The sequence below is a fragment of the Martes martes genome (genome assembly GCF_963455335.1).
Source record: "Martes martes genome assembly, chromosome: 15".
Lineage (NCBI taxonomy): Eukaryota > Metazoa > Chordata > Mammalia > Carnivora > Mustelidae > Martes > Martes martes.
The window spans coordinates 11,977,499-12,049,587 of record NC_137903.1 but is presented as its reverse complement, the minus strand read 5'-3'; the positions used below and the strand labels follow the sequence as shown (position 1 = coordinate 12,049,587).

Below are 72,089 nucleotides of genomic sequence, written 5' to 3'. Positions count from 1 at the left end.
TTTTTCCTTAAAATGCAATTGCCCTTGTATTAGTCACTGAAGTTTAATCATTTGTGAAGAAATAAAATGGCCCTATCTTTACCAAATGCCACTGTAATCACTTGGGTAAATAGTCTGGAGCCATTAGTATTATTCCTTATGGGATAATGAGTTCAAAGTTGTAAAATCTGGAAATATTTTACCACAGGAATGCTGCTATAGGCATTTTCCCCATTTGAACCAGAGCTGGCCCCGCCCACAGTTACACCTTGCAGGTCCGGAATGTCACCTAATGAATCAGGGAACAAACGGCTTCCAAACCTGGCCATATACGGACTCTCAGAACTGGGAGGGACCTGGAGAGGTTGCCTTCATTTCTCCCTCCCGTGTCTTGTGATGGAGACACAGCCCCTCTCCTATCAGCTTCCCTCGTCTGGGACTGTGCTCTCCTCCTGGCTCCGGTCACGCTGCACTTTGTGCTCTTCCCAGGGAGGAGTTCCGCACCGGCGAAATTCACACAACTGGCTGACGCTGTGTCTTGTGTTGTCACTGGGGGAGCAGGAAAGAGGGACTTTCCTTAAGGCACTAAGGGTCATAAAGGAGAGGCCAACACCACAGAAGATGTGTATTTTTTGCAGACACCTGCCATGCATTGATAGCTGTTACTTTTTCTAATACTCTCAGTATTCACTGATCCTAGTGTTTTGCAAATGAGAGAACGGAGATTCACAGAGAGGAGACGTAATTAATACGCGGGAAAACTCGCCGTATGATGGATACGTTACATTTTCTCCATCGTTTTAGTGAAGGTTTAGCGGTATGTCTAGGATTGATCAATAACCAGTAATTGATCAATAGCCAATATGGCATTTGAGATTTGTCTGACCCCAAAACCCACGTGCTTTCCATCACATGACTCCTTCCTAAACGTCAGTCATTCAAATACCACGTCACGATTTTTGCCAACATTTTGCACCCATGTCCTCTATTCTTTCCAGAGGGACAGTATGGTTTGGTGATTAGGACAGAATCGTGAAGTCAGTACGCCTGTGCTCTGGTCTGGGCGCTTCCTCTTACCGGCTTTGTGACTTTAGGCAACTGATATGACCTATATATGTTTCCTCCTATTTAAAGTGGAGGTGAATAGGGGTGCCTGGTGGCTCAGCGGGTTAAAGCCTCTGCCTTCGGCTCGGGTCATGATCCCAGGGTCCTGGGATCAAGCCCCACATCAGGCTCTCTGCTCAGCGGGGAGCCTGCTTCCTCCTCTCTCTCTGCCTGCCTCTCTGCCTACTTGTGATCTCTGTCTGTCAAATAAATAAATAAAATATTTTTAAAAAATAAAGTGGGGGTGAATAACAGCACCTATCTCATAGGGTTGTTCTGAGGATTAAATGCATTAATAGATGTTAATGGACCATAGTAACTCCTTAAAGTTCACTAGTACTATTTCAGAATTTCTTTAAATCAGGCTTTTGTTGCTTATGCAAATATATTAAAAGGAAAGATTTTATAACACAACTGTGAAATTACAAGTTTGCTGTGATAGTTATATTTCAATAAAATTAAAATAAATATATAACATTCAAATAGAAGATGTTTGCTCATATGTCACCTAAAATTATTTCCCATACCTAGATCCTGCTTTAGGAATATGGCTCTACCCAACACCAATTGTTATGTTGAAAAACAAGAAAGAAGAGAAGGAAGGAAGGAAGGAAAGAAGGAAGGGAGGGAGGAAGGAAAGAACACACAACTATATGTAAAAGATGTATTAAATAGATTAAATATGTACATTTCTGCAAGACCCTACCCATCCACATCCCAGGGTATTTTAAAAACCCAGGCAAAATAAGTCCAGCACTTCTAGCACCTGTTAAGAACTTAAAGGATTAAAGGGGCACCTGTGTGGCTCAGTCCGTTAAGCAGCTGCCCCAGCTCAGGTCATGATCTCAGGGTCCTGGCATCGAGTCTCAAATGGGGCTCCCTGCTCAGTGGGGAGCCTGCTGCTTCTCTCTCTGCCTGCTGCCCCCCACCACTGCTTGTGCGAGTGCTCTCTCTCTCTCACTCTCAAGTAAATAAATAAAGTCTTTAAAAAAAAAAAAAAAAGATTTTAAAATGTTTGAAGGTTTCTAATATAATGCAAAGTTCTACCTCTCCCCAGAGTCTAATTTGTTGTGAAATTTTACGTAAGAGCTTTTATGATTTGAATCCATTAACATAAATTCTATGAACAGGCCAGCTGTTGGTCAATGAGGAAATAGGGAAATTAGCATACTCTGAATCCTTTAAGAATGCTTTTCCCTTCAAGTAACAGGAAACTTACCAACAGTATCTTGAAAAGTTTACAGGATTATTCTTCTCATATAAAAAGCTTAGCGGCTGGCTGCTATTGACTTTGATTTCACGGCCCAATGATATCAGGACCTGAATTTCTGTATAATTCTATTTTTTTAAATTTTATTTATTTATTTGACAGACAGAGATCACAAGTAGGCAGAGAGGCAGGCAGAGAGAGAGGAGGAAGCAGGCTCCCCGCTGAGCAGAGAGCCCGATGCAGGGCTTGATCCCAGGACCCTGGGATCATGACCCAAGCCGAGGGCAGAGGCTTTAACCCACTGAGCCACCCAGGCGCCCCGTATGATTCTACTTTTGTTAGCGGTATGGCAGGGGGGAAGGAAACTTGACTTTTTCTTGGTTGTGACAAGGCTGTCGCAGTTCACTGCATCGAATCTGTATTCAAGTGAAAAAGAAGAGAGGAAGGGAAGTAACCGCTTCTCTTTTTTGTCAAGAGAAACAAAAGCCTTCTCAGAACTCTCCCGTGCCCCTGAACTTCCAGATACTGGTCCTCAGCGAAAGCTACCATATGGGGATCCCTAGTGGCAAGCGAGGCTGGGTGAGGAAGGCCTCAGCATTTCCAGCCTCTGTGGGGAGGCGGGCAAGAGAGAAGGGAACTGGGAATGAGCATCAGGGAAGCCCAAGAACAAATTTTGGGAAATGATTCCCATGACTCTCTCCGCTCAGCCCAAACTACTTTTCAGTGAAGTAAAGGCTGCCATTTTCAAAATGTGCGTCAATGAAGTTAACATGACAATTCTGCACTGTGTTTACTCTTTTGTGCCCGTGCCTATCTTCTGCACTGTTTCCATTTGTTATCATTATTTTGATCTGATGACTCCCTCATACAACTGTATACTCTGCCCAAACATTGGGGCTGGATTTCTAAAAGCTCTCAGAAGAATTTCCCATTGAAAAAAACTTAAAACCTAGGGCTCCTGGGTGGCTCAGTCCGTTAGGTGTCTGCCTTTGGCTCAGGTGGTGACCTCGGGGTCCTGGGATCGAGCCCCATGTCGGGCTCCCTGAGTAGTGGGGAGCCTGCTTCTCCCTTTGCCCCTCGTCTCGCTGGCTCTCTTTCTCTCTGTCAAATAAATAAGCAAATAAGAAAAAAAAGAAAAAGCTTAAGACCTTATTCATAAAAGTTGAAATGAGAGGCACCTGGGTAGTGTATTCAGTTAAGCATCTGACTTAGGGGTTTGGCTCAGGTCCTAATCCCAGGGTCGTGAGATGGAGCCTCAGGCCGGGCTCTGCACTCAGCGGGGGGGTCTGCTTAAGACCTTCTCTCCCTCCCCCTCTGCCCCTCCCCTCTGTCTGTGCTCCCTCTCCTCTTTCTCTCTCAAATAAATAAATCTCTTCTAAAAAGTCGAAATGAGGGCAAAGATAAGATGGAAATCTCTAATAAACATTTATATACACCAAAATAGACCTATGAAGAAAATACCAAATATAGACAAGACTAATACTTATTTACACATTGTAAGTAATAAAGATGCTATATTATGATTTCGTGATATCATCACTTGCTTACTAGAAAATGTTTGTGGGGGACACCTGGGTGGCTCAGTCAGTTAAATGTCTGCCTTTGGCTTGTCATGATCCCAGGGTCCTGGAATCGAATCCCACATTGGGCTCCCCGCTCAGCAGGGAGCCTGCTTCTCCCTCTGCCTCTCCTTGCTTGTGCTCTCTCTCTGTCTCTCTGACAAATAAATAAACTCTTTAGAAAAAAAAAAAAGAAAATGTTCGTGATCTCCTTAATTTTGAAAACAAGATGGTTCATTCATTTTGAATTCTTTTCATTAAATAGATTATCTGAATGCTGCAAAGCAACCTCCGCCCCACCCCCAAGCCAAACATTGAGCGCCTTTCCCATGCAGAGACCTTGAGTCCTAAACCTGTGACTCCCAGGGCTCCCACACTCAGCTTTACCCCAGGCTTTCTGGAAGCTCAGGGGCCCAAAGTGACTTCGGGATTTGAAATGCAAATGTAGGACGCTCTGGGTTACCTGTGGGATCTGTGCTCAGGTGAATAAGTTGTTTCCCAGTCTCGCTCTCAATAGTCAGCCTTCTGTGGCCTCAGCCCTTCACAGGGTCATTTACTCCACAGCCCCAGCCCCTCTCAGACACACCAGCACATGCAATTTCAAGGCCACAGTCAATTTTCCTCCTTTGCTCTTCTTTTCTAAGACGTCCTTGTAAACAGCTCTAATTCTGCTCTGTTGACTTTCTTTTCACTTTTTCAAATATCTAGCTCCCCCTTTTCCCAAATAACCTCCACAGGAATTGACATAAACTATGCGTGTCCTAGCATCCAGATTCCCCCAGATGTTGGGAAGGCACACGGAGGTAAAACTTCTTATGTTAGAATTATTGAAGTGAGAACTTTAATGAGATGTATATCTAACCTATTTAGAGATGTTCCTAAAGAAGAACACCATAGGAAAAGGGAAGGAGGCAGGAAGGAAAGAAGGAAGGATGGACGGACCACAACTCTAGGGCAAGACTCAACTTGCTTTCCCAGGCCTGGATGAGATCACCACGCGGTGCGTTATTTTCCTAAGGAATAGCACTAAATAGCATTAAAAAGTCCAGAGGTTCTGCTTTCCCCGAACCCAGCGGTTCCTAATGCAAGCCCTCTTTTGTGATAAGGCAGTTCTGAATCCGGATGAAGAACTATTGGACAAGAAGTTAATAAACAGGCACCCCCACCTTGCAGTATCAATAACCAGGGCACCATGGTAGTCATTGGCTCTGATCTACCGAGCTTCACCCTCTGCAGGACAGCAAACGTTTTCGTTTCCAAAATCCACGATACCTTTCCCCCAGCTGCCTCTTCTCCTTCCGGGTTGTGATACCTCAAGCCCAACAGGCTGGAGAGATTTCAAGTCGCTAAAGCTCTAAAGAAAGGAATTATTAGTGGAGACCCATGTGGTCAGGTCGTGTTGTATAGACTTGGCCTTCGGGGAGACGGGCTTGGGTACGCTGGGCCAGGTCTTCAGAGGCAGTAGTGTCCTCTGCCATATTCAAGCCAACAAGTTGTAATTACAGGCCCATTGTGTGTCCAGCCCTGCACCAAAGGCTGGAGTGCATTTTGAAGCAGGAAATCACCTACGGGTGGTGAAAAGGGCCGGGCACTGGAGTCAAAGGGACCTTGGTTCGAAACCCGCCCCCACCACAGCTGAACTGAGTGAATTATTTAAACTCTCTGAGCTTTATTTTCCTTGAGGCTAGGAGAGCGGAGTGACTTTGCAGGAGTTTTGTGAGGATCGCACGAGAGCATATATACAAGTCAAGTACCTGACACTTAGAAGCGTGAGTCGGTGTCGTTGTCATTAAGATGCAATCCAAGTTCTCAAGGAACATACTCTTTATTTGAAGAGATGAGACACGTAATCGAATCTTAGTAACAATAAGCACTACTGGGATTCAGAACTGAGCAAAATATGTGCGAAAAGAATACCGTTTTACATAACTTTTTCCTGATATTATGTAAGTACCATATACTCATTATAAAAATTATGGGGCGGGTGCCCAAAGCAGAAACATTTTAATGACGTTAATTCTAAATTCACCCACACATGCCATGCCCATAAAGCAGTTGAGTAATGCCAATGGAATTTAGGTGAAAGTCCGTATGATTTTCTAAAGGAAGTAAAATTTCTTAATAGGAGAATAGATATTGAAGTTGATAGAGTCATGATGGAATACTATATAGCAATCAATAAAAATAGAGTAGATCTTTATGTCCTGACTTGGAAAGACAGTTTGGATATATTACTAATTTTAAAAAACGAGTTGAAGAACAAAACATACAGTGTGAAGACTTATTGTATTAAGCATGTTTTCCTTGTAGGTTTGAAATGATCTCAAATACTTTACATGTGTCTTGTCTTTTTTTTTCCCCGTCATTACAATTTAGTAATTTTCTTTTAATATTCTAAAGCCAAAAGAGTAAGTTTGGTCTTCACAATGGAGAACTCTTGGCCCTCAGTTTTGGGGGAAGGGGGTAGAAGCTGGCTGTGGTCAAAGTTAACACCAAATGGGGCCCCTCATCAGTGTCCTTTCGAAAAACACATACTTAGGTCCGATAAGATAGCAACTGTACACAATGGCTAAAATAGATCTTAGAATCCTATAGTATGTGTCTCAGTTCATCTGCAAAATCAGACAGATCTTTGAGACGAATTGAATTGAATTGAAACAGTTTTTAATCAAAGCTGGCTTTCTAGGAAGAGCACAATGTATGCGCCACTGTTTTAAACCAATCCAAGTGAGTGTGTGTCTCTGTGTTTGTACGATTAAACCCATCATCAAAAATCTAAATTCATGAGGGCTGACGTACCCATGCAGAGGAGCTAAATAGTATGTAGATGTGACCTCCGTTGTAAATAGAAAAATCTAATTCCATAAACTCTGTATTACCCCTCAAAAAAAAAAAAAAAAAAGAAGGAAGTGAGGAAAGAGGAGAATGAGAGACATCAAGAGCCCCAAAGTAGCAAAGGACACTATCTTATCAAATGAGCAAGGGGGCTCAAAACATCTGTTTCAGCTGTGATGCCCTGCAGGGAATGTGGGTGGGGCAGCCCGGGCCCCAAACAGTGTCCAGGGGAGATAGGAGATCTGCTCCCCCAAACCCAGCTGACTCGGAGAAACCACAGATATCTTGCCTGTGCATTCTCTGCATGAGAGTCTTGAGCGGGAGTTGTAATCTGTACAATGGAGCGTCACGGGAATGTCGGTGTCAAAGGCAGAAAGTTCCTGCTAGATAAGCTGCAGGGTGAGAGGGGAACCACATTTCACTATTTACATTCACTCACTCACTCACTCAGTCATTTATTCATTCAACATACATCTTTTGACAGTTGACAGACAGATACCGGAGTATTTGGATAATAATCTGGCCACTCCCAAGTTGTGTGATCACACACAGGTTAGCCAAACCCTTTAATCCTTCTTATGGGACACCATTATAGTGGTGACAGTGGTGGTGACGGCGGTGGCACAAGAGTATTTCCTATGAATGCCTGCAAATAACCTTAAGCATCTGCAGGTCTTCTAATTACGATATTTAAGAGGTTTTTTTTTTTAATAGTCCTATGAGGCAAGGAAATAAAACGAGGCAAAATGAGAAAGTGCATTTGATTTGTGTCCTAAAATGAGCCAGTCATGGAGGCAGACAGATACAGAGGGACTCACCAAAAATAGCTCAATTTTAAGATCACAGACTCTTTGCCAGGAACTTGTATGATATCATTTTATTTTCGCAACATCCCAGCCGTAGGTACCCTACCTCCTGCAGAAGACGTGAGGGTTACAGATGTTCCACGAGATGAAGGAACTTGCTCCAGACCAAACAGCTTCTAAGGAGCCTTTTAATCAGGATGTAAACGTTCACTGCCTGCTTCATTAAAACGTACAAATATACTAAGTATCAAAAATATAGGAAAGAGACAAAGACCGCTTGACATCTGGAAATCGACCCTTAGAGCTCAGCCCTGGTGTTGCTGGGACTGCCTTGCGACCCACAGCTCAGCCAGGGGGTCGTGCTGTGGGACACAGCCTCTCGGAAAACCAGCAGCAGACGCACCACACCGGCTGCGGTGAGCAGTGAGTGATGTTCAGGTTTGCCCAATGTCTATATTGTACACCAAAACGAATATGACACTGCAGGTCAACTACACTTCCATAATGAGAAAAAGAAAGAAAGGTGGGGGGCGGGGAATAGACAAGAGGTCACTCGGTGCTCTTGTCTAAGTGCTTGTCTAAGTAAGATCGAACAAAAGGACACTCAGCTAAGCACAAAAATACCAGACACCCCCTCATTCTGCCTACTGTGAGTGACTGCGGCTTTTTCAACAATTAAAACGTGAGCCTTGCTTTCTTCCTTCCACTTCGTAGATAGGATTTGTTAAGATACCCACTCATATAGAGAACAGACTGGTGGTTGCCGGGGACAGAGGTTTGGGGATGGACAAAACAGGTGGAAGGGGTCAAAAGGTACAAATGTCCAGTCATAAAATAAATGAGTCCTGGGGATCTAAGGTGCGGCACGGTGAGTGTAGTTAATGATACCATCGTGCATATTTGAAAGTTAGTAAGAGAGTAGATCTTCTAAGTTCTCATCACAAGAAAAAAAAATTGTGTAATTATGTGTGGTGATTGATGATAACTAAATTTGCGGTGATCATTTTGTAATATATACAAATATTGAATCTTTGTGTCCTACCCCTGAAGCTAACATAACATTGTATAGCAATTTTACTTCAATATTTTTAATGAGAGTAGGTTTTTTTTTTTAAGATTTTATTTATTTGTCAGAGAGAGAGACAGAGAGCATAAGCAGGGGGAGTGGCAGGCAGAGGGAGAAGCAGTCTGGGATCCTGGGATCAAGTCCCGCATCGGGCTCCTGCTCAGCGGGAAGCCTGTTTCTCCCTCTCCCACTCCCCCTGCTTGTGTTCCCTCTTGCCGTGTCTCTCTCCACCAAATAAATAAATAAAACCTTCAAAAAAAATAAATAAAAGAAGAAATCTGCTTGACGGGACGCCTGGGTGGCTTAGTCTATGATTCACTTGCCTTTGGCTCAGGTCATGATCACAGCAGCCCATGATCAAGTCGGCGTCTGGCTCCTTGTTCCTGCTTCTCCCTCTGCCTGCTGCTCTGCCTGCTTGTGCTCTCTCCCTCTCTCTGACAAATACATTTTAAAAAGCTTAAAAGGGGGGAATAATTCTACTTGAAGTCTTTCCTCTTAAAGTGGGCATTTTAAGATCTAGCATCCTCCCCCTGTGCTGAGACCCACAGGGGCGGTCTCCTGTCACCCCGACAACTATGCCAAGAGGCAAGAATTCTAATTTTCTCCCATTTGACAGATGGCAAAACTGAAGCCTGGAGAACTTTTTTTATTCACAGACAAAATTCTTCCTGAGGTCAAGCAGCTCATCGGGATTCAATGGCAGGCCAGTTTGGAAGCCAGAATGCTCAAACCTGAAGTTCTACTCCACAGTATATGTTAATTCGTGTAATAGAATCTCTCGGTAAAACACTTTCCTGTAATGTAGGTTTGGTGGTACCATGGGCTCAATCGTCTCTCCCTACTTAGGAAGTACCGTGCAGGGAAAGTTTAAACCACAGGAAGCAAGAGCTATAAAGCAAGCATCAAGCCTCACTCTTTCCAAAGTGTCCTATTAGTTTTTTCTGAATACCTCCGAACATCAGATTATAGCCACAAACTCACCGTAGTCTGCACGATTTGCTTTAGGTTCCAGCTTTCTGAAGCAGATAGGAGCCCTGGTGATTATCAGGCCCACTGCAAGCCGGTATCAATGGGGCCACTCTGAGAATTTGTCCCCCTCTCTCCCTGCTCCCTCCCTTGAGAAAATGGTTGTAAATCCCATGCCAATTTCCTCTTGCATTTCCAAGCTTGAAAGAATCCATGTGGCGCGCCAAATGTTTGTGCTCTGTATTGGTGCTCGATGTTAGGATCACGGGGTGAAAATTCGAGGTGACAGAGTCCACCCTCTGCCCAGAAGCAGATCATGGCTCTGCTTCTGGGCACAGGATACATCCCTTTCTGGCTGAGCTCCTGAATCAGGACACCAAGCATGTGAGGGCTGTAGTCTGTCATCCACAGGAATGGGGCCACGAGACACACTAACTTAGAAAAGGAAGAAAGTGGCCCCAAAAAGAGAACCAGAAAGGAAGTAACCTAGCGAATGTAATCCAGAACTGGAAAAAGTGAAAATGACTTCCGAGCGTAAAAGGAACAGGCATGATATTCACTCCCCGACTCACGCGACACTCTGTTTACCAGTCGTCCTCACCCGCTCTGCTCTTCTAACTTCCTTGGGGATCTGCAGGCTTCTCGTCTGCTGCAGAAGATAAGGCTGGGGGCCAGGTGAGAGAAGGAGCTTCTGGGACAGGCTGGCTTTGTCCTTCCCCCCGGAGCAGAGAGAAGCAGGAAGGCTGACCAGGAGTTTGGAGGCGGACAGGAGGCTGGTCGGGAGGCTTCTGCTACAGCACGGATGCGAGGTGATCAAGCTGAACCGGAGAGACGGGGACAAGATTCGAGAAGCAGGGACTGACATCGAGTCCTTCAAGAAAACAGTAACGGGGCTCAATGACTAGGCAGACATAGGATGGGAGTAAAGGCAGCGTTACACGCGGCAGCAAGGCTGGAGCAGAAATGCACCAAGGAAAGTAGATCGTAGAAGTGAGAGAAACTGCCTGGGAATTTGGAGGGGTGTGCGCAGACTGCTCGAGGGCGTGCACACTGCGTGCTCAGCCACAGCTGCGGAGCTCAGATTCTGGCAGGACAGGAGATGAGATGGCAGAGGCCCCCGACACTGAGCAACAAGGTAGCGCGGCGCGGGCGAGGGGGAAGGCGCCTGGAAAAAGCCGGCCCCCCCCCCCCCCGTGAATAGTCTAGCGCCAGCGTTTCCCCAATCTGCAGCCTCCTCCCTACGAAAGCTTTGGAGCCAGTTGCTTAAAGAATGAAGTCTAAGCTTTCAGGTTGGGCTGTTCTCTCCCCCTTTCTCCACCCACTGAATGACACCAAGGCCAATTTCAAATTCCAAGTCGCCCATGAAGCCTTTCCTCTTCACCTTCACGCATGTTGACTGTAGCATTATTTAATGCCAGTTCGCTTTAAATGGTACTTAATTGACAAAATGGAATCACAGGGATGGGAGGAGGCAGGATAAGAACAGGAAAATCGTGAATGCCAGGTTGAACATGTAAGATAACCAAATCACTTGACATTTAACTCTGCTCTCCTGTCTCCTAGGACTCCTCCAACAACCCCACAAGGAAGGGAACACAGGCCTTTGTCATTGAAAAAAAAAAAAAAAAGAGAGAGAGAGAGAGAGAGAGAGAGAGAGAGAGAAAACAAAAAACCCTGAAGCTCCATGAAGTTCAAGGATTTGTCCAAATCCTATAGCTGGTAACACCAGAAGTTGAACCTAGTCATTCATTCATGTTTTATTCATTCACTCATTCAGGATTTATTGGTGCCAGGTCCTGTGACACTGGTCCAAGCACGGGAGGGGGGCTGAAGAACAGCCGTGGGTCATCTGTAGCCTTACTCTAGTGGGAGACACAGGAAATAAATGAGTAAATGTATGGTTTAATGTTACAAAGTGGCAACGCTATGAAGAAACATCAAGCGGGGGAGACAGAGGAGACAGGGCTCCCCACTAGATGGAGTCCTCAGGCACACTGTACTCTTGAGCCCCGAGCCCAGTCCTCTGCTCATCCTGCGGACTCATTGTGGAGGGACGCTCATGGTGGTGAAGTGTGTAGCGCTCTTCCTTGGCAGGTGCTGCCCAGGGCTTGGGATGTGTACATCTGAGCACCAAAACCCATTCAGCGCAAGATGTTCCACACCCCACTCCCCAGGCTATGAGTCGGTCTCCTTAAACTCCCACAAAGCTGGACTGTCTTACTTAGCTTCCAGGGTAGACTGTAATCTCCCCGGAGGCGAGAACCACTCGCACATTTTCCAGTCAGTGCCCGTGGTTATCAGTCGATGGGTTGATCCGATTAAAAACAATTGGAAGAACCACGGACGGTCGGTTCCTCTTAAAACCTATAGGACTTCTCCAAAATAAGCCTAGCCTCTCCACCACTCCCTCCATCCCAGGAACTCCCCTCCTGCACAAACTCCACTGGGCAGCCCTGCATCGCACGAGGCCCCCTAGGAAACCAGATCAGTCCAGGCTATGGTAAGTAGTCCGCTGCGTCGATCTGGGACATTTTTGCTAAAACGGGCCCTGTGACATTGCAGGTGGTGGAGAGTGGCAGAGGGGTACGGAGAAGACAGCAGCAAAACACAGATGGAGACTTAGTCCCACGTTAGCGTAAAACTGATCTGAAGGGTTACTGAGTGATAACCGGACTAGAGTAAGCAGCAATGACAAAGTGAGTTCAACTACTTCGACTTATCTGATTTCCAGAAACATCTCAGTCATGCGTGATGTGTGTGGTTCTTTTTTAATTTCTCTTACAGCACCATTGAACATCTTTCACTGTTACAGGTGTGCATATTCATACATTACTGGGGGATTTCACATGAATTCGTAATGAGTTATTTAAACTTTGTATCTTCAAGTGTGAATAGTTCCCACAAATGCGACAATGACACTTTGGCAAAATCGCCTGTGAGGACAGCAGGAAGACTTGAAGCAACAAAACTCCATAATACTGTAACATTAACTTCAGACCTCCTGGAAGGGCTCGCCCTCCCTCCAAATATCATCGTCCTTCCTGGATGATTCCCACTAGAATTCACAGTGGGTTCATTGTCTCTGGCCTGGCTTTGTACCAAGAACAGACAGTTGATCCATCCAGCAATATTCAAGAAAGTTCCATGTAAACGAAAAGGTCCAGAATAAAACACCTGAAAAGAGAAGCTCCAAACATGACAATCCACATTTGCTTATCTCCAAAGTCATAAGGGCATTTAGATCACGGTGAGGATTAGGGTCTGATGCAATTTCCACTGGAGCAGCCACTTTCCTGATTCAACACTTTCATTCCTACCTGCGGCGACTCATGTGCAAATACACTCAGAAGTACAAATGGGTAAAAACTTAGCAGGTGAAAGGCAAAGCTAGGCAACAGGCATGGGGCCATCGTTCAATCTAAATTCAAAACCCAAATCAGGTCGCGTTTCCCCGTGTTTTTTTTTTTGTTGTTGTTGTTTTGTTTTGTTTTTCCTAACACAGTCCTTTTTTGCAGTCTTTAATTGCAAGAGTGTAAAGATATATTTAAAAGCAGGAAATGTATCTTGCCCTCCGGGGAAAAATGTGATATGTGTTGGCAAAGGATTAAGCAAACCACAGACAATACAGAATTTTTTTTAGGATCTAAACTTGTCCTTGGCACCAAGATGAGCTGCTTGTCTGGAACCAATAGAAGAAACCTCATCAAGCTTAAAACCAGTGATGAATTAAACAGCTTACCCCCAACAATCAATCATACTGGTATTTTCTGGTCTCATTTTATAGGGAGTTCATCAAACTGAGGACATTCATGAGTTGAAGGGGTCATGACAGAACAGTGAGAACAAATGCTTTTTTCTTCATTTCATTCACTGTTACATCAACTGATCTGCCTAATTGGATTTGTAAGGCCTTCCCCCACCCCAAATTATATCTTTCCTTTAAATGTCCAAAGTTCCTATGTAGAGATGACTGTCATTTTGGTGAACAGTTTGATCTCTCCTGGAAAAATATTTTTTAAAGAGTGAATTCTGCAGAACTGATCCCATTAAAATGATTACAGGGCTCTGGAGGGACTTTTATCAACAATAATTCTCAACTATCGTTAGGTTAACTCGGTGGGCTCAGGACTAGAGACCAATTTGCCCGCAGAGGACTGTGGTGATGTCCCAAGACATTTTTTGTTGTCACGATTCGTGGGTGTGGATCTGAGAGGGCAGGAGCCAGACATCCTGCGTGACATCTTACAATGCAGAGGACTGCCCCACACAGCAAGGAATTATCCAGTTGAAAATGTCCCTAATGCTAAGACAGCATAGCAAAAATTCTTACTACTGACAGGGCAGCTGCCTTTATTATAATCCCAAATCCACTCCCATGATTTCTTTCATCTTGAAAGCACACTTTTCTACAGAACTTGGCGTTCCTGATTTACCCCCCACTAGAGTTTGACCAGCCGGTGGCAAAAAGAAAAAAAAAAAAGTAACCATATAAAGAAAAATTTTAATTCTTCCTTCAACAATGTCTCCCTATTTTATTGATGCTTTATCAATCATTAGAGGGATCATACATTTTTTTTTTTTTTGCTGTCCACAGTGGAGCCTGAGAGCTCTCGTGGATATTCATAATGGCCAGGGGTCATGAAAATAATTCATCTCTATCTTCAAAGCCAAAGTTGAAATTGGGACGATAAAAGCAAACACAGGACTTCCCACAGCCAATGCTGCAACAGAGGGGAATGGACTCTTCCTATGGAGACAGAAGGACAGAGGGCGGAAGCAAGCACCATCCCTTGAATCTTCTAGGTTAGTGTGCAGGACGGCTGTCCCTGACCAGACACACAGAGGATGCCCTAGACTTTTCAAAAATTATTTTCATCTCCTTAAAAAAAAGAGGAAGATCTCTGGAACTGCCCGAAGCACACAGGGATGCTAACATAAACGACCGCGTTTTTCTAATCTCAGACGAAAACTGCGTTGGCAAAGCCACTGTTCATCAGACCTACTGCCACTAGGCAAGGCTGCCTCAAAGAGGAACAGAAAAATCCCGCCTTTCCCTGAGAGAGTAAAACCCAAGTAAAGAGACCAGACTGCAGGCATCACAGTGCTGGAGAAGACTAAGGAAAGCACCGAGCCCCACACAAAAATATTGCACTGAATTAGCTCGCTCAAACACTTTAAATGTACTCGAACTGTCTTAAAAGGGATTATTTCACATTAACCCTTTGTGAGTAAGTGTCCATCAAGCTACTTTTCTGAGGTAAATTTAGTTCTATTTGAATTAAGTGACTTTTCCTTAAAGAACATTATCTGGATATAAACCAGTACACATCTCTTTAGCCAGCTGCAAAGAAACTGTAAAATTATAATCTTTTCATAAAAGCAGAACGAGATGAAATCAAATTACACCTTCAAATTTGGAAATGAGGGACATATTTCTTCTTTGGTTCCAGTCAAGACCTCTCAACCAACACTCGTCTAGAATTTCATCCACTCATCACCGTGTTGAGCGTCAAAGAGAATCCCCTGTTTTTTTTGTGAGTACGTGCTGTACCTTTAGTATCAAAAATAAAAATATTGTCCTTTTTTTTACCCCTCTTTTGGCTATACAGACTAGTCCAATAAACACCTAGGGATAAAAAGGCATTTACTTAATTCATGGCCAATTTGAACTCAGATCATACATTTTCAAGGAATGAGAAAAGATTCCTATCCTTCTGATCACAGCTGCTTATTTATTTCAGCCTTAGAATGAACACGAAGGCACTGTTTTTAGGTGTTTTTAGTGCTGAAAAATGCGGGCGCTTTTTCCGTGACCAACCCAGCATTTCAGTTGACTACTATGCAGCTACGAGACAGGACTCAGTGCCTGGAGCGTAAGAGATGACCATTGCCAGTCAATTTTGCAACCCATTGGGCAAGACTCTAGTTCTCTATGAGGGTATCTTCCACTTTCTCAGACCTATTTTGAGACTCTTCTGATTAAAATACTGCTGCCTCAACAATGTGTTCAATACGGGACAGATGCTTCTCCAATGCTAATGTAAGTCGATTATAGATCCAAATCAGAGTCTAATAAATTTATTTGAAATTGGTAATATGGTCAGAGTCAGAAAAGGAAATAAGGGAAACTGTAAGCTCCCCAAGACACATTTAAAGGCAGCAATTAAATTAATTCTCATGTTTCCCTACACATACTTTCCATCAAGTTACTCGTTGGCAACTGTAATAAATACCTCAAATTATGCCTAGTGAAAGAAAAGTCAACTAGCTTATTTTTGGGGGGGGGCAGGAATGAATACTCAGTGTCATATAGTCTTCTATCTCAGGAATACCCATGTTCTCCTGGTAAATGCTATACTTATAACTGTGATCCTTAAAAAAAAAAGACCCAAAGGAAATTTGGACAAATGAGCCATTATGCAATAAATGAGAACAGTCGCAAAGGACTGATTCTGCAAGACAAGATACATGTATTGTGTCGTACCTTAGAAAGTGGAAATATACCCACACTTCCAAGTGGGAAAAAAAGGTATTTTATGCATTAAACATCTGAAGCACCCTACAGCTGCAATTCATTTCGCAGTGGAAAGTAAACATTAGTTCTCCCTCCACCTCACAAAATGAAGAGGTAGTCAATGGATTTTCTTCCTGTCTTTCCCTAATAAACTCCACTTCCTCTAATGTTCTGAGAATATTCTCTACTCTAATAGACGTTCACTTTTCATTTACTCAAAAATGAGTCAAAGAAAAAAATTTCCGCAGTGACAGGACTATCCAACTTTCCTTTTTTTGTGATCTTCTAGTGGAATAAAAAAAAAAAATAGTTATCACGATTCTTAAGCTTGTTCATTGTACTTGGCTATGAGCTCACCTGAGAGTCAGCTACAAGTTCTTATCACTTTAAAACAGGAACCGCTTTGAATCCCATGTCCACAGCCATGGAGTCCCAGCCTTCAATGTCCCTGACACAGCTACGAGCACAGTTTGCTTCTTAAAATAAATGTTCAAACTAAAACAGTGAGTTTGTTGAAGAGCAGCCTGAGACACCGGGGACAACGTGAAGTTCTCAGTCACATAGAAATGAACAGATACATGCAATCAACATCCCAAACAACCAGCCCCTTGTTGAACAGAGAGAGAGCACACCGCAAATTTGATACAGCCCACACAGGTCTTTCCACCAGACAGAACGCCTCGTCTATACAGTCTGTTTATGTGGGGACCAGATTAAAAATGTGTGCTGTTGACATAATGTTGGTCCTCCTGAGTTTTGCTAAGAGCTTGTCCATGGTCACTCAGACAGCTGTCCGAAGACACTTCAATAGCCACTTCTGTTGTTTCTTGCCTAGCAAAGCTATCACTCGGGGTTGTGTCTAGAGGGGGACAGCCATTGTGCTCTGCGCAGCCGTTGACGTGGGCCAGGGGTAGGGCCCCGGGAGGGCAGCACAACTGCTTCTCACAGCCCTTAGAGATGCAGGGGGAGCTGCAGAGCAACAGCAGGTCCTTCTGTTCCACGGGGTCCTTCAAGTCCACCTGCTCAAACTGGATGGTCACATTGTGGATTCCCGCACTGTGGAAGATCTCTCGAATTTTCCTACTGGCGTCCTGATAGCCCCTGTCCTTCTGATACTTGATGTGCAGTGTGGCAATGATCTTTCCACTTATAAGTTCCCAGATGTGCACTTCGTGTACGCTGCTAATGCCTGGCACAGCTGAGAGTTGACTCACTACAACAAGGAAGAGCAGACAGTTAGCGAGGGCTACTGGAAACAAGGCACCTCTACGGGAAGGGCACGGTCCCTGAAGGCATTCTCCCCTAAATGATGTATTTACAACAATGGGAAGAAAAAGAGCTGTATCTATATGGGTACATTTTCCCATAATATTCTCCGTCCTCTCTGAGTCCCTATACCATCCATCATGAACCCATAAAAGGCAATTCAAGAAAGGAAGTTTAACAACATACCAAAAAATTCCCAGGATTGGTGAGTTTACAAGGGAACAGACACCCTGACGGGCTGTGTCTGGAGTATGAAGTAGGGTGTCTTTTTGAAAGAGGAGAACTTGGCAATATGGATGGAAAACTTTTACCAGCAACTCTAGTACTCAGAATTTAACCTACAGGGAAATACCCAAACATTCATTCATAAAAATGGTTTGGGCAGTGCTTTTTTGTATTAATGAAAAAATGGAAATACGGAAATAGTTAAATCAATTATATGTAAAAGAATATGATTACAGCCATTAACAAGTAAGTTGCATATTTAAGGATATGAGGAGATGTATATAAGATATCTTTAAGTGAAAAAGCAAATAGTTATACTGTATATACGGCACAATCTTTTTCTTTTTTTTTAAGCAAACATCCGTGTATATACACACACAAAAACTTTATGCAGCTAAAAGCTTGTTTCATTGAATGACTGATTCAAAAATATTAAAAGAGGTAACTTCTGGGTGGCAAGATTACTAGAGACTTCTATTTTTTTATTTAAGTCTTCTATATTTTCCATACTTTCTCAAACGAGCACGTCTTTAGAGAGATGATGTGGAATTGTGATTAGGAGCAAAGACCCTGTAAGCTAGCCAGAGTCTAAATCCCAGTTTAGACACGGCCTTGGGTGATTTAGCTAGCCCCCAGGGCCTCAGTCTCCTTACCTGTAAGTCGGGAATAATAACGATAGTACCGCACAGGTTTACTTGCAGAATTGAAATGAGTGAATATAAGTAAAGCACTTAGAACACTGCCAGCATATAGTATAATAGTCCCATAGAAGGGTTGCTCCTGTTCTTACCACCTATTTTTTAAATGTTTTTAAATATAGATAGATAACTTGGTTAAAAGGCAATATAAGCCATTATCTATCACAAATTGCTTTGATATGTTTATCTTGTTTCTTCAACTGGAAAACAAGTTCCTGGAAGGGAGAGACGATGCTGCGTGTCTGCTCCTAGGTATCTCCTTCCCCACCGCCCACCTCCTCTGCCTGCCGGACTGGGTAGATAGCAGGTTGCAGGAAATGAAGGCTGGTTGTTGGGACTCAGCACGGTAAAGCAGCTGGAGAGCTGACCACCTAAGTGGCCCTGAGACTATAAAGCAGTGCTGCCCAAGAGGAGGCTCCAAAAGGCAAAAAGAACATCCAGGGGGAAAGACTAGGAAAAGCACGGGCTGTTGGCAATGGCCCGAGAAGCTGGTCCCAATGCGTGCTCCTAAACAGGGGGCTGGCCGGGCTCGGACCAACAGTGACCACCATAAATCACACCCTCCCAGGGGCAGGCCTAGCCATGGCCATACGATGGATTAAGACCCATTCAAACCTCCTGTCGGGGATCTGTCATGAAGTAAGGTCTTCCAACTTTGAGCCCCACAGTGGGCCGGGCTCTACCTCACGGTAGAAACACTAGAAATAAAGAAGCACATTCAGCTTCTCACCAGCATTTGGATCGTCCCCAGTTAGCAACTCGGCCAAGTCTCTACCTTACGTATGCTCAGACACACATAACTAAGGTGGGAGATTGACCTTCTCTTTGAGCCCAGCAAAGAGGTTTCATTACCCAAGCCATGAATGATCTGAATTTAAAACATGGCCCTGTTTTAAGTTCCTGTTTACATTTAAACAGGGTGCCACAAGAGACACGGTGACTTGCATGCCCATACAAAACCAGCTCACTAGAAAGCAGGATCCCAAATGCAAATGAATGATTCCTGTTTTCAGAATAAGGAGAATAAAAATCAAGTTCTTGGCAGGGTAACCTTACTGGAATTAAAATCAATCGCTGACGTGAAGGTAGGACCCAAGGAGCAGGTTCTGCCCAACACTCTATTCTCAAAAATCTGCGGCCGAGTCAGAGAGTCATGGGTTGCCAAGGACCTTTGGTTCTTGGAGCTGTGAGTCATCTTACTAGGCTACCAAACATATGATAGATGTCTCTATGGCCAGGTGATTTACAGTATTTCAAGATACATAAATCAAACAGTGCTCTGAAATAACACCAGCCCTTTGACCCGGGGAGCATTAGGCGGGCATGGTTCTAGATAAGGATCACGTGACTCACTCAGCTCTTCCATGTTCAGGCCTTTGGGGACCATCTGCAGCAGAATGGCAGCAGTCTCCTTGATGAGCGGGAAGGCGGATGACAAAATGATAATGACCATGAAGATAGTCAGGCTGGGGTCGATGTAGCACTGCCAGTTACACGGGTCCTCAGGTGGCAGGGGACGCACATAGAATATGATGGCCGCGACCACCACGACCACTGACCCCAGGGCATCGCCCATCACATGCAAAAGCACACCTGTTGGGAAGGAAGAAAGACCTCTCAAGCACAGATCCAAATTTGGGAGCCATGGGACGCTCCGTGACCTGGGTCGCCAAGTCTAAGAAGACCAGTTGCTATTTGTTTTCTTTTTGGTTAGAAGAGCAGGATGGATTCAAATGGACCAAAAAAAAAAAAAAAAAGGGTCAGCTACTTTGCAGAAAACAAAACCCTAGGCCAGCATCCCAGGACCCAGAGAACCACAATAGCCTAGGAAGATTCTGAGCTGCAGACCCCCATGGGGAAAGGGACTGTCAGTTCACGGTGCCTCACCACAGCTGCCTGCCACTCGTCAGAAGGCACCAAACTGGTAAACAGAGGTTGTGCAAATGGCTTCATATTCTTTCAGACATGTGTCTGTGATTTAAATGGTTTTAAACATTTTGAAGAGGAGAAGGAGCTAAGAGAGAGGTTCTTGGGGCACCCGATGGCTCAGTCCATTAAGCGTTTGACTTTGGCTCAGGTCATGATCTCAGAGTCCTGGGATCGAGCCCCACATTGGGCTCCCTGCTCAGCGGGGTGCCTGCTTCTCCCTCTCCCTCTGTCTGCTGTCCCCCTGCTTGTGGTTGCTCTCTGTCAAATAAATAAACACAATCTCAAAAAAAAAAAAAATGAGAGAGAGAGAGTGGTTCTTGTTATTCCTTGTCTTCCCTCTTCCTTGATCCATTTCCCCCCTTTCCTACGTGCCTTTGCCTTTTCCTCACTTAGCCTCAGTCATTTAAACCGGATCTGGTTTGAAAGGTCCTTAAGAAGGGTCTCCAGGGGCGCCTGGGTGGCTCAGTCAGTTAAGCGTCTGCCTTCAGCTCAGCTCATGATCCTAGCATCCTTGGATCAATCCCCGCATCGGGCTCCCTGCTCAGTGTAGAGCCTACTTCTCCCTCTCCCTCCGCCTGCTGCTCTGCTTTTTTGTGCTCTCTGTCAAATAAATAAATTAAAGTCTTAAAAAAAAAAAGAGTCAATTAAAAAAAGAAGAAGAAGAAGAAGAAGAAGAAGAAGAAGGGTCTCCAGCAACACTGCCGCTGAATAAAGAGCCATTTGTCAAAATAAAATTAAATTAAAATTTAAGAGATAATAATGTCATGGCTGCCTTTAATTAAGGGAACCAACCTTCAATGTTTTGATTATGATACAAAAAATATGCCATCCTAACACAGAAGATCTGGGTGTCCAGTTGTATGCGACACACAGACTAAACTGGGATTTAGGTGAAAACTTTGTCAGACGAATTCTAAAAATATAAACACTAGGTTTTGTTTGTCTTGGTTTGGTTTTTTTGTTTTGTTTTGGTTTGGGTTTTTTCTTTCTTTCTTTTTTTTTTTTTTTCTTTTCCTGCAGAAGACATAAGACCCTTGCTAGTCCGTCTGGTGTGCGACTGGCAGCATCAGCAACCCCCAGAGGCTGGTGAGAGATGCAGAATCTCAGGCCCCACGTCAGAGGTTATGGAATCCGATTCTGCATCTTTTTTTTAAGATTTTATTTATTTATTTGACAGAGATCACAAGTAGGCAGAGAGGCAGGCAGAGAGAGAGAGGGGGAAGCAGGCTCCCTACTGAGCAGAGAGCCCGATGTGGGGCTCGATCCCAGGACTCTGGGATCATGACCCAAGTCGAAGGCAGAGGCTTTAACCCACTGAGCTACCCAGGAGCCCCCGATTCTGCATTTTTAACAAGATCACAGGGGCCCGAAACTCACATGAAAGTCCCAGAACACTGCTCTAGAAGAAAGCATACAGATTAAGAAAGGTTCGTTTTGTCTCTCCAGGGATCCCACAGATCCACTGGGTTGAATTAATAAGAATCCCAAATCCTCATAATTCCCTTGTGGCTACAACCAAACAGTCTCACTCGGAAGATGGTTTAATTGGGCAAATGCTTCTTTTTGGCAATACTTTTAGGATTCTGCGGAGCTGAGTAGCATCAGAGGTGAAACAGCTTCTGTAAACACACTAAATGCAATTTGTGGCAAACTTCCTCCCACCCCAAAATAATACAGAAATGCAAAGTATCTTCACTTTCCCTTCTGGTGGAGCATTTAGTTGTAGAATAGGATCCTGATTCAATAAATAGATTAAACAATTCCATTTTCTAATTCTGTGTCCCCTTTCCCACACCCCACCTCTGGAAGAGCTTTTCACTCCCCAGTCCTAGTTTTGAGCCACAAAGAGAAACTCCCAAGAGCTGGTCTATATACCTTGTTCCTCCAGGGAAACCTGAAGATCGAAGCTTGAACCCTCTCCAGGGAAGTACACGGTAGTACTATAAAAATACAAAAACCAAGTATTTCCTATTTGCACTTGACATCAGTGTCACCGCCTGAGACCGTTTTCATCCTCTGTTTCCTGCATGACAGCCGTGCTTCCTCCATTAGTCGCTAAGTGACGTGAGGACAAGGGTCATGTTCTGCATTTCTTGTGTTTATATTTTAGCACCAGAAGCACACAATGCAGGCACTCAACGAAACAGCATTTTCTGGTTGGTCGGTCATAACTCCCATGACATAGAGTGACTCCTGTCTGTTACTTAATAATAATAATTGTATTGCCAGTTAACAAACATGCATCAAGTATTGTTGTGAGTGTGTCCCATGTCCTTACATATTAAGACTCTCTGAAGCAGTTACCCTCTCCATTTTACAAATGAGGGAACTGAGGCACAGAGTAGCTGAGTAACTTATCCAAGATCACAGAACCAGAAAGGGTTCGAGTGGGGATACAAGTCTGCGTAGAAAACCACTGTGCACCCTGCCTCATAGACACCCTAGATTCCCATTTCATGTTTTCCTCCTAAGAAATTTCCCTGCTAGCCCCTCATAATTACGTAAAATAGCTTTCAAACTTCTTTTTCCCATAATCCACAGTAAGAATCATCTTTTGGCACCTAGCACACCCAGAGACGCGCATTGAAACAAATGTGAAAAAACAAAGCCTATCCTAACACATGACTTACTACTGTTTTCTATTCTTTTTCATTCAATTCTGGTCAATTTTCTAAATGCTCATCATATTCTACTAAATTGATTTTATGAGTCAACCTATCATGGCCCTCAGTTTGAAAATCCTCTTAAAGCCTGATTCCTTCAAATTCCAGAGACTGGATATTATAGTGTGTTTTCTGGCCTCCCGTGTGAAGACAAAGAAGGCCTGGTCATTATCCTCCAGGGACCAGAGTCCACTGGCAGGATTATCAGAAAAGGGCACCAGGAACCTCAGGATGGGGGGTGGTGATTCCTGTGATGGGAAATCTCAGGGACGGCATCTCGAGAGATGGGGCAATTGGGCAGGACTCTGAAGGGGGGACAGACCTCAACTGGCAGCGGGGTTCCAAGCAGAGAGAACTCAGAGTGAAAGTGTTCCAGGCAGGAAGCTCAAGGGAGGCCGCAGGTGAGGACATGCCCATCAGGCAGCATGGGAGACAGGTGCACTCAGTGTGAAGTCATAGACCCTGAGAGTCTCTGTGCTCCATGGACCTTGCGGAAGTCAACCTCTCTGAACACCAGGATCGTCCTCTGTACAATGGGGATGAGAATAGTGTCTGTCTCACTTCTCTCGGAGGCTAGTTCTGAAGAATGTGTTGAAACAATGTCTGAAAGCCCACTGAGACGTAAGTGCATAGAAATGATTGTGACAATGATAATGAGCATGATTTGTGGACTGTGTCCTCTGCACTCTTCCAACCCCTCATGGAACGCTCGCAACCCCACAGCGATGTTGTGGTGATCTCCATTATGTCGGTAGGGAGACTTAAGCTCAAAAAGGTTAAGTTACTTGCCCAAGATCACCTAGCTAGTAAAAGGCAGAGGCTGACCTTGAACCAGATCTGCCTGACTGAGCTCTTCTCTCCTCACTGTTTAAGTGTGCATTAGATGGGGATGGAGACAGGAGAGATGGCTCGGGTCTAGGAGAGGAGGTGGGGCAGCAAAGGGGTGAAGAACAGGGCAGAAACGTCTAGAAAGGAGTGCTGACGTGGGAACAGCAAGCCCTTGACTGTCAGCAGAGTTAGGACCTCATTCCAGAAGTGGTAAAGATTTCTGAGCAGGTTCTGATGGGATCACATCTGTGATTCAGAAAGGTAAGTCAGGCAGCATTATCTGAGAGATGACGATCAGCACTTGGTAGACAGCTCAATGATCTGATTAGTCATCATTCTCACAAGGTAGAATTGCAATGACAGGACACCTCAACGGTTGGACCTCACTTCCTGTCTTGAGATTTTTTCAAAAAACTCAGAAAAACTGGCAATTTGACATCAGCTGAAATTTGATGTGTCCCAGCCCTTGGAAAAGCCATCAGTGTTGTTGAATTTGCTGATAATCAGGAATACAGTACACCAGCCCTGGGCATTAACAAGTGGTTATGGAAGGATGAGAGAGTTTTCTTACTGGAAAAAAAAAAAAAAACATTAGAAAGAAACATCTCATCAAAGGAGACTTATTTTCAAATGATTTGTCGGGATTGTGGTTTATCTATTTACATTTATCCTGAAATACAAAAAGTTAATTATATTTCTGACCCTCTGTTGCAACATTTTTGGATGTATCGCATTTGATCCTATTAAATAAAATCAACCACCACAACTGGCGAGAATTTTTAAAGGATTGTGCTTTCACTGTGCTTTGCAGAAGATGGACTGTGTTTCTCAGAAGGCATTTGTTTTATTCCACTGAAATAAGAGAAACACCAATGTATATCCAGAAATGATTTTTGTTCACAAGAATCCCCGCCAGTCATTTGCTCCCCTGCAGATCTGGGGGGGATAGTCCTGCTTTCTCAAACAGTGGCTTAAAGGTCAAAAGTGTAACCACTCAGTGGACTGTCTACACTGGAGAAGCAAGCCATTCTGCATGGAGTGTACAGGCAGTGTGCAAGACTAGGAAGAGATGGAAATGCAAAGGAGCCCAGGAGCCCAGCCCTGCTTCTGCGGTTGCCTGGGTGACTTGGGAAGTCACCAGACTCTCAGGACCCTGCTTCCTTATCTGCAAAACGAGGGGGCGTGAAGTTCATTCCCACTAAGTCCTTTTCTGCTGTAACATTCTGTGCACCTTCTCTGAATCATGGATCCAAGATGAGGACACAAGACCTAAGGGGAGGCCAGCCTCCCATTTGGCCTGAAAGATGGAGAGGCTCCTGGGAGCCACAGCAGGGCCAGGAGCTTTCACCCTCACTTACACAGTGGGGCTGAGCCCAGCAATTTTACTCACTACCCAAGAGACAACAGCTCCCACCTGGTGAGATTCTTACAAATGCAAGTGACTTGTGCCCGCAGGGTGCCTGGCACAAAAGCACATTTTCCCTCTGCATTGCCCAAGAACTTGACATGCTTTATCTAACAGCCACCCCCTCAAGTAGATACTATTTAAAAGATGAAGGAATTGGAGGCGTAGAGAAGTCCAAAAACTTGCCCAAAGTCAGTGTCTTAAATGGTAGAGCCAAGACCTCAAACCCAGGCATCTTGAGCACAAATCCCAATCTTTTAGCCGCTGCATTATTCACCTCTGTCGGAAGCTACAGAACACACTGGTCAGTGGAGCTCAGGGCTGAGCCAGATACAGCAAGGCTTTACCCCTGGCATTGTTCCACCTAGGAGCTCCGACTTTAGACTAAAGATTGGCCAGATTGTACAAGTTTCACGATCATGCTGCAGGTTCATATATCATGCTTCCCGAACAAGGTCACAATATCTACTGGTCCCACTATTAAGTCCTCTTAGCATCTTTTCGCTTACCTGTTCTCCTTCTCTGCAGCATGAGAATGAATAATTAACAGAACGTGCCTTGAAAAATTAAAGTGCTGTGGAAAAATCTGTGATACATATAATATATAGTATGTATTTGATATCAAAATATGTGTAGTATATATTATATATACATATATATTTTTTAACTGAACCCAAAGAAAGACAAAGGATAATGGTTTTTCAATACAGATTCTCTCTTTCCAAAAAAGATTCACCAGCCAGCACTTCAGAAATTCTCCTACTGCAGTTCAAGTTTTAAAAAGTGACTCACGTAGAAATTTTTAGGAGCTCATGCATGGTGGTTGTCATTGTCGTTTTTTTTCCTGACTTTCCCTATAGATGCAGACCAGGTATCACTTTGTAAAACAGATGGGAGACTCTCAAAAATGATAATGTCTCCCAGATAATTACTTTTTCTTTATATTATTTCCATTCAAGCCCTATCACAGGCTTCCCCCAAATCATCTGAAAGTAAAGGGTTAAATAATCTTTGCTGAAATCCTCCAAGTTGAGATGGGGGACTGACCCTTCTGGAATCACTCCGAAGCAAAGTCTCTGCCCAAGAAGTTGGAAGAGAGAGGTGCTGGATACAGTGTTGGTATCTGGTGAGAAATGCACCTCCGAACTCCCTGGGCTAACCTTTGCCCCGTGCTTGTGACCTTGAGCACATGGCAGGGAGAATGCTAGTAACGTGCCTTCCACGTGCCTCATCAGAACCCTCCGCTTTGGGCCTGGAAGTAGAGATTCAAGAGAGCCAAGAGACGCACCCCAGCTGCAGATTCCTGGCAGAAATAAGTGAGGCGTGAGGGTCAATCAGCAGTGCCACGATCGACAGCAGCCAGCAACTCCCTTCTCAGCTTCATCAAAATTACATTCAATTAAAATAGACCTCATTTGCATTAGCCATACCCACGAGTGGGGAAAATTGAGTAAAGTAATAACATGTTACTCCTGATCTACGAGTCTCTGGAACAGGGAGCATGAGCCTAGCTCTAAGCAGAGCAAGGATAAATCATTAGCAGCTAGTGTGTCGCTCAGAATCAATGTAACCATTAGGCAAGAGACTAGGGTCATAGTCTATTAGTGCAACTGGCCTACTTTCTAACACACCTTATTAAAAGGCAAACAGAAATGCAGAGTACAGCACAGCCCATATGCATTACAGACAAGGGTTTCAAATCCACCCAAAGTCAATCCTACCTCTGATATTCAGGGCTTCGGATTTTTTCTCCTTTTTCATAGTCTCTTCTGGTTCATTCTGGGTGTTCAGAGAATCACCTGCATTCAAAGAAGAAACCTTGTGTTGTGTATAAGTTCTACAAACAAAAAGAACCAATGGACTCAAGAAAAGGTTTTGTTATCTTAAACTCCTACTAGCTCATCAGAACCCCCCCTACCTCTCCACACACACAACCCAGAATAGTACATTGAGGCCTTTACATAAGCCTCGTGACCCACCTCTGGATTTCATTCACACTTCCGTTTAAGTTTAAAAAACAAAAAACAGAGGCAAGTGGAATCCCACCCCATCTCCAAACCCATCTCCAAACCCATAACTCCCAGGAGGACAGAAGGGTGGGCGAGGCGGGAAGGAGAAAACAACGTTCAGACAGTATCTCATGAAGGGGCAAGGGGTGGGGGATGCTATCTGTTGCCCAATAATGATTGTATTTAAGAAAATCAAGGCTCTGAAGCAGACAGAATAAGAGGAAGGGAAGTGGGGGAAGAGGCCTGAAGATCCAGGAGAAAACCAGAGACACTGTGGGGAATACAGTAAATTAGGAGCGGAGAATTAAAGCCGAGCTACAGAGGACGTGGATTTTTTTTTTTTTTTTTTTTTTTTTTTTTTAACAAAATAGAAGCAGCCGCAGCAGCCACAGCCCGGAAGGAAAAGAGGGCGTGGATGCGGAGGAAGGGACGGGCGGGAGGAGGGAAAGGCAGAGCGAGGTCCGGAGGATGCAACCGAAAGGCACCTGCTACGTTGGAGAACACCGTCGCCCCCTGCTCGTCCTCCCTCGCAGCGGCCGCCACGCCGCGGGCGGCGGCCGAGGGCCGGCGGGGGCCCCCGATGGCGCGCGGGGCGCGGCCCTGGGCGGGCGGCTGGGGCTGCTCGCGCGGCGGCGGCGGCGGCGGCGGCGGGCGGCGGCGGGGGCCCCAGCAGGCGAGCCAGGCGGCGCAGTCCTGGAAGATGAGCAGCCCCAGCACGTTGACGGCCAGCCCCAGCGCGCCCACGACGAGCACCAGCCCGGGGTCGTCGATGCGCTCGGGCCGCGCCAGGCGCAGCACGGCCTCCACGGCGATGGTGAAGCAGAGCGCCGTGAGGAAGACGGCGTTGCTCAGCGCGCCCAGCACCTCGGCGCGCGCGTAGCCGTAGGTGGCCCCCAGGCCCCCGCGGGGTCGCCGCGCCACGTAGCCGGCGCCCAGCCCCACGCACAGCGAGATCAGGTCGGACAGCATGTTGAAGGAGTCGGACAGCAGCGCGATGGAGTTGCCCACGTAGCCCGAGACCAGCTCGGCCACGAAGAAGGCGACGGTGAGCACCAGCATGAAGAGCAGCCGGCACGTCTTGCCCGAGTAGCGGCCCATGTCGCCGAGCCGGCGCCGGTGGGGGCGCCCCTGCGCGGCCCGAGCCCCGTGCCCGCCTCCGGCCTCGCTGCGGGCCCCGCGCCGGGCTTCTTATAAGGCGGAGGCAGAGCGCCCCCGGTCCCCGCACGTCCAGAGTCTAAGGGAGTGGCCGCGGCGGCAGGCTCTGAGGGCTCTCGGGCCGCCGCCGAGGCCCTTTCCCCCGGTCCCGGCTGCCGGCCCCACTTGGCAGGTGGCCACGGGCCAATGTCTGGCCTTCTAGGACAGCGCCGGGCCGAGGGGGGGGCTCCTGGGGACAGGGGGCGTGTCTGGAGCGCCCTCCTCCCCGACACCCTGAGGCTTGGGCGGGGGGGGATTCACCCGCCCACCCCGACCCCGCTTCCCCACCTCTCCCCTCCCCGCGCCCTGTTGACTCCTGGCGATCAGGACCTTGACTGCTGTGGGGCGTGCTCGCCGCGGTGGACGCGGACGCCTTCACGTACGTGCCCGGACGCTGTTGGCATTATAGATTCCACATTAACCCCGGGAGGCCCCGGCCAACCCTGCCCAGCCTTCAGGGTGCTTCCTGCTTTGCGTTCCGTGAAGTTGGAGCTGAGCCCTCCGCCTTCCCACTCCACGAGGGCCCGTGGTCTCGCTGTTTTATCCGCTCTCCTTGCGCGTAGCCTTGGCGCGAGGAGCGCATTATCGTTTCCGTCACCCCCGTCAGGGCACGATGTCGTCCTTGTCCCCCATTCTCTTCTCCCAGCGCCTTCACGCACAAGGCCTCCCTCCCCAGGTGAGCTGCAGACAGCCCTGGAGGGGAGCACAAACCATACACACTTTTCGGAAGCGTGGCCCTCCCACCCAACACTCAGAAATCAGTTTCCCGGGAGTGGACGCAAGTCCCTTGACCACCAAAGACCTCGGGACAGGCCTCCTCTCTGTCCTTGTCTCATTTTTCCATGGCAGAGAATATTCTCTTCGACCCCCTGTGTCCCTCACAGCATGACCTGATACTCAAAGTTCAATCGACTGACCTCCATGAAGGTTTATTCCAAACAGAGCCTTTCCTGTTGACAACAGGCTCTGTTCCAAGTAAAAGTTATCCAGAAGAGAACTGTCCCCAGGACTCTGGGAGAGGCCGAGCCCTGGAATCCTTGAAAAAGGAATGGTGTTTGCTGTTGTGTGTTCAGGGAAGGGGGTGGGGGAGCCTTTGCAATTTTCTTTCTTGGTTCGTTTTTGTTTGATATTCTGTCCTTATTCCCAAAAAGGATCTGTGCAGTCTGGTGATCTCTATTCCCCACCTCCTGTCCCTAACCCCTGAACTTTAACCATTCCTGAAACACATGTGGTTTTGGGCTTGGAAATAACTGCATGGATTAGTAGCATGCTGATTCTCCCCCCCCACTCATTGTCTTAGCCTTATAAATCATGATCTTGTCTTCTAGCACTAAGGGACCCTAACAAGCATGCTAAAATGTCCTTGACCTGAAGGTCCCACCTTCCACAAGATGAGTATCAAAACTCAAGGAGCCCATTACGCATTCCCTCCCCGCCTCCAGGAAAATATCCTGACACCGAGAACTTGAGAAAACTGATCATTTCAAGTATCTCTAAACACGAGTACTAAAATGGTCAATAACTTAAAAGAAATGAAGAGATATTGATAGGCAAATGAAAGCTTTGAGCCTTTTGGTCTTGGACAAGTTCCTTAGTGGTCTGGTCTGGATTTCATTCCTCTATAAAGGGAATAGTAATAGTGTCTCCTCATATGTTTGTGGGGATTAAGTGGGTTAAAAAAAAAAAAAAAAGGAAGAAAAAGTAGGTATGGGATGAGGAGGAAGAGACCAGGCAGGAGGAGGAGGGGAGGGCAAAGTGGGCCAGAGGGCCACCCGTTATCATCAGCATGTTTATATTAACACTAGCATGATGGCACATGTGTACCAGAATTACTCTTGAACCACAGATGTCACACTCAGTTGCAGAGAAAGCTACCCCAGTTCCTGGCTTATCCTGTCTTCAAACTATAAAGGCTCTGCAACGCGTAACGTAGGACAGCAGGCAATGTAGTCGAGACGAGACAGGGGCTGGTGGAAATCACTTGACAGAGCTCAGTCCCTGCTGACTGCATTTCTGTGTCATTCACAACTGAAAGAAAAACTCCAGGTCAGCAGAAATCTATCACGTGTGCCTGTTACCCAGTCATCCTCCTAACGGAAGGCAGATAACAAGAATTATGTCACTGCCCCGGGAAGGTAGTTGATGGAACTGGAAAGCTGGCCGGCTGCTGGGGAGGCAGAGGAGGGAGCTGTGTGTGAGGGGCCCTGCCCAGGGCCTGGTTCCTGACTTCAAGATAGGAGGAGGGTGTCAACAAAATGTGCTCAAGAGAAATGTGTTGACTAGCTAAATATAATTAGAGGGAGAGAGAGCTGTATATAGTTTATATATATAGAGAGAGGATCTTTATAATCTAAGTTCATTGACAAAAATTTAGACTGCCTCCTACACATTCTTGTAGATGATGAGGGTTCAACAGCTTCTGTTTATTGGGCTTTGACAGCCCAGCCCTGGGCTGAGTACTTTATAGGCATCATCTCGTTTCATCCCCAGAGCTGACTCATAAAGGTGAAGACCTGGACCCCAGAGACTGTAAGGAACTCACCCAAGATCACACAATACGTAAGTGATACAATGAAGATCCGATCCAGGCGTCACATTCCAGAGTGGACCTTCTTCGCCCCCACGTTATGCTAAGTTGATCACTCCTAAGTCGATCACTCCTAAGTTGATCACTCCTAAGTCGACACTCCTAATACTCCTAAACTAATGAAAGGTTTTTTTAAGTTCACCTTTTATTGGCATAGAACTTGATGTGCTACAGTTTATAAAGTAGAGATTAAAGCATTAAAAGTTCTTCCTACACTGGTATTGACCCAGAAACTAACCAACCTTTTTTTTTTTTTTAAGAAATTGAAAAAGTAGCTGGTTTTGTTTTCGTTTTTTTTGTTTTAGTTGACCAGAGATGATGTTCCCTTCAAGGAAGAGAGTGGACATCTCATCGAAGGCACCAAGCCATTATTGCAAAGAGGCTGTAGCTCTTTCTCCCCATAGCTCCTGCCTCCAGATTTTAAATACATCATCAGAAGCCGGATACTTCTCACTACTAGCCCAGCTCCAAGCCCACAGAGCATGGTACTACGTGAGGACTTCCTAAAAGGAAAGTGCTTGTCCAGAGGACTCTCCCTTACACGTCTGCTCCTTGTTGGTGAATTTATATAATGTGTGTATTTGTAACACTTTGTAACACGGACCCTTTCTATACCCAAAAGTATGCACCTTGTCCTTGAAAGTTTTGAGAATACATTAAATTCACGAGATCCTTTATAGGATCTCTTGCCCACACTTTTTTTTAATGATAGAGGAAGGAGGTGTAAAGAAGATAAGAAGTAGGTCGTGGTCAACTCCACTTTGAATGGGCTGTTCAGGGAGAAATGCTCAGCAATGATGTGAGTTGCAGCCCACCTAGAAGGAGGGGGTCCTACATGAATTTAGAGCTCCGCCCATCATCCTGCCAAGTGGCCCCTCCATGGCTTCTCCAAAATGCCACTTTCTTATATAAAAGTGGTGTATCTGGTACTAGCACTAGGCAGTGGTCAAATGGAAACCTCATCACACCATCAACGAATACAACTTTCTTATTGAAAAAAAAATAGACTCTAGATAATTTTAATTTTGCACTCATTTAAGAAAACTTAAAAGGTTGAGGAGGGTAACAGTTAATAATTTGACCTTTGGGGTCAGACAGACTTAGGACCAAATCCCAGCTCTGCTACTTACTTGCGTGACCTGGGGCGAGTTCCTTAAAACCTTCTTTTTATTGGTGTGTGTGAACTAAGGATAATAATAGTATCTATCTCATGGGTTGTCACGAGGCTTAAATGAGAAAATGCATGTAAATTGCTTAGTGGAGTGCCCGGCTTCTAAGAAGGGTTCAGTGAGTGTTAACCGATTTCTATTTTTTCTTAACTACCCAGGTTGTGGTATTTTGTTAGAGCCTGAATGGACTACGACAAAGTATAGAAATCAAGTTACCAACTGCTGAGTGCACAGGTATGAACAAATGGCCGTGATTTGTATATCCCACTGGGGATGATGAGATTGGGCTATCTGATATATTTGGCAATAACATTGCCAGGTTATTTGGGGTCGGCTAGTCTCTGTGGGCACGGCACCTCTGGTCTGTGTGCTTCTCACCGTCTGCAGACCCCAAGGGCATGCCAAGATCCTCACCGGGAAGCGCTATGCATGACATTTGTGGGGGGGGGGGTAAGTGAGAGCAAGCAAGTGGAAAGGGACATGGCTATTGGGAGGAAAGAGGAAAGGATCAGAGGCAGAACTGGGAATTCAAGAAAAACTTCATCCAAAACTTGTCACTTACTGACAACATTTGGGTGTGACTCCTCCTGCTTGGTGAATAGAAGGGGAAAAAGTCAGCTTTGGGACCATTTCCAATTCAAATGGAAGCAAAAAACCAAACCAAAAACAGAGGTGCAAGAAACAGGGGAGAAACGCCCCCCTCTCCAATATTGATTCTAAATCCAGTAATAGTTTGAGCTATTTAGCTATAAATTAAGTCTCGTGTCACTTAATAATTTACAAAAAGCTTTTACAGGTGTTACTGAATGCCATCGGAAACATTCCCGCGTAAACAGCAGATTTCTTCACCGCTAGATTCACCTTCGTATTCAGACTGCATTCGTTCCCTCGAGCCCTCTCCTACAGTTGCACTGTCTGAAGTTTTAGTCCCCACAGTCAGATGTGATCTGGAAGGTGAGCCTCCTCGTATAACCGCAGAAGGTCAATAGGCGCCCAGCATGACGTCACGATGCCTACGTCATCCACCAGCCTCGTCCTATCTTATCATCTTGCATCATCACAAGAAGGGGAGGTACACACAGTGAGATATCTTGAGAGTGACCACATTCACATAATTTTTATACCAGTTCATTTTTATAATTATTCTATTTTATTATTGGTTATCTCTTACTGTGTCCAATTCATAAATTAGACTTTATCACAGATATGTATGTATAGGAAAAAACATGGTATATATAGGGTTTGGTACTCTCTGTGGTTTCAGACATTCATGGAGGGTCCTGGAATGTACCCTGGAATGCGACTACTGTATATGAAAATGAGAGAGTCCTTTCGCCCAAGAAATTGTGGGAATAATTGTGCATGGGTTAAAATAAAACCTATAAATAAATACCTTTACCTTTATCTGCCAAATGCACTGATTCAACAGTCAAGGTGATGTAGTAGAAAGACATACATTTTCGAGCCACTCAAATCTAGGATACGATCTTGGCTCTATCCATTATTAACAACTGGACAAATCCCTTAACTTCTCTGAGGTCTGTATTTTCATTTATGATCTGGAGGTAGAGATGTCATCTTCTCACACAGTGGTATGAGAGTCAAAGGAGATAGCCTCGTGGAGAGCCTGCATCGTACTGTCATAATAAACAGCTGACAAAGGGTGGCTCCTTTCTTGATCGTCTGGCTGTCACCATTCCCAGAAGCACCGTTGACTTCTGATAAGTAATAATGGGGCATTCACATCTTTAGATTATCCTATTTTTTAAAAGATCGTCTATTTCCCCTTGGTTCAGATAATCTATTTGGCTTAGAACTAATTAGCTGTTGATTAATAAAATGAATTATGAATCAAAATATTGATTAATGAGATATTTTGAGGATACAAAAACACTTAAAATGACTGTTTTACATATCTAAAACTCCAAACTTCTCAGCTATCCTTACTATACTTCCTCGTCCATCATGAGTCTCTCTTCTGCAGCAGAAGAGCAGAGAGAATCAGGTGACTGGACTGAGAAACCTAATTTTATTGCCGTCACAAAATGAGAAGCTGTGTTAAGTATGAACATGAGATCTGGAAAACGAAGATTCTTGACCTCCGGCGCTAAATTACTCACAACTTAGACCAGTCACTTAATTTCTGAGCCTTGGTTTCCTAATCTGTAGAATGCAAATAAGAACCTCATACTACTCAGTGCACGTCGATGTTTTCAACATCAAATAAGACAATGAAGGTAGAAATACACAAATAAAAGGCATTGCTGTTGTTGCCACGAAGAAGACGCAATTAACATGAACTATAGAAAGCGAGCACGGTTATTGGTAACCACCGCTAATGTAAACGGTTCAGCCAAGGTTTTCGGCTGCCTGGAACCCATCCCTGCTTCCTTCCGGTAAGACATCTTGTCCCGTTGGACACAGACATGGGCGTATAGTCAAGATTGAGCCAAACATAGTTCCTCAGCCCCTGGCCACAATGCTTGAGTCAAAGGATGGCCACCTGACCCAACATGGGCCAGAGTCCTTATCTGGAAGTTTCCAAAATATATCACAGAGAGAGAGAGGTTCCCTTTCTTGTTTGGTCACTAAAGCAGTGAGGAGGTGACCCAGAGCCCCTAACCGTTACGTCTCCCCTTGCTTTCTTCCCCAAACCCTTCATTCTGCAATAGGGAAGGAAGCAGGAAGAGAAGAGAGACAGTGAAAGAGAATCTCTGATGGAATTTCAGTCTCTGGTCCCAAGTTAATTCTGTGAACCAATGAAAGTTCCCTTTTTGCTGAAGCAAGCGTAAGGAGGGTTTTCGTCACTTGCAGCCAGACACCGCTGGTCCATAGCTGACCGAGAAACCGCACCTACTTCAGTTGCTGAGAGTGGTTTTCTCCTCTTCCCCACATTCATGACTCATGAGAAATATAAATTTAATAATTAGAAAAATGAAATGGCCGACGAAATAGGACCTTTCCTTACTTTGCTTCCTCACCAATGCTGGAGAACTTGTTCCTGCTCCATTTTTGTGCTCCCTCCAAAAGAAAAACTCCAGAAAACACTGTCCCACACAGCCTTGACTTCCTCAAGTTCCGGTCTCTCTGTCACCCACCCAATGCCACCTCCACTTCCACCACACCACGGACAAGGCTTTGGGAAAGTTACTCATGACCTCCTCATGCTGGGATCTGCTTTTCTACGCTCGTTTTGGAATTCTCAGCAACATTTGTTCCTGAAAACCTGGTTTTCCTTTTTGAAGACTCTCTCCACTTGACCACCGACTAATGTACCCTCCTGGTTTTCCATATATCTCGTGGACAGTTCCTCCCCCTCCCCTTCATTTCTAAATGTCGGTGTGTCCCAGGACTCAGTCTTAGGCCCCCTACTCCTCTCTCTCCAAGCTCATCCCTCTGGTTATCTCTCACCCTGCCCATTCTCCAGGACACGGCTTATGCTCTTCCCACCTTCTGGAACCTTCTCTACCCCACTCAACTCCTCCTCCCCATGCCTTTGGTCTCGAAAGACACTTCTTCAGGGAGACTTCCTTGACACTCACCCCCTGAGCAGCCTGCAGGATGACGGGAGATAAAAGAAGGAACAGACAAAAAATAAAAGAAAGAGGGCGGGAGGAAGAGACGGAAGGAGGGACGAAGGGAATGAACGCACATGGCTCACATTGGAGCTCACAGCTTTTTGTTTGTGTTAAGGAGACTCTCCATTCCCCAAGCTTTGTGTTTCCCCAGGGACACCTGGGGTGGGCGTGGGGGGCGGGGGGGACAACAACACTCCTCACCTCTTTTTATGCTTCCGCTTCTGCAGCTTTTCTCAGAAGCAGGGTAACTACTACAGTTGCTAGGTGTGGGGGAAAGCGGGGAGCATGCGCAGCTGACCTCTTCTCACCTTTCTTTTCCAGATGTGCCAGACGAATTCTTAACAAGCTCTCTGCTGTTCCACATCTAAGTCCTATCCCGGGCTATGTCATACCTACAGTAAAGTTGGCATTATGTTCAAACGCCATCTGTATCTTATCTAGCAATTGTTTCCAAACCTAGGAGAGTAAGAAAGGGGTAGGATTTATTAGTCCCTAAAGCCCTACCATCCTGGTGAGTTGCCAGGAGCCTGGAGAAGGATTAGGCTAAGACTCTGCAGGCCAAAGTAGCACGTGGGGGCTGAGGCTCCTGGCGGGCCCAGAGTGGGTGCTGTGAGGGGTGAAGACTCCTGTGTGAACCTTGACGAGTCACAGCAGCTTCCTGCCTCACAGAAAAAACGGCTCTTGTCATCGAGGCAGGGATTTTTTTAAAGGCCCTCATGAGCATGAGTTTTTGTTGTTGTTGTTTTTTTAACATATTATAGCTTTTTTTTTTTTAGATTTTTAAAATTTATTTATTTGACAGACAGAGATTACAAGTAGGCAGAGAGAGAGAGGAAGGGAAGCAGGTTCCCCGCCGAACAGAGAGCCCAATGCAGGGCTTGATCCCAGGACCCCGAGATCATGACCTGAGCCAAGGGCAGAGCCTTAACCCACTGAGCCACCCAGGCGCCCCTGGTGAGCATGAGTTTTAAGACTGGTTTTACTCCGTACTTCAGTCTTACTGGGTAGAAAGGGAGAGGGAGAGAAATTTGCTCTCAGAAAGAAGATCGCACCAGAGGAAGGGTGTTCTCCTGAAGAGAGACAGACACGAAAAAAAGAAAAGGAAATGCACACATCTCTAAATGTTCTTAAGCGGGGGGTTAGATCACATCAGACTAGGGACTGGGAACCAAAGACGTCCTTCAGTTCAGAGGCAGAAAGTCGAGATTTCAGGGAGCCGACTGGGCTCTGGAATGCTTCCACCATCACCAGAGAGAATCAGCTCCAGGGAAATATTAAAAGTCATCCTTCTAAAGCTGTGAGTATTGTCTGAAGTAAAAGCAACTGCGGGACACGGCAGCTCTGCGAAGTCTGTCCTACAAACCACCCCCCCCCCCGCCACACACACAATTGTATGTTGGGTGTGCGGAGAGCAGGGCGTTTGCGTCTCTAGTTCACAGATCTTCAGACCGAGGGGAAGACACTCACGGAACTGCACCTGAGGAGCCTCATTCGGCCTGGCCCTGACTGAGATGACCAAGAGCCTGGGCCGGAAGCCGGTGGCCCATGGGAGGAGACTTCAGGAGTCCTGGGGAGTGGATTTTGTATGTGGAAGGGTTATAGCCTGAGGGCAGGCTGTGCAGCTTGCTTCTTCCAAATATGGGCACAACATATCTTCTATTCTATGTGTTTTTCCACAGGGTGACTTTGATGTTCCTTGCATCAGAAGTGGGTCCACAGGGGCGCCTGGGTGCTCAGTCAGTTAGGCGTCTGCCTTCATTCAGCTCAGGCAGGATCTCAGGGTCCTGGGATGGAGTCCCACATCAGGCTCTCTGCTGTGTGGGGAGTCTGCTTCTTCCTCTCCCTCACTCAGGCGTGCTCTCTCTCTCTCTCTCATTCTCAAATAAATAAATAACAAATAAAATCTTTAAAAAAAAAAAAAAGAAGTGGGTCCATGGGCTTGACACTCCTTCTATGATGTCCCTTGTTTGTAATCTATAGAATCTGAAGTTGGACCAAAAGAGGTATTGAGGCGTCTATCTTGTCCAATGGAGCACTCACGTTTGAGACCCAAGACACCAGGTACGATGTCCCGAGGCCACTCCAGTGTGAGGAAGCCAAGCTACACGGAGACATCCTGGCTCACGGTCCAGTCAGCAGTACTAGACGTCGAGACCTTCCAGCCCAGGAACCAGATAGATGATGCTGCTGCCACCTGCCATTAGGTCACCGTCGCATCCGCGGAGCCTTCCCAGCTGAGGCCCCACACCTCATGCGGCAGATGGGCTGTTCCTGCTGGGTCCTTTCCAAATTCCGGCCCACAGAATCCCAAGTATCATAAAATGCTTGTTGTTTTATGCCATTAAATCTGTGGTGGTTCATTGCACAGCATCCAGAACAAGGAACCACTGTGTAAAGACTGGCACGTCTACACAAAGCTTCCACAAAATCCAGAGCTATTTGAGAGGAGAAGCCTAGGAATATTAGCATAGAATATTTAAAGCATTGTTAGATGGGCTTCAAATCAACACGGTTATTGTGGATGTAGGGTTTGCCCGTGTCCTATGGGCACAGGTCCAGAAACGGACACTTAGGACTCCAGGACTGGCTCAGGGAGAATGAGACACACTGAAGGGGACTGAGGCAAGAATAGGATAGCTTGAGTCCAGGCCTGCATTAAATGTTTTCTTTAAGTGCAAAATGCTTTTCACATGCGGTGATCCAACTCTAAGAGGTGAGAGTTGACGAGATTTGTTTGGACAACAGTTGCTTCTGGCAGACCCTGAAAACACTGACTTCACTTTTCTCACGGTGATAAGAAAAAAAATATCCATGTGGGAAAAACAAATGTCTGACCCAAAAAACAATGACAAAGTGGAAAGAAAAAAGTCCAACAAAAATGCCAGCCTCGTGCGTGGTAGAGAAGGAAAGGGAACAATTTTAAGAACTTGATTAAACCATTAAATCATCGACAACTCCACTGTTTCTGAGAAAAGAACGCAAAGGAAGCAAAACACTAAAAGCACCTCCCAAACTTCAGAACAAGAGATTCAGCAGGATGATATGCTCACCCCAGCCCCAAGGCCTGAAACATTCCAAAGCTGTGGAAAGCCAGGTGTCTGCGGGAGCATGAAGTAGGAGCGGGAGCAGGAGGAGACCCCGCACATGGTCCGAATGGCTTCAGCTCGGACATCGCTAAGCCCGACACTCGGCCTGAATCAAATGTGAAGTGCGGGAGACGCTTCTGCAGGGAGCGGGGTTCCCGGGCCTAAGTGGTTCTGAAGCTAAGGGCAGGGGCAGCTGTCCCTGAGGTACGGGACTGAATAAAGCCCACCCACAGGAGAGTGACTGTCAACAGAGCCAGGAACAGGAGCTCAAGATGGAAATGGAACTTCAAATGTTCCTTCCAGGGCGCCTGGGTGGCTGCCTTCGGCTCGGGTCATGATCTCAGGGTCCTGGGATCGATCCCCGCATTGGCTCTTTGCTCAGCAGGGAGCCTGCTTCCCTCCCCCTCTGCCTGCCTCTCTGCCTGCTTGTGATCTCTGTCTGTCAAATAAATAAAATCTTTAAAAATAAATAAATAAAATGTTCCTTCCTTCCTCCCTCCTCCCTTCCGCTCCCTCCTCTCTTTCTCTCTCTCTTACACACACACACACTCACACACATGCACGCACACACACCGACTGGGAAAGAAAAATGCCACAAATAAAATATGGAGCCAAGCACGTTGTTGCTGCAAATTTCTAAACTCTGTGAGCAGGCAGCAATATTTTAAATGTCACCCTTTGGGAAAGGATGCAGTGTGTTTACCAGATGTGGAAAACTTGGTACATAATTAACCTCTTGTTACCACTGGCGCTAAGGGTGCAGGTGCAGGCCCTGGCCAGTCTGGGTCCATCTTGCTGGCATTACAGAGACAGAAAACCAGAGGACGCCCTCTGTCTGCCGTCCTGTCCCTTGCTAGTCCTGGCAAGTGGTGATGAGGGCCTGGCTTCTTCTAAGTGCTGAGTTTTTTGTTTTTGTTTTTGTTTTTTTGGTTTGTTCTTTTGGATTTTATGTTTATTTTAAGGAGAGAGAGAGAGAGAGTGAGCATGCGTCGGGGAGGGGCAGAGGGAGAGAGAGAATCTAAGACTCCCCGCTGTGTGTGGAGCCCAACACGACCCTCAGATCACTACCGGAGCTGAAATCAAGAGTCAGACACTTAACCACGACTGAGCCGCCCAGGCTGTCCTAGGTGCTGAGCTCTGAGAACCTAAGACTATCTATATTAAGGGCTCTAGCTCTGGGATACCATTATATGGTTCTGGTGCAGTTTTTGAACTCTTCAAAAAGTGTGACAGGAAATTAAGAAAACACTCAGGGGCCAAAAATGAAGCGAAAGTCAAAAGCCAACAAGATGAGTTGAAGCCAGGATCTGACTGAGGGCTATCTTTCCAATAAAGACAGAGGTTCCAGTCTTGGATTTTAATAGCCATATAGGCACGGACGGCATAAGGGACAAAACTTAGATCCATACAAAGAGGAGCGTTGGCTCAGAGGTCCCCTCAAAGAGAAATCCCTTGGTGAAATTTTGAAGTGAAATGAAGCCGTCAAACAAACACTCACTGCCACAAAGGAGACAGCAAAGAAAGTGCAATGTTTCAGCCTTGGTTATGGGTGAAGAGGAAAAACTCTCCTACAGGAAGCTGAAACTATACTATGGCCTTCATGTGGGAACGCGGTCTAAATGTACGTTACTTATGTTGTAATGATAATAGGAACAACAAAAACAGCTTTCAAGCAAAGAATTTTTTTATGTGCTCACAAGCTGGTCATACCCTTAAGTACCTGACAGAAATAAATGCATATCTTGTGTGGAAGAATGTACTTAAATATTCCTCCAAGAATTCCCTCAGAGAAAGTTCCATTGAACATGAGTAAGTTCACGCTAAAAAAATCATGAAACACATAAAACAAGAGAAAGGAAGCCATCTTGAGAGAAGCAGCAGAAATAATTAAACAGCAGGGGCACCTGGGTGGCTCAGTGAGTTGAGTGTCTGACTCTTCACTTCAATTCAGGTCATGATCTCCGGGTCGTGAGACTGAGCCCCTCGTCAGGCTCTGTGCTCAGGCAGGAGTTTGCTTGAGGTTCTCTCTCCCTCTCTCCCTTTGCCCCTCTCCCACTCTGCTCTCTCTCTCTCTAAAATAAATAAATCTTTTCAAAAAATTTTAAAGATAATAAACAGCAAGATCAGACATGTAAAAGTTGCTGATGTTGAAACCACAACGATAGGACATAAACTAAGTGCATTTAATATACAGGAATAAAGGAAAGTACAGACAGTGTGAGTGAAGATCAAAACAACATAACTGAAAAATAGCTAATATTAAGAACTCAGTAGAAGGTGCCCCTGCTCCTCCTAGCCAAAGTGTTATCAGTGAAGGCCCGATGGGGAGCCTGACCTCTCATGCCTGCCCGGTGCCAACAGAGGCCAAGTGGGAATGTGGACTTATAATCCCATCTTACAATGACAAGCAGCACCCCTTCCCCCAGCACAGTGTCAGAGAAGACCTGCTCAAACAGAAAAATGTAAATAAGATCCACAGTCTCCTACAACACCAAATGTCCAGGACTCAACCCAAAATATTTCGTTATACCAAAAACCAGGGAAACCAGGGAAATCTCTGCTTGAATGAAAAATAACGTCAATGCTTGGGTGACACAGATGTTAAGAGGTGCTGACAGGATTTTAAAGTAGCCGTCATAAAAATACTCCAGCAAGCAATCACAAATATACTAGAAATAAATGAAAAAATAGAGAGTCTCAACAAACAGAGAAGAACTAAATGGAAATTTTAAAACTGAAAAATACAATAAACAACAAACAAAAAACAAAACAAAAAAAACCTCAGTCAGTGAGCTTGACAGCAGAGTGGAAAAGACAAAGGAAAAAATCTGCAAACCTGAAGACAGGATAATAGAAAGTATCTTATCTGAACAACAGAGAGAAGGGAGGGGGACGTTGAACAAGAGCTTCTGGGTTGGACTGGGAAAACGGTGTGCCCAGTGAGGGCATGGAAGCCCGTCATGCATTCCTCCCACCTTGCCCTGGTATTTCTTCTATTTGGCTGTTCCTAAGTTGTATCCTTTATAATGAATGGGTAATAGACCAAGAAAACAAAAGACAAAGCACAACGACTCCAGTCCGTGTGCATCTACTGAAGAGTATGGTTGCCAGCTGGACAAAAAGGTGAGATCAAAGTTTGATGACACTGGTGTGAGGGCCAACGGCTCACAGAGGTAACGCCAGGCTCTAACAGCTCAGATGAGGGGCTCACTGTGACCAGCCGCTGCACCACAGAGATGTGAGAAGTACTAAGAAAAAGAAACACTTCAAAAAGAAGAAGCTGAAAGCCACCCAGAAAACTAAAAAAGCAAAGAAACTGAATGTTTCCAAAGCAAGTTAAGGATTAAAATTCTACTGGCGCCTAAAAAAAGGATGAGCAGGGTCTTAGGGACGAGTGTGACTGTAACAACTATAAATGGGGGAAGATACGGGAGTCTGGGTAGCTCAGTTGGTTAAGCTCAGGTGACGATCTCAGGGTCATGAGATCGAGCCCTGTGTTGGGTTCTGTGCTGGGAGTGGAGCCTGTTTAAGATTCTCTCTTTCCCTCTCCCTCTGCCTCTCCTCCCTCCTCTAAAAATAATAATAATAAATAAATGGGGGAAGATAATGGGACACAAAGGGAGGTAAGGCTTCTACACTTCAAACTGGTAAAATACTGACACCAGCACTGACACACTCTGGTAGATTAGTGTGTGAAAGGCAGTGATGAGAGCAACCACTCACAGAGCTATGCCAAGATACACTCAAAAACTCAAAAAAATGGGACCATCAAAACCGAATCCTAAAAGATGTTCAAGGAAGACAAGAAAAGGAAAACAGAGAAATAAACACAGAAGGAACAAATAAAAATAAAATAAAAATGAAATGAAATAAAAATGAAATGGTTAAGCCCTAACTCCAGTAATTGCATTGAATGTAGATGGTATAAATATAACAATTAAAAGGCATACAATTGGCAGAATGGCTTTAAAAAATCCGACTATAGGGGCACCTGGGTGGCTCAGTGGGTTAAGCCTCTGCCTTCGGCTCGGGTCATGATCTCAGGGTCCTGGGATCGAGCCCTGAATCGGGCTCTCTGCTCAGCAGGGAGCCTGCTTCCTCCTCTCTCTGCCTGCCTCTCTGCCTACTTGTGATCTCTGTCTGTCAAATAAATAAATAAAATCTTTAAAAAAATTTAAAAATAAATAAATAAATAGATAAATAATCCGACTATATCCAAGCCATGGAATACTTCTCAGCAATATGAGGAAACCAACTACTGACACACACAACCACTTGGCTGATCTTAAGGGCATTATACCAAAAGAAAAAAGCCAATTTTAAAGGTCATATATGTATGATTCTATTTTTACATAACATTTTTGAAATTATAATAACGATGGAAACAGATGAGTGGCTTCAAGGTCAGAGAGATAGGGAGTGAGGGGAGGGACGGTGGGTATGATTATAAAAACATGGCAGGAGGGACAGCTTTGGGGTGAGGTAACAGCTCTGTATCTTGATTTTGGTGAGGATTACACAAATCTACACATACGGCAAAATGGCAGAGAACTACACACGCCCATTGCACCAGCATCAGTTTCTGAAAAAGTGAAGGCAAATCTGAAGATCTCCCCACACTACCTAGAGCGCAACACAGAACAACATAAAGTGGAAAAGATGAAAAACGGTGTACAACATACGGAGGACAGAATGAGAAGATCTGATATTATCTAACTGGTGTTATGGGAGGAGAAACTAGAAGGAACAGGGGAGAGGCAAAGCTAGAAGAAACGGGATCTGAAAATCTTCTGGAATTTATAAAAGATACAAATGCTTAGATTTTGGAAGCACCGTGATTCCCAGGTAGGATAAATAAAAAGAAATTCATGTAAGGAAATACTGTAGCAAAACTGAAGAGAACCAAAGATAAAGAGATTTTTTTTTAAAGATTTATTTATTTATTTTAGAGAAAGAGTATGTGTGGGGATGGGGGAGGGGCAGAGGAGACGTGGACTCCATGCTCAGCAGGGAGCCAGACACCCAACCGACTGAGCCACCACTTTGCCCCTCCAAAGACAAAGAGATCTTTGAAAGGTGGAGCATATCGAAGTTTTGGTGTCCAACTTATCCAACTTGGACATCCTGAAGAATGACATCCGTTCCAGTGGAAAACTATTCAGGCTAAAACTACTGGCTCCATCAGGCAGACAACACTCCAACTGGAGACAGGGCTCCAAGTGAACGAGATTGGGGGTTCTGTGGTTTCATTGTGCTGCATCTTTGGGCTGTCTTTCAAATTAATAGTGAGAGGCTTTGATTTCTCTGGATGGGAACTCATCAGGTCAAACATATCTACTTTGGATTTGGATTTTTCTCTCCTAATTTGATAGGGTGAAAGGATTCACATTTAAATTGGGGGCATTTTTATACTGCTGGCATTGAATTATTAAAATATCTTGATGCTATCATTTCATGTCAGCACGTAATTTCTAGTGAGCAATACAGACCACCCGTGGATCCTCAGGGTCAATTTCATCGATACACTTACTGTTCTCCTCCATTTCAGTCGCTAGGGGCTTTTAAATTGCCGAGCACTGGTCCCAAGAAGAATGCTGAAAAGAAACAGTGGTTGGCACTGGGAGCCCAAGCCTTCAGAAAGTGGGCACCCCTGTCCTGCTAACTTCTCCCAGTCCTTCAAGGAGAGCTAGGAGTGAATACATGAAGCAGCAGTGGGTAAAGGGGAGATCTCCATTCCTCTTGTCTCATGTGTCCATGAGGGGCCCATCAGGGTGGCCTCTGCCTGACCCTCTTCATTCCCACTCCAACTTTCAGGTAAGAAGTCACTCCTGGAGTGGAAAGGTCTTCTCTCACTGGTGGGTTTAGGTTAAGGAATGGAAGGAGCCCGGCTCAGCCCCTCCTGAGCCCTCCCAACGGCCTGCCCTCGGAGAATGCACACTGTCTCTGTTTTGGGGTCCACCTCTGCTCCCCCAGTTGTTGAGCTCTGCTTGGAAGAGGAAGGATAAGTTTACTGCTGGGCCTATTGTGACATTCAAGGTACATTCTCCAGTCGAGCTTTTATCAAGATCTAGACTTCTCTATTTATTGCTGTCTATCTTTGATCCCTTAGTTCTCACTTAGCTCTAGACTCAAGGTGGAAGTTATTTATTGGTCCCATAATGTCCCGACAACGTCCTCAGTTGACTTTAGGCACCACCTATCAAGCTGGTTATTGGTTCCATTCCACCTGGTCCTACAAAATCTCAAGGCAGTTTCTTCATGTAAAGAAATCTACAGAAAACAGGCGGCTCATCCAGACAGTGCCTCCTTCAACCTGACTTCTCTGCTGCTCTCCTCTAAGGAACCAACCTTGAGTTTTCATCGGCCTGAGTTAAGGATCATCTTTTTCCTATGGCCTATTGGGCTGATGTATTTTTAGTGTTGTCCCAGCAGACAAAGAACAAGAGCACAGGGACACCGGGGTGGCTCAGTCGGTACAGCCTCTGCCTTTTCTCAGGGTCCTGGGATCCAGCCCCATATCATGCTCCTTGCTCAGCAGAAGCCTGCTTCTCCCTCTGCCTGCTGCTCCCCCTGTGTGTGCTCTCTCTGACAAATAAATAAATAAAATCTTTAAAAAAAAAAAAAAAGAACAAGACCGCAGATGCACTTTATTAAAAATTACTTCCTTCAAAATCCTCAACACCTTAGAGGTAGACAATAAATATCAGGACACGGACTTTGGAAGACAATTTCTAAGAAAATGGAATCACCAGATTTATTGCCGCTTATAAAAATACCACAGTCATCAGATACAGTGATACATAATGTTTTATAAAAACCACGTTAACTATTTTCTCTCTCAGAAGACGGAGGCAGAGGAGAAAAGTAATAAATATACTCTACATTTTGTAAGCATCTGGCCAAAAGAAAACCAAAATAATAAGCTTACTTTCAGCCCACCTTCTTGGAAAATGAAGGCTTTTGATAAGGAAAATGGGAATGTCACTATTCGCTAGACAGAACATTAGGGAAATGTTTAAAAGGCAAATCGCCTTATGGTAGGATAGACATATGAAAATGTGAAGTCCTGGTTCTAGCACCAACCTTGGGTTAACCTCAAAACCTTTGGTGCCTTGGTTTCTTCATTTGCAACTTGGAAATACAAGCTACATTTGCATTATTTTCATGAGTGCCATAGTGTGATGTTAATGCCATTACAACAGTTTGAAACATAATTTTAACAGTTGAAAAATATAAGCAATGGCCTTCTACAAAGTGTTATCTTGAGCACTGAAAGCAAGGAAGGTAACATTTATAAGAACCCTTTGAAAAATCACGCACTGTGAAGGTATTATTATTTAGCAAAAGAAAAGCATATCGATTCTTGAAAACCAGTATAATGATACATGAGATGAGGCTCAAAGTGGTTAAGTATCTTCTCCATTGTCAGACCCAGGGAATGAGGGGAGAAGTTCCAGACCCTGTATTTTCCGGTACCTGGTCCACGCTCCTGCCGGTTCACCCCACTAAGGATGCTACCAGTCATCGGCAATAAACATGTATTGTGTGGTTTTCCTAGCGATGGACCTGTATCGACCAAATGTATAAATAACAGCAAACAATGATGAATGTTGGCCAGGGATAAGGCAGGCTGCCAGTCGTGGTTGTGGAGCAGAGCAAGGGACTTGTCTGCAAAGGGGTGTTCCTAATATTTCATTCATTCCTTGTCCCTTCAGCCCTTGGACAATCACTACCAACCACCACCACCAGGTGCTACGGTGAGCAGTTCACACACACCATGTAATTTCATCCTCACAACACCCTCATGAGCTAGATACTAACTACCCATTTTACAGATCGAGAAACTGGGGTTTAGAAAGTTTGAGTGACTTTCTGGAGGTCACTCAGCTACTGGAATTGGGATTCACTTTATAGTATTAATTGGCACTTTTTGACCTGCTATTTTATGATTATTGCCAAGCGACTTTTCACTGTTTTTCTTTTCTTGGTGAAGCAGAATAAGACCTTTAATTAAGGGCCTAGAATCAACCTTGTAATTTCTTTGTCACTCTTCCATGAACTACCTCTATGATGCTCAACCTGTTTCCTTGTCTGCAAATGAAAATAGCAAATATTGTCTCATAATACACACAATTCTCGAATTCAGTGCAATACATTCTAATTCTTTCATAAAACATACAGGTCTCCAAATGTACGCCACACAGTGCCGGGACTATTATCTGTATGCTTTCCAAGTGCCTGACATCTCACAGATGTCAATAAACACTTGGTTTTCATTAAAATTTAACCCAGATATCAGTCAGAGCAGCCTCTGTATGTTGGAAGAAAATAGCTTAGAAAAAGGAGCTGCTTTATCCTCTTTTTTCTTCAGTTGAATTTGACTTCGCAAATGTGAAATAGTTCCTATGTTTCAATCTTCAGTTAATCTTTCTTATTCACTCCCTAGAACTGACCCAGAGCCCTGTCACTGGGCAACCAGAGAAGGGAGGGGCTCCCCATGGCGCCGTGAGCAGACGGAAAGAGGTGTAAGGGAGAACATGAAGCGTCTACAGTGGGACCAGATACTGTGAGCTGTGACGGGAGTGTGTGTACTTATCACTGAACCCTCATGCGGAAGTTAATTGTTCAGAAGCCGAGAAGGTGCTTGGAAAACAATAGTGTCAGATATGGACAAATGGCAAAGGACCAGCTTCTGGGAATTGAGCATGATTCTTAAAATTACATAATAATTATTGCAAATTCCAAATCACTCCAATCCTGCCCCTGAACGAGATGGGGAACTCATCCCTAGAAAACCTTCCCCCTTCTCGTGTGAAAAGCTGTGCTCGAATGTGTGGTTGCTGCCCTCTTAGTGACTGCACGGTATTGGCTACCGGGAGAGCGGAAGCAGATGCCCTCTTGCCCCTGCTGAAACTCGCAGAGCCTTGCTTACTTTGCTTGTCTCTGGATAGAATTTGCTCTACAAGGAAAGGAAACCAGATCTGCTTTCAGAGTCTACAGGACTGTCTAGGATAGAGTCCTGAGTCCTAACTAGTACTGACTAGTATAGACTAGGAGCTGATGAGAGCAGCCAATCAGCTCTGTGTTAAAACCTTCTGCAACCAGGAATTTTGCGGATTACTGTGCTGTCACAGCCTCTAGTGATTTGGTTGGAGAAACATAAATCCACAGAGGTGGTGAGAAAGAGAGGGAGGGGGGCAGGGAGAGTGGAAGGAGAGAGGAAGAGACAAAAGGAGAATGAGACAATCAACACAGTTTGGACTCAAAAGCAATTCAAGTAAATTTAAAGGAAAGGCATTTGGTGAAATTAATTAATTAATTAAATAAAACGCAGCTATTTCCAATATAAATTTGCCATGTATATATTATATAAACGGCAAGCCTAATCTAGCCCAGGCAGAGCTGCACAAAATTGCTTCTGGTTTAAAATAAAGGCCACTGTACAGGGGCACCTGGGTGGCTCAGTCTGTTGAGCGTCTGCCTTCGGCTCAGGTCATGATCCCAGGATCCTGGGATCAAGTCCCACATCCGGCTCCCTGCTCAGCGGGGAGTCTGCTTCTCCTTCTTCCCTTCACCCTGCTTGTGCTTCTTTCTCTCTCTCTCTCAAATAAGTAAATTAAATCTTAAAAAAAAAAAAAAAAGGCCAGTATACATAAAGGTATCTATCTGTTCAAGTGTCAGGCAAGGGCATAGAGAGTTCTATTCATTTTATTCTAAAGAAAACTCAATCCTGAGAAATAATCAAAAATAAAATCCAGACCTAAAAGACAAAGTGAAAGTCAAGGAAAATCAAGTGAAAAAAGAGTAGGAAGAAATGTGAACGAAGCACAGTTAGTCCCTAAGTCTAGAGAAAGAAAATCCTTGGTGTCCTCTATCTCCCTGGTTCCGAATCTACATGTTGTTTTAAGCCCCCACCGCTTCTGCAAATACACACGTAGCCATCCACATTTCAATCTTTCCCTCTTGTTTGTTTTCTCTTTCATGCTTGAGATTTTTACTTTTTTCATTTTGCCTTTTACTTTAGCCAAAACCACCTGCCTCCCCTATCACTTTTCACGTCAAGGATGGACTCACGCCGGCAAAGGACTGACCCAGAGCTTCAAGGTTTCTTCATCTCAGCCACATCATCTACACGTTCCTTTTCTCCCAGAGCTTTTTTGGTTTTCTTCTGTTTGTCTGTTTGTTTGTTTAATTTCTGGCTCCATCGGTCTGATCCTCCAACTTCTCTCACTCCATGAATCCCAGGGATATTTTAAGTCTTAGCTGTACAGACAATCTAGTCTGTTCATATTTCATTTAAAGTGAGTGGTCTTATTTTTTACTTGCCTACGATGTCAAACAACAGATGTAACTGGTATCAATTCCCACCTCAGACAGATCAAGCAGAACGAGTTAGAGATCCACAGAACAGGGAGACACTGAAGGCTTGCTAACTAAGTAAACACTCTCTTTGGCCACAGATCCCACAGAAACCATCGTGGATTATCTTGGTTTTGATCACTAACCCAGGAAGTACCACAGAGCTACAAGTCAGGGCTCTAGACATACAGAAATTCTTTATCCTAATAAATTAGGATAGAATAATTATCTGTTAGGTCAAATCTTCTAAAGTCAAGAGTCATTTTCTTTCATATTGTACACCTCCTGGTATAAATTAACATGTATGGACTAATCACATTTCTTCTTGAAATGAAAGATAATTAAAATTGGGTTAATATCAGTGTATGAGATTCATCCAAAAGTTTGCTTTAAACTTATTAAGGTGATGGGAAAGATATCAAAATGTATGTTTTAGTAAAAGTGCTAAATACCTAACTCAAGATATAATGTCAAGAAGCAAAATAGCTATGCTGAAATCACTTGGAGGGCTTAAACAGTCTGAAACTAATAATAGAATAATGCAATACAAAAAGCTACCAAAATAAAGTGAACATAGGACATGATTCTTTTTTTTTTAATTTTTATTTATTTATTTGACAGACAGAGATCACAAGCACACAGAGAGGCAGGCAGAGAGAGAAGGAGGGGAAGCAGGCTCTCCGCCGAGCAGAGAGCCCGATGTGGGGCTCGATCCCAGGACCCTGAGACCATGACCCGAGCCGAAGGCAGAGGCTTAACCCACTGAGCCACCCAGGCGCCCCTAGAACATGATTCTTAAAACATTAGCTGTAGGCGTGCCTGGGTGGCTCAGTCAGTTAAGCGTCTGCCTTTGGCTCAGGTCCATGATCCCAGGGTCCTGGGATCGAGCCCCACATCGGGCTCCCTGCTCAGTGGGGAGCCTGCTTCTCCCTCTCCCTCTCCCTCTGCCAGCTGCTCTGTCTACTGTGCTCTCTATCTCTGTGTCAAATAAATTTAAAAACCTTAAAAAGAATTAGCTGTATGTGTATATCTAACACTATAGTTGGTTAAAGAAGCAAACTGTATAGAATTTTACTCTTTAAGAGAAGATGGAGATTCGGAATTAAGGCAATAGAAACTGATACGGTCAGGGTGAAATATTTGTCTTAAGCCTCTTTTTGTCATTTTAGCATGAACGTAGACATTGGAAAGCACCACTTCCCAAACAGGAGCTGAACTAAGACCCGATAATAATTCAACTTATAAAAATAAAATTACAGTTGTCTATCAATTTTCACACTGGTCAAAGAGTCACACCCTTTGCCTAAACTGCCTTTGCTATATGCAGGTCTATATCACGTCTGAAACAATATGGCAAGTTCAGTGATGGCAACAGTTCCATGGCCAATACGAATCATTTGCTTGAAATCCGCTTCCTTGCCTTAAAATCATACCTAGCACTAAAAAATAAATATTTCTCTTATATTCAAATATGTGAATTTTATAATTTGGAATCTCAAATAATAATTTCTACCTGATGATTGATGGAAGCAAGGTTTAGGGTCCCAAGTTAACTCATTATTGTCTTTTTGAAAGATGAGGCTTTAGCTGATTCATTAAATCAAATACAGGTATAGGTTCTAGTTTCTTTGTTAATATATACCATAGGTGATCTCAAAACATACATTCTACCAATAGGAAAAGTTAGATGGAGATTGGATCAAGGACTGGACCCAGCTGACACAATTTACACTGGGAGTAAAGACAGGAAGAAGACAGTGAAAAACGCAAACTTAGAACTAAGGCTCCCCGGCTTAGTTGTAGAACACCCCGACTAGTGAGATGAAACTGATTAGCATCAAATAAAGAATACGCTGAAATTTCTTAGACTCCAGATGAGCAATTAGAATTCAATGCTACTGGATTATTACATAATTCAAGTCCTGCATTTTGGTGTCTTAAAAAACGAGAGTTACTCTTTACCAAGTGCCTGTTCAAGGGCTGAACACGCAGTATCTCCCTTAGTCCTTCCTACCTCTGCATTACCTGTGGGCAGCCAGACTAGGTGGGCTAACGCTAATGCTGCCCTCTGCTAGAGAACCGTGATGTGAACCTGGTCTTTTCATGCGATGGGGCTGGAAATTTCCTCTCTTCTGCAAGAAGATTTTTATGTATATTTAATTCCTATTGTGGCAATTTAAAGAAACGTGTTTCCATCTCCTACTTTATTATGAATGTATTGCTTTAGATGTATTGTTCTCTTCCAAGATTCAACTCCCTCTTTTGACAGATGACCCAGTACATTCGATACCCACTGTAAGTCCCGTCTAAAGGTTCACGTGTAAATAGTTTTCCTTTTTCTCAGGTTGGATGCATATGATCAATAAGTACAAATATTTCCATCTAAAAAAAAAGTAAGTACTAGATCATCTCCTTCATTTTTTCTCTGTTTTACATAAATTCTTCCAATATCCATTCCTGAGAATTGATCAGCCTAGCCAGTTGTTTTCTAGCTGCTTGTTTGACAACTTCCTTGATATCTGCTGGTTAGGTAGTTTAGTATTTTTTGAACAAATCTTACGGGAACACTAAAATATTATTTTTAAATTCAAGCACAGCCACATTGCATCTGGCCCCTGATTGAATGAGGCTGTTTTCAGTGCCCCATCTGCTTCCTTTCAAACAGCTCCCTTTGTGCCCTATTCGGTCCCTTTACTCCCTCTCCACTTCTCTGAACACCTTCCACTCCTAGTGACTAAAAATTAAAGAAGGACCCCCCCCCCCATGCACTCACCCCCACCACGGCTCACAAGGAACCTGGGACTGCAGGCAATTCCCTTGCGGAAGATCTGGAAAGTCAGGGGCACGAGCAGACCGAATCTGCTAGGACAGCTGAGGACGGCTTACCTGTCTCGGGGTCCCCCGGGGGCCCGTGTGCCGAGCAGTAGCAGCAGTCCAAGATGACATAGTTGAGGACGTTGAAGAACAGCCCGATGATTCCAGCGCTGAGAACCAGCAGCGGCTCCTCCGTCTTCTGGGGACTAATAAACCTTTTGACAGCTTCCAGCAGGATGCCGAGCATGAGGGCCACGGCGAAGACGGAGTTGCCAAACGCTCCCACCACGTCGGCCCGCAGGAGGCCGAACGTGCTCCTCCTGTGCCGCTGAATGCTGCTGGCCCTCACGCCGAGCACAGCGATGACCATGGACACCAAGTGGGAGAGGACGGCGAAGGCATCGGAGGCCAAGGAGAGGGAGTTGCCGATGTGGGCGATCACGAGCTCCGCCACGAAGAGCAGGACGCTCACCGCGCACATGAAGATTAATCGGAAGCTTCTGCCCGAGTATCGCCCCATGGCGCGGGGCTCCTCCGGGGCTCCTCGCCCTCTCCCGGGGAAGGCTGAGCTGTTAGGGGAGCAAGCTACAGGTTTAGCTGTTAGGACTCCTGGATAAGTCTCCCCTTCAGCCTTTCAGCACCTGTCATATTTGGAAATCACCTTTTATAGGCTGCTATAAAGCTATAAAACAGTTTAAAGGGCAATTAACCAAGAGATGTCACGTGAGCTGGCACTCGGGGAAATTGAAGACACCGGCTTCAGATGCAGACTTGAGGGGTTTTTGTTTGTTCGTTTGTTTGTTGTGTGCTTCGTTACAAAAGCCAAGAGTCTCTGTGTCTTTGAACCACGCAGAAGCCCATCCGTGGGGTCGGCCTTTCCCGTCTTGGGGTGTGCGGTAACTACTCAGGGGAGACGAGCCATTTGACGTGACCGTCATGTCTTGCCCAGGTAAATATTTTGAATTCGGTTAAGTGCATGGAACAGGGAATATGTCTAGGAGTCACTAATCCACAGGTCACAGCAACGGTAAGTAAAAGCTGAAGATGAAGCTCGGGTGATTTTTCTACCACCTTGTCTGTTATTTGGAATAAACGAGCACCCTACATCCAAATATTCTCCATAAAGAAGGCGAGAAAAACACTCCTCGTGTTCAGAAAAGATGAAATGCCTTTAAGCAGAAGGAGCTAAAGACATAACCCCGTTGGTTTCAGGAAGAAAGCCGAATTATAATAAGTTGATTCAGCTGATGCAAGGAAATTTTTTTTTGTTTTTAATCTTATCACCTGTCACTTATAAGCCATAAAGATTGACCAGGTCCCGAATATTTAAAACAGCAGCGGCCTCTATTGTTTTGAGCAGACTGCCTACAGTCAACCCTTCACAGAAATATAGACTCAAATTACTACACCCAATCTCTTCTGAATTTAAAGTGTGATGGTTAATTTTATGTGTCAAGTTGACTGGGCCGCCAGGTGCTCAAGACATTTGGTCCGACACCATTCTGAGTGCTTCTGTGAGGGTGTCTTTTGGAGGAGCCTGGTATTCGAGTCCTTAGACCAGGCACAGCAGGTTGCCCTCCCCGATGGGGATGAGCCTCACCTTTCCGCGGAAGGCCTGAACAGAACAAAATGGCTGACCCTCCTGCGAGGAGGAGAGAATTCCTCCTGCTGACTGACTGACCGCCTTGAAGTTAGGGCACTGGCTTTCCCCTGCCTTCAGGCTTCAACCGAAACATCAGTTCTTCCTGGGTCGCCAGGCTGTGGTCTTTCTACACCATTGAGGCCCCTGGTTCTCAGGTTTGCTGACTCACCCTGCAGATCTTGGGACTTCTCAGCCTCCAGGGTGGCATGAGCCAATTCCTTACAATAAAGCTCTCTATTTATACAGACACCCTATTGGTTTTATTCATCTGGAGAACAGAACCTTGACTAGTGTACTGACTTTGACTAAAACCTGACAACTTCCATGTGGCCCTTATAATTTCCTCAGTAGCTCAGAAATGATCTCCAATTCAGGTGGTGCTGTAACAGTGAGACTTCTAATACAACCAGTTGGTGCACATCCCTGCACGCAGACCATCCCACTCTTGCATTCATGCAACAGATGCTAAGTTCCTACATGTCAGACATGGTCTTAGACTCTGGGGAGATAGCAGTGAACAAAACCGAGGAAAGCCTCTGCCCTCATGAAGCTTACCTACACTCTAATAGGGGAGAGAGACAATTAACAAATTAGTCATGAACTGTATGGACTGTCCAATGGTAGTAAGAATTATGGACACCAATGAAGCAGAGAAGAGGGGTACAGTACTGACATAAGTGTTGGGGTGTTATTTTAAATAAAGTAGTCAAGGGGCGCCTGGGTGGCTCAGTGGGTTAAGCCTCTGCCTTCGGCTCAGGTCATGATCTTGGGGTCCTGGGATCAAGCCCCGCATTGGGCTCTCTGCTCAGCAGGGAGCCTGCTTCCTCCCCCTCTGCCTGACTCTCTGCCTACTTGTGATCTCTCTCTCTGTTAAATAAATAAATAAAATCTTAAAGATAAATAAGTAAATAAAGTAGTCAGGGAAAAATTGACTGAGGTGTTCTTGAGTACAGATCTGAAGGAGGTAAGAAAATGAGCCATGGAGACGCCTGAAAGAAGTTTCCGGGCAGAGGAAGCAGCGAGCATGGGAAGTTCAAGAAGCATCCAAGGAGCTCAGTCTGGTTGCAGAGGAGTGACTGAGGGAGAGAAGCAGGTTATCAGGTCTGAGAGGAGATGGTGGGAGGGGGACGATCACGTGGGGTCCTCACCCAGGAGAGCCGTAGAATGACAAGATCTAATTTAGATCTTAAAAGACTCTTTGAATCCCGTGTTGAGATTGCACGAGAGCAGAGGCACCGTCTGGAGGCGATTGCACTGATCTGAACAAAGGCTGGTGACTTAGAGCAGGCGGGAAGAGGGAGCATCCAGACAGAACCCGCTGCATACCGCACGGGGCTTCAGCAGGAAATGAAAGTGCAAGGCTTTTTGTTGAAAAAGTTAAATTTTAAGTGGTGTAGTCTCTACGAGAAACAGTGTGCCAGTTCCTCGAAAAATTAAAAAGAGAACTGTTTGATCCAGTAATTCTACTTCCTGGCAAATATCCAAAAGAATTAATTGGAGGGTCTCAAGGAGGTATTGGCGCCCCCATGTTCATAGCAGAGAGATGAGCAGAGCTGAGCAGAGAGAGAGAGCAGAGAGCCCGACACGGGGCTCGATCCCAGGACGCCGGGATCATGACCTGAGCTGAAGGCAGCGGCTTCAACCCACTGAGCCACCCAGGAGCCCCCAAAGGAAGGGAATTCTGACACGTGCTACTACAGGACCTTGAGGACACTCTGCTAGGTGAAATAAGCAGGGACAAGAAGACAAATACGGTTTGATTCCACTTACATGAGCTACTTATCTAAAGTAGTCAAATTCATAGAAGCAGAAAGTTAGACTGGTAGTTTGTGAGGGGACAGTGTTTAAAAATGAGTATAGTTTCAATGTGGCAAGATGAAAACGTTCCACTCATTGGTTACCCAAAAATGCGAATATCCTTAATACTGAGGCATATACTTAAAAACGGTTAGTCGGATAAATTTTGTCATTGATATATGACAAATTACAGATTTTTCTTCATTATTAAGAATTTCAAGACGGGGAGGCCTGGGTGGCTCAGGCGGCTAAGACTGACTCTTGATGTTGGCTCAGGTCACGATCTCAGGGTTGTGAGACAGAACCCTGCCTCGGTGCTGCGCTCAGGGCGGAGTCGGCTTCTCCCTCTCCTTCTGTTCCTCCCCCCATGTTCTCTCTCTAAAATAAGTAACATCTTTAAAGAAAAAAAAAAAAAGAGTTTCAAGACAGCAACCGCAGAGCATTCAACCAAGCACAGAGCCCTGTGTGGCCATACGGGTGCACAGCCCGCCATGACTATATCCAGAATTCGTTTTGCGGTTAGAGTCAATAGCATTTGCTGGGCAACTGGATGGGAGATATGAAAGAGAACAGTCAAGGTGACATTAGGCCTCGGACCTGATGTTGCAACTGAGATGAAGGGACGACAAAGGTGAGAGCTGTAGGGCCAGGGTGGGAGCAAGAAGTAGAAGTGACCCTGTTTGGGGTGTCTGTTAGACAGCCAGGGTGAATTGAGTTTGGAGTTCAGGGGCGATGGATAGGCTGGGAATGTATGAACTTGAATGCTGACAAGAAACAGCAGGAGGTCACCAAGGAAACTTGAGAGAACTGGAAGGAGAAGAAAATACAAAGAGATGAGAGAAAAGGACCAGAGAGATGGAAGGGAAACCAGGAGGCCGAGGAAGAATGTGTTTCAAAGAGGGAGGGAATCGGCCGGTCAAATACGGAGAGCAGGCAAAAGGAGTGGAAACGATGGCTCAATTTAGCACTATTGGAGGCCACTGGTAACCTTAGCAAGAGGGCAAATGAAGTGGGTTCAAGAGAATGGACAAGAGAAGTAGCAGCTGGCAAGTAGACAAAAGCTTCAAGGCTAAAGGGATATAGAATCAAGAAAGGGTTATTTTTAAAAATATTTTATTTATTTGAGAGAGAGAGAGAGAGAGTGAGCACACGGTGGGGCAGCGGGGTAGGGAGAAAGAATCTGAAACAGACTCCACACTGAGGACAGAGCCTGACATGGGCCTTGATCTCATGACCCTGAGATCATGACCCCGAGATCATGACCTGAGCTGAAACCAAAACTCAACACTTAACCGACTGAGCCACCCAGTGAGTACCAAAATTTGGTTCTGGTAACGTACCTAAAACATATTTTGAAATAGCCCTATTACGTGAGACTTAATTAATAAAACATTTTTTGTTCATATTCTTAAATACTTTTATATCACTTCAGTACTACTGACATTCCAAACTCTTAAATCTTCCAGTGAAGTTGATCAAAGACTCTGGTTTCACGTCCCCTACTGAGCCACAGAAACGCGTCTGTATCTGTAATTTTAAGCCTGGTGGTGTGGCAGAACAGGGTTTTCCAGCTATTGCCGTCTCGAGGACAGGACCGCGGTCAGCACGCTGCTGTCGGCCAGGATCACCTCCCCGGGGCTTCACCTCCTTCAAACAAGGCTCAGCCCCAGCTCATCGCTCCACCTCCCTGTCCACTCGGTTGCCTAATTCTGCAGCTAAAACAGACATCATCGAGGAGATAAAGCCAAGAGGAGGAAAAATCATGTTGACTCACTACTATGTGCTCTGGTACTTTGCGCAGAGCAGGCACTCAAATTTATTAAATAAGTGGCTAGCATTTTCTAGACAAAGTGAAAGTGATAAGCAAAGGGCCAAAAAGATAGGTTTGAAAAGAACAGGGTAGTGGCAGCTTCCTCTCCAGACTTCTGACGCTGACAACCCCTAAAAACCGGAGTTTTGTGACAGATGACCTAGTATCTACAGACACAGTCAGATAGAAAGTCAGGTGCTACGTGCAGACTCTCCAGCCGAAATGCCTTCTCTCTGCTTGTTCTGCTTGTTCTGCTCACAGCTTCTGCAGCAGCGGACCAGATGTGTTGCCGTTACTAATTCTAATGCAAGCCTTCCTAGGATTTACCTGCATAATTAAGAACTATTTTCAACAGTCACAGGTGAACCTAGAAATGGCCAACAGGCAACCTACACCATGCATGAGTCCCAGGGAGCAGAGCCGGCAGTAAGTATCCCTTGACCTGTGTGTCTTCTTTTTGCTGCAACAAACAACAAGGTTCACAATCACTTCTGTGACCATTGGTCATATATCCAGTTAATGGCCATCATCTGCAGGCAAAATACTGATCATTCCTTAAAGGATGTCTTTTGGATTAGGTTTCTGCACCCTCTTGAAAAGCAACACCACTCTTAAGATGTCTGAGAAGGTTTTGGTATTTTAGCTGAACCTCAATTTAAGAAAGAAAGCAATTTATCACAAACAGATTAGGGGTGAAGGACTCCTTCCTTAATAATTACTTACTAGAGAGTTCCTTTAAATAGTGAATACCTTTAAAAATTAACAAGGCAGGAAACAACAAATGTTGGCAAGGATGTGGAGAAAGGGGAACCCTCCTACACTGTTGGTGGGAATGCAAGCTGGTATAGCCACTCTGGAAAACAGTATGGAGGTTCCTCAAAAAGTTAAAAATAGAGCTACCCTACAACCCAGCAATTGCACTACTGGGTATTTACCCCAAAGATACAGATGTAGTGAAAAGAAGGGGCACACGAACCCCAATGTTCATAGCAGCAATGTCCGTAACAGCTGAACTCTGGAAGGAGCCAAGACGCCCTTTAACACGTGAATGGATAAAGAAGATGTGGTTCATATACACAATGGACTATTACTCAGCCATCAGAAAGAATGAATACCCACCATTTGCAGCCACATGGATGGAACTGGAGGGTATCACGCTAAGTAAAATAAGTCAAGCAGAGAAAGTCAATTATCCTATGGTTTCACTCATATATGGAACATAAGGAATAGCATGGAGGACATTAGGGGAAGGAAGAGAAACCTGAAGGGGGCGGAAACCAGAGAGGGAGACAAACCAGGAGAGACTATGGACTCCAGGAAACAAACTGAGGGTTTCAAGGGGAGGGGGGCCAGAGAATGGGGTTGCCGGGTGATGGGTATTAAGGAGGACACATGTTGTGATGAGCCCTGGATGTTATACCCAACTAACGAGTCACTGGAAACTACACCAAAAACTAATGATGTACTGTATATAGTGGCTAACTTAACATAATAAAAATAAAATTTTTTTAAAAATTACATAACCTTGAAAAAAAAATAGTGAATACCTTTAAAGCAGCAAACTCCAAGCTTTTCTGTGACTATTTCTACTCATCTGAAACTTCCAAAAACAGTCTGGGGATTTGTCTTTGCACCAGTGATTGCCAACTCTTCCAAAATGGACAGGGGCTATGGGACAAAATGTGGTTATTAGTCTCTGACCTACTTTTCAGCCTTTTGTCATGGACCCACTGAAAAAACCTTGTCCTTTAGAGCATGTATGCTCGCAGAAAAAATAAATAAATAAAATACAAGCTAAAGTAACTATTGTTAATTAAAGCTAAAATTAGAAGCAACTGGACTCTGCATGGTCCTAACAACACTAGGTATTATTTATTTAAGTATATGCTAGGCATTGTTCTAAGTCCTTTATAAGGGAGAGTAACTCTACGATACAGATATTAGACTTCTCTCCATTTTACAACTGAATAGGCACTTTACACAGCTACTAAGGGTGGAAAGAAAAGATAGAACATTCTGAACTGCCACAGTTCATTAAGATATCGAGTCCAGTACAGAAATATGGCTCATGTATTTATCCCTTTAAGTTAGGTATACGAATACATATACTGAAAACATCAGTTTTGACGGCATGCTGTCTTTAATCTGCTTTGACAATTTCCTACCCATTTAAGAACAGTTTTGTTGTGTTCTCACACACAGCATATACTTTCATGGTTTTGCATATGCCGTTGCCTCTGCCTGGAATGTCCTTCCTTTTCTATTTATTAAAATTCCACTTGTCTTTGAAGCATGACTCTAAATTCCACGTCATTTCTGAAGATTTTCCCCTTATTGGTCTTTATTTATCACTACCAAGTGGGAAAGTGCTGTTAGGACAGGGCCCCAAATAAAGAGATTTAGCCAGTAGACTAGGAATTAGTAAAAGGCATTCCAGGCAAAAGGACACACACAGAGATGGGAAATGGTACATGGGAAATTGCACAAGAAACCCCAAATGGTTAGGTTGCAAAGGACTTTGCTGGATTGGTTGAAGAGGAGACTGGACAGGTAGGCTGAACCAAACTAGGCTAAAGGGTTCACATTTTCTCCCATTAGTGATGGTGAGCCAAGAAAAGATTTTAAGGGGAAGATGAACATCTTAATACATTGTACATGAAGGAAAAAAACCCTATGAAAATGTGGGGACTGCTTCAGATGAAACTCTGGAGGCCATTATAGTAACTGACATCAAAGGCAGTCAAGTCATCTGTAAAAGGGGAGACCCAGGACCCGTCAGCGGTAAGGGCGGGATGTCATGCTAGGCCAGTGAAGACAGCAGACCGTGTGCTGGAGGGGCTGACTAGCATGGCTCTCGGGTTCTGGTTTAGGTTACCAGTATACTTTGCTCATCCTAATCCTTCAGGCAGAAAGTACTGTAGGAAGGCCAGGTCTGGGAGTGGGCAGTGAAATGTAGGCCTGGGGACAGAGGACCTGATACTCTGATGGAACGCTCGAGAGACCCGACTACGCAGCGGGAATGGAGGTCTAGAGGTGAAAAGGTTGGATGCTCATCTCGTTCGTGTTCTCTGAATCCAGCGGATTAGACAAGAAGAGCGCCAAGTGTGGAAGCTTGGGCTCGGGACGTCTATGAAGGAAGCCGAGGAGGAACGCTGGTGAAAGACCCGTCACTAAGAGAAAGAACCAGAGAGCGGGAGGGCAAGTCAGAGGAGCAATTTTAGTAAAAAGAGAAATGTTTTATAGCAGCAGAAATGCAGCAGAGTGACACGGTAGCTAAGACACGACACGACACTGAGAAGTTAGGTTTGGTCAGAAGGGGCAACAGTGTATCAGGGAAATGATGGTAGTGTGGGGGGCAGAGGTGGGGCGGGGGTTGCTCCCTCCTTCAGAAATCATGACTTTTTTTTTTAAGACCCCACAGTAACTAGCAGTAATGGGAGGGAACGAGCTCCTCAAGGGAAAGTTGGGGGTTGTTTTGACTTTTTGTCTATTTGTGGCTTTGTTTTTTAAACAGAAAGCTCGAGGACCATTTTAGATTTGGCAGAAGGAGTGAAGGAAGGGAAGTACTTCAACATACAGGAAACAGGATAGTTGCGCGTTCGAGGTCTGAACCGTGAGGGATGCTCAGACCACGGGCAGTTACCTAAGGGTCCAGTTTTCTTCAGCTCTCTGTGAGAATGTCCCATAGCGCACGCTTCAGGTATCCCCGAAGCAAATGAATACATAAGACAGTATCAGTTCATGGTATTTATTACTGGGGTTGTTTACAGAAAAAGTCTTCTTTCCCACCGTTAATTTAGGCATAAGAATAAGGTGTTTGTGTCTCATGTGACCTCCTATTTGAACTTTTATTTAAAAAAATCATAAAACTGTCTATATCTGGGAAGATATTAATATCAATTTTTTAAAAAGTGAGGCGGGTTGGAGATAGCAGTTTTGTTTCATCCCTTAGTAACTACGACCAAACAAGGTATAGTACTTGGCAGGGTTCCCGCCACAGATGCATTTGGCTCCCGGCTGCAGCTCACAGAGTGGTTGGAAGGGGATGCAAAGGCTTTTAGCTCCCATGGATGGAGCACCAGGTTCAAGATCTTGATCCCTGCAATTAAAGACAGGTAAGAATTCAATTTATTTATGCTGTATATTCCCATTCATTGTTACTGTCACAAGTTTGATCTGTTAACCATATTTACCTAGCAGTGGTCTTTTTGATCCAGTCTTCACAGTCAATTTCCCCACAGAATGGAATCTGAGCAATCTAACAGAAAAGGAACAATATTCAGTATTTTAAACTCCTGTTCTTATAAAAGGAACACCTGAATGGTCTATTAAACTGACAAGCAAAAAGGACAGGTCTCCCAGCCTTTTTCAGGCCCCAGTACCTTCAAGGAACACTGCTCAGAGCTGCAAGCTGTTTTTCCCGGATCCCAAACCCACATACCACAAAACATCAAGACAAAACAAAAACATCTTTGTAGTATACTTCAGTGTCCAAATACACTAGCTACAACACAGTGCCTGAAGAGAAGGAAGGAAGAGTAAGCAGCCTGAGTCCAGACTCCAGCTGTACCTCCCCCTCATTTCAAATCTGACCACCACCTGCTCTGCCTAGGTAAACGGTTATGAGGAGGACAGAGAGGAGAAGACAAATAGTAAACTGATTTTTACAGTTGTTAACAATAACCATTAACAAAAGGTCAGCCTCACTTTATGACACACTGTTATAGGTAAGTGAATCATTTTTAAAGTCCACACAGTATGTGAAAGTCAAATCTCATTTTGTATTAGAAAAAACAACTTCTCAAATTTTCTTTCATGGGCCATATACAATAACGGGCAAAATCAAGATAGCTGGGACTTTACCTTAATTTTGAAATTCACTGCCTGTTTGAAAATCCCTAGTTTTGAGTTTTCTTTTGTAAAATGTGTGTTGGACTAGACAAGAATTAAGATTTCTTTCAGTTGTAAATCCTAAACTTTCATATCATGTCTATTTCAAAATGAGATTTGTATGCAATAACAATTATGTTAACAGTCCTACAGAAAATTCCTGGAAATCAAGATTAGCAGTGGGGAGATCAAAAGCGTGCATAATCCCACCCATGCGTTAGAAATGCCAGTTTAAAAAGTTAAGAGGCTATCCAGCTTCCTCATCAACTTCTGATCAATCATTTCGAGCCACACATTCCATACTCAAACTGAGACCCTCCTGCAAACACTAAGGCACTCAGAATTTGGCTAAATAGACTTCAACAGTGTTCTCTAAGAAGTAAGGTGCAAGTACATTGACATTGGGAAATTACAAAAAGAACAAGTAATTGATCAGGTGAACATTCTTCCAGGGTGAGGAAGAATTAGTTATCTGTCTCTTACGTTCATTCAGTACAATGTATCAGCCAAATTCCCAAAACTGATAAACTGTAATTTTGACAACCTGCCTCAAGACAAAAAAGTGATAAACTGGTAGGAAAATCCCGGGGGGTGGGCGGGAGTGGTGGATGAGCGAAGGTGAAAGGTTTGTTAGTAATATGTATCTTGAAAAATTTTAATAGAAACTGTAAGAAAACAGAAGCAAAAATAAACCTAAAGATACAAGAGCTGAAATAACCCGGTTACCCCCGTGGATTGAAACTTGGTAAATCATTAGCATCGGTACAAAGAGAAAGCATGGAAAGAATGTACATTCATAAAAGTACTGTTTAAAATTCATTACAAAAAAATGGGAGGAAAACCACGGTCACTGTGAAATGGTAAAAATATTAAGACGTAATTACAAAGACTGTCTGTAGGTAAAAAATTTAAATTTGGTTTCTTAGAAAATTTTACTTTTAACCCCCACACAGCTTTATTTTCCTAACTTTAACAAATTTTACAGTAAATGGTTTTATTTTTCCCTAAGAAAAAAATTACTGAGCCTTGAGAAGGTATTTCTAAAATAATAATTTTTATTTTTTTAATTTTTTAGAATATTTTGATATATTTGAGAGAGAGACAGAGCATGAGTGGGAGCAAGGGCAGAGGGAGAAACAGGTTGCCCACTGAGCAGGGAACTCGATGTGGGGCTCAATCCCAGGACCCCGAGAGATCATGACCTGAGCTGAAGGTAGATGCTTCACTCACTGAGCCACGCAGGCATCCCTAAAATGATTTTTAAAACTCAAAATGGAATAGTGTGAAAAAGTTCAACTGAAGTTATTTAGACTCATAAATAACAGTTTTGTAAAACCCATGTTTTAATTCCTTGTAGCTTCAAAGTAAAGTGCAGGTGATAAGACCTAAAATGTCTGATTATTTACACATGTAATTCATTAATATGAAAATATAACACATAGTTTTAGTTTTAGGCTGTTCATTCAACCACGGAAAGGTCTTTTTTTATTTTATTTATTATTATTATTATATTATTATTATTATATTTTATTATTATTTTTTATTATTATTTATTTTATTTTTATTATCTCTATATATATGCTATATATATATATGCTATAAAAAGATACAATTTTTTGCAATATATGGTATTTTGAATTCTGTAGCAGAAAATGCTAATGATGACAAATACCAATAATCATATCAATCAAAAATAGTGCTCAATTGGTTAGTAATACATGTCAATAATAAAAAAAATTATATATAAATAACATCTATTTTTCATTTAATTAACATTGTCCCTTTGGAAAAATTTACTCAAGTTCTGTGAATCTGATACAGTTGTTTTTTTTTAATTTTACCAACAAAGAAGAGTAGAAAATCAAACTTTCACCTACATACAAGTTCCAAAGATCCCTTTCTCCTTCTCCCCACCTAGTAAATACAGTTTTGTTTACAAGAGCCTCAAAGGTTGCTTGCTGGTCAGTCACCACATTGAAGTGAGACGGGGGTGGAGCTGGCGCTGGCTCCCGGATGCAAGAAACACAACCTCCTCTAATCTCCACGCGCTCTTTGGACATACAGCGAATATACTACCTACTGGCTGCTCTAGAAAGATGTTGAAATCTCTGACCTAATATCAGAATAAAAGATGCGACTCTACTGAGACCTGCTGAGGTTCATTTCTTTGAAAGCAATGGATTATCTCATAGTTACTCTATTGATTTATTAACTCTTATGTAAATATCTTTACCAGTCTGTACTGCAAAAGTGACTACCATACTTCTGTAATAAATGAAATTTAAAAATTCAGTAATAGAAAAATAAAATAATCTTAAATTACAGTGAAAGGAAAAAAAAAAAAACACTGCATCAGATAGATGGCTATCCACTTCTCTAGACTTCTACTGGAAGTACGTAGTCTAAGTCAAGTGACAAATTATGGAAACCAGAAAGATTGGAAGATGACAAAGGCAATACACCAAGAATAGAAAGCTAAATACTGAAGAATTATGGATCTGAAGGGGATTTTAAGATTATCTTGTACTCATTTTACACATTAGTAAACTGAGAGCCAAAGAGATTAACACTGTCCCAGCTGACGCAGTAAGAGACATATTAAGAGGTTATGACCCTAACCAATTAAAATTTTGCCTTACTCTCTCAGCATGGATTAAAAATAAAGAGGGGTGCCTGCAGGCTCCGTCACTGAAGCACATGATTCTTAATCTTGGGGGTGTGAGTTTGAGCCCCACACTAGGTGTAGAGATTACTTAAAAATAAAATCTTTAAAAAAAAAATAAAATTAAAAAATTAAAGCAAGCGAACAAAAAAATACAGAGGAAAGTGCATTAAAATGAGTCAGGAGAGAGATCTAAATTCTAGGACCAAGTCCGCCCCTGTAGAGGTCAGGGTAATTCATTTAGACTCTGGCCTGTGGTTTCCTCATTTATAACCTGAGAACACAGGACTAGTTGTATAATCAAGCATGGATACCAGAATACTAAAGTTCATAAGTGATTCATTACAGTAATTAATAATTTTGCAAATCAGGACCTCCTCACTATGAAAATTACAAGTTTCGACTAGAACATCTGCATACTCACAACACATAAAACCGATAAAAGTCTTAAAGAACCACTAAAGTACCTAGTTAGAAAGACCTGGGTTTTTTAAAGGAGAATGAAGTACCCACTCATTCTAAAAAACAGGCTTAGACACGAGCAGTACTCTCCCTCTTATTATTCAGAAAAGTTCAGTCAATTAAGATCAGGGGAAATACACACACACACACACACACACAGGTCAGAGAACTGAAATTTCTGACATGGACTTTTAACCTTATCTTAGGAATATACACATTACATTACATTACATTGCAACATTGCTTACTTTAGGAATCTAATTCAAGCTGAAAAACAAAATGAAAAATTTCAGTAATTAAAATAGAATTAATGTTGTTTAGTCTGCATTTCAAGCATGAGAAAAAGCTTTTACAATCAGTTCACAGTGTAATCCAAAAGTGATAAAATGCTGTAATGCTTTAGGAAAGCCAGTGAAAAGCAGAGGATAGAATGCGGAGTAATATATAATCCTGTCACATGACTGGCCTTAAAAAAGGGATTAATATCATGCATGAGTCTTAAAATACCACAGCTGAAACATTTTTACATTCAAAACTTTTCAGAAGTCTCTTACCTTCCCAGAATCTAGCATCTTCTGAAAGTCTTCCATTGTATTAGCCACAACCATATGAGTCTTAAGGTCTTCGGAAGCCCTATCACAATATAATGGCAAAAGAATATAAATTTTTTCTTACTAATATGACAAAGTTTAAAAAAAAAAAGTAAAATTTAACAAAAGAGCAATAACCTCGAAGTGAGAACATCTCAGTGTGAACCTCCTCACACATCACTGGATTAACACTAGATGAAGGGGAATTTGCTGAGCACACAACAGGCAATAATTACTTTTGTTATTGCCATTAAAACTCTCCAGAACAACATCCTAGGCCTGGCTATACCACTTAGCACCTATGAGAGTCTGCGTTATTTTTAAAACCTCTTTGGTCCTAGTTTTCCTTTCTACAAAACTGGAAAAATACTCAAGTAAGTCTAACTGCCGTACAGACTGTTGTGAGAATCAAACGGAAAGGCAGGAAAATGTTATAAAAAAGGAAAAACCACAAATACACATTATTTGAGCTATTTTCATATACTTCTTTTCTAAGAACTTCGGGTTTTAGAAATGGAAGTAAGTATCACTCCCTTTTACATTCAAAGTCACACATTACAGGAGGATGATTCACGGGTGGTGACCAAGAAAGAGAAGGCATATTTTTCTTTTATGAATCTGAGGACTAAGACCATGTGACTGTGCCAGTAACTGCTAGCTCTCCACCAAACCCCTCTTCTGACCTTTTCACAGTCTGACAGGCCCACGTGAGTAAGTCACAGCCTGTGAGATCCAGGAAAATATGTAAGGGTTAAGCCTAAGGATGGGGCAAAAATACACCTTTATGAAACCGACATTATTAACACATTCACTGAATAAAAATGTCAATGCTAAAACTGCTTTTTAGCCACAAAAGCAGTGGTTTTCCAATCAGAGGATGCACGTGAATCACACAGAGAACATTTTTACACCACAGATGACCAGAACCAATCTTAAAACCAATGGATCAGAAACTCCAGGTGTGATGCTCCGGTATGCTTCTGTTCCCAAACCTCCCAGGTGACTGTGAAGAGAAACCCCCAGAAAAGAACCACTGTACTAAACGTACTATTTAAATGGCGGCAGTAAGGACAGGCAGCTTTCTGATCTTTCACCTCTGACAATATGACCTGTTCTCAGCTCAGACGGACTTCAAATGCACTATTCATTAGTAGGCTAAGCAAATCCGTGAAGTCAAGTGACTCATTCTCATTCTCATTTTGGGACAAGCAAGCTAAGACAAGCAAAATCACTTGCCCCAAAACACATAAGCTCCAATGCCAAGACTAAAATTAGTTCATTCCTTAAATGCAAGATTTACTGAGGCCTAATATGAGCTAGGCACAAGGTCTTAGAAGACATATGAATACATAAGAAGATGCAGGCACCACCTTCCCCAAAACAGGCAGTGGACCTTTGTCTCAGGTGGACAGGAAAGTAAGTAAGGTGCCACACATACACACCAATCTTTTTAGTGCCTCTGCCCTGAGAACTCTGATTCTCGAAGAACACTCTCCACAGGTCAGGGCAGCCCTGAAGCTTCTTTTCACCCCAGATCTCCAATACCAGTCAAACCGTTCTTTGCCTTGGCTACACGTCATAATCACATGGGGAGCTTTTAATACTACAGCTGCCACTCACCCTAGACTAAGTTAATGTCTCTGGGGAGGGGACTATGCACTGCTATTTTTAAAGCTTCCTAGGTGCTACTAATGTGTACCCACAGGTGAGAATCAATGCCTTAATCCCTCAAATTTACACATCTTAAAAGCCTCAATTTGAAGTCAACCCACATTAGTCCATGGGACAGCCAGGCCAGCACTGCAAACCTAGCAGGATGCAGAGAGCCCTCGGAAAAATCACGATGATACAGGTCAAAAACACAAGAGAGGCAAATTAAGAACTCTGGGAGCTCAGAGGGAAACATGACTTCCATTTGGGACACTCCAAAAATTCCTCAGTATAGCTCTCAAAAGCTGAACAGGGTGTCAAGATCAGAGACAAAAGCAACCCTAAGGAACTAACCTTGTAAAAAGGTTCACGTGGATGTCTTCCAAAAGAGCGTGAAGTTTAGTCTCAGCCTCATTATCAGCCACTGTCAGCTTTTCTCCAGTATCTCGTCTGACAGCTACAAACTGGCAGCTCTTCATGTCACGTGGCCCAACTTCAAGTCTGATGGGAACTCCCTAGAAAACAAAAAAGGCAGTTAAAATGACACATGCCTGTCTCTTCTTGAAGACACAGAATATTTCATGGCTCTATCTCCTACAAATCATAAAAACCCAAAAATCAAAGGCATAAGCAAACAATAAAAACAGCAGGCAATATTCCTGAGACACTACAGAAATCTCTTCCGATAAGAATGTATAAACCTAAGGAAAAAAATGTACCCCCAACTAGTTTTGAGGTCAGAGCTGAGAAACATGAAGGTTGTGCTGTCTAGATCAATATTCCTACCTCTTCTCCCACAAAAGCACGCACAGAAAGATGCATCTGTAGGGCATACAAGGTGGTAAATAGAGAGGACTTCTTGAACTTAAGGCTGCCCCAATTCGCTGATCAGTACACCTGGCTCACTCATTGTGATTCAATCAAGGCACAATGGTGTGGTTACGTCTTAGCTCCGGATACTCCAGCACGCAGCGTGAAGGGCTTGTTAAAGCAAGGATTGCTGGGCTCCGCTCCCTGAATTTCGCATTTCAGTAGGTCCAGGAATGGGGCCTAAAGATTCATATTTCTAACAAGTTCTCAAGTGAGGCTGGGACTGCACTCTGGGAACCATTCCCCTATTCCCTTTGGATTTTACAAGGAGCTTAAGGACTATATGCAAGTTTAAGCCCATGAATGTTCAACCCTTATGAATGCTCCAGGAGGGGAATTAAGACACAGAGAAACCTTATTTTTAGGATAAACAGTAAGTTTCCTAAACATTTAAACAGTAGGTCTTTTAAACATTTTTTTTTTGAGCAAATGATCCTCTAAAACTAATCTGGGATTTCAAATTTAAGTTAGTTTAGCTGATGGCAGTCTCCTAAATCAAAGTCAAAGGAAAATTTTAAATGTTATTCTTAAAAAAAAAAAGATTTATCTTTAAAGAAGATTTATTTTATTAAATAACGAATACCATAGAACAAATTATTGTATGCTAAGTATTGTTTTATTGTCTTCCTTTATTCACCTAATGTATGCATGTGTAACAGAGTTAAGTGCAATGAGATTTACAAGAGGAATAAGAAACAGATCCTGTCCTCAAGGAGCTTCATGTTCTGCCAGGTAAATACGGCATACACACAAATCATCAGTACAGAAAAGCACAAGTAGGAGACTATCCTCAGCTGAAAGAGAAGGAAAGTTACTAGAAGGTAAAAATTAATGAGTAATTTCATCAAAACTGAGGAACATTCTATAAAATAATTACCCTCTATCCACAAAAATGCCCATGTCGTGAATGACAAAGAAAGGCTAAGGAACTTCTCCTCAGTAACGGGAACTAAACTGACATGACAACTACCAGGACTAGGTCCTGTGCTGGATGAGAAGAGTAGCTCAGAGCAGGGTGTCCGTCAAAGCCTGAGTCGGGCGAGAGGGCATCTTGGCATGAGAATAACCTGGCACAGAGTAACAGAGGCCATGAGGGATAAGCAGGGCACTCACACAGGGGAGTGGGAGGCAACGACCAGAAAGATCATCTGAAGCCAAATCACAGCAGAAGCATATATTCTGCTGACCACTTTTTCTAAGTAAAATGTTATGGATTTACTCATAAGGGATTGTTTGGTTTGCTTCTTTTTCTTTTCAATAGCAACACAAAATTATCTTAGTCATCTAACACAGCAAAAAAAAAAGTAGTTAATTCACTCATTATTTTCCCCTTTCTACTTTCAAAATATGGGAAGAGGTATGAAGAAGTTGTGGCAGTCCCTGGGTTCTAGTCTGGTAACTAAACCATATACCCCAGTAATGAAACTGAGTCTCCCAATACATACACATCTCACCCCACCCCCAAACTGCCTGGTTGCACAAAGTTCATCACTATCAAATGAATACAAATCTAGATCTTCCGAAACTATTTTCTTTTCTCAGGAATTCTTGGACTGAATGGAGAGAAAATGGCATTAAGAAATGCCATGAGTACTTTTCACTAACTAGTGACCCTTCTCACTGTTCTTTAATCTTGGGCATCAAGTTTAGAATTTAGATGTTCTGTACTCTTTCCTGAGAACTGCAGACAAGGAAGCTGTAACAAAGCCGACTCACACCGAGTATCTCCTTCACAGTATAGGCTCATCAGGGTACTAAAAAGAAGACTGACAGTGACAAAGTCAAGTCAGTCCTAGAGGGAGAAGTGAAATGGAAGAGGAGGAAGACAGAAGGAAGAAATGTATATGGATGCCTTTTTCTCTCCTTTCAATCCAGCCAGTAACAGAGAATATGTTTCTCCTTTAACCTCTGGAACCTCAGGCAAGGACACAGGGGCTCAGACAAGCTGCTGCTGGCATCACACACTACTCTTTCTAAGTAAGCACAAAATACTGTAATTAAAGGGCAAGTACATGAGAAAACATTTATCTTTAAAGTCTTCATTAAAGGTAGGTGAGTAAGTAAAGGAAAAATGGATTACACAGAAGGGAAACAAAATCAGTACAACTAATAATTTTTAGCACAGAAGATTTACCTTAGGGGCCAATTAAAACAAACAGTTGTATAAATACCAGCAACTGTGGGAAGCCTGTATGTGTTCATACTGAATAATCCCAACGCTGCTGAGCCTCCATACTTGGAATCAGCTTGGAGCTGCAGGAGCACTACATCTTCTCTATCTCCTATCATGTGAGTTTAGAAATTCTGCTACTCTAGTAATATTCCCTTGCTAAAGCTTATGAAAAAAAACTAAATTCCAGAAGTTTGAAAAATGTTATTAAAAATATAGATCATCGGGGGTTGGGGGTGCCTGGGTAGCTCAGTGGGTTAAAGACTCTGCCTTTGGCCCAGGTCATGATCTCAGGGTCCTGGGATTAAGCCCCACATCGGGCTCTCTGCTTAGCAGGGAGCCTGCTTCCTCCTCTTTCTCTGCCTGCCTCTCTGCCTACTTGTAATCTCTGCCTGTCAAATAAATAAATAAACTCTTAAAAAAAAAAAAAGATCATCAGGACACCTGGGTGGCTCAGTCGGTTAAGCCGCTGCCTTCGGCTCGGGTCATGATCCCAGGGTCCTGGGATCGAGTCCCACATCGGGCTCCTTGTCCAACAAGGAACTCTGTCTCTGCCTTCCACTCTGCCTGCTTGTGCTCTCTCTGACAAATAAATAAATAAAATCTTTAAAAAAATAAAAAAATAAAAAATAAAAATATAGATCATCTACTAATGACAATATGCAATAAATGGAATTCATATTAAAAACATTAAATCAGAATTTAGCCTTGAATATACGAAATAAAGATCAACAAATGCGTGTGAAACAGTGTGGTGTGAAAAACCAAATATGGTATTACTTTCTGATGTTTTACTGATCAGCTGTTAACAATGACAGCTAGGTGGTGACCATGCATCATTACTCTAATAGTCTTACTGTTTAAACAGCGTACTTACTATATGAATTCCTGGTATAAACATTTTAGTGTAATAACCCTATGAAGTTTATTAATCATATACAAGGTCTTCAAGATCATTTTAATTTTAACATAATAAAAATAAGCTTCCAGAAAAAAGATCTTAAATTTAGCAAATATATAAACTTTACCACTATTACAAAGATCTGGACTTAATGAAAATTAAGTGAAAAAGAAAAAAATTCACAACTACCCAAGTAGAGAAAAGTAATGAGAAAGCCTTACATTTCATAGAAATCTATGTTAAAAAAAATCTAAACCCAAACTGGGAGTATGGAAGTAAAAGATGTAACTCAAGAATTTACCTTGAGCTCCCAGTGATTGAATTTCCAACCTGGAGAGTAGTTATCTCGCAAGTCAACTCTGACTCTAATATTAACACTGAGTAACCGCCTTCGATAATCATTGCATTTTGCAATCAGAGCCTCTCTGTCTTCTTCAGATAGCGCATTTGTAATGCCACAAGGAATAACCATCACCTAGAACCAGAGCAAAAGCACAAATTTAGGCAAAGAAACAGCATACAAAGTAATGTGGTCAGGCTGCCGCATGATACCCAGGAATCAAAACCTACTGGGGACTATGTAATTTTTAACACAGATCAACTTGTGTTTTTTTTTTTTTTTAAGTTTATTTATTTATTTGAGAGAGAGAGTGTGAGAGTGGAGAGCTCAGAGGGAGAGCAGACTCACTGCCAAGCAGGGAGCCCGATGAGAGACTCAATCCTGGGACTCCAGGATCATGACCTGAGCCGAAGGCAGTTGCTTAACCAACTGAGCCACCCAGGCGTCCCAACTTGT

At 43.8% G+C, this 72,089-nt stretch overlaps 2 protein-coding genes across 3 annotated transcripts in view; both read right to left on the bottom strand.

Annotated features, from left to right (window-relative positions):
• Positions 1-14,008: 14,008 nt before the first annotated feature.
• On the bottom strand, positions 14,009-52,369 carry SLC30A10 (solute carrier family 30 member 10; the record flags this gene model as incomplete). 2 transcript variants are annotated; one of them, XM_080825276.1, is made up of 4 exons in its annotated part: positions 14,009-17,252; positions 19,582-19,821; positions 26,775-26,852; positions 51,922-52,369. In XM_080825276.1, the coding sequence occupies 4 exons, from the start codon at positions 52,367-52,369 to the stop codon at positions 16,753-16,755; spliced, it is 1,266 nt and encodes a 421-aa protein (XP_080681402.1). In that variant the 3' UTR covers positions 14,009-16,752. The 2 variants fall into 2 exon arrangements, with proteins under 2 accessions (XP_080681402.1, XP_080681401.1); XM_080825275.1 differs by lacking the exon at positions 51,922-52,369 and adding an exon at positions 27,548-29,925.
• An 8,463-nt stretch (positions 52,370-60,832) lies between these two features.
• The window catches only part of EPRS1 (glutamyl-prolyl-tRNA synthetase 1), a 66,061-nt gene continuing 54,804 nt past the window's right edge, over positions 60,833-72,089 (bottom strand). Inside the window, exons 28-32 of the mRNA XM_080824021.1 lie at positions 71,595-71,768; positions 67,707-67,867; positions 65,667-65,745; positions 61,292-61,356; positions 60,833-61,197 (exon numbers count right to left, since the gene is read on the bottom strand). Of these exons, the coding sequence (XP_080680147.1) occupies positions 61,047-61,197; positions 61,292-61,356; positions 65,667-65,745; positions 67,707-67,867; positions 71,595-71,768 (630 nt within the window). The 3' untranslated portion in view covers positions 60,833-61,046. The remainder of the gene's footprint in view (positions 61,198-61,291; positions 61,357-65,666; positions 65,746-67,706; positions 67,868-71,594; positions 71,769-72,089) is intronic.